Below are 52,287 nucleotides of genomic sequence, written 5' to 3'. Positions count from 1 at the left end.
CAGTGGGTGATGGCACGAAAAAGATCCCTTTCTGCTCAATGGCCCTAAGTGCCGAGTATAGGACAAAATTAATTTGCAGCTCTCCACAGGCAAGTTTTGGCGTCTCCATATGAGTGAAAAATTCTCGAGAGGGACGTTAAACAATACACAATCAATCAATCAATCATCTGTATGAAATATACAGATATAATTCTGCAAATAGTATTCAGTTTAATAACAATTATGCATAAGCCTAAAGAAAAGGAACTCACGAAACTTTGAAACACTATGGAAATTCCAGTTTGGGTAAATTTTATTTGGAATTATCCAAAACTTTAATTAAAAAAAATATTTAAATGTGCAATTATTTTTAATTTCAGTTCGCCCCATTTAAATAACACAGGCAATTGATCAACTGTGCCATTTTGCATAATTATAACACAGTGGATGACAATTTTTGTTACGTTCTGGGAAAGGAAACCTGTAACTTAAAAACCGTATCGAATAGCAAATTACTTATTCTTAAAATAAAAAAGCAATTTCCCAACACATCTATATAAATATACCCAACGATCGGACCTGGTGTGAAATAGATTGTTTGGGATAAACCAAAAGGTATGTAATAAACAAATTATTTGATTTTCAAACCCAAAAAATTCTTAAAATAATTATTTCCCACAAATAATTTTTTAAAAATCTTTGCGATAAGCTTTTGTGTAAATATTTTCCACTTACTGAGTATTTTGGAAAATTTTAAATCTTCACATTTTCGCTCAAAACAAAATTTTATTCTCTTATTTAGAAGACGAAACAAAGTTTTATTATATTTTTTTAAACTGGTTCCTTCTACCTACTTCAAAAACTTGAATTGTAATTTTTTTAAAAAAAGATTTTGCGTTTAACTTATACCCGTTTGTTTCGCCCCTCTCCCCCTCATTTTACCAATTGACCTGGATATGTTATTACCATATTCTACTTTCAATTGTCCTGTTGCTATCGTATGTTTGACTTTTTAGACATTGTAGATGCTGAGCTTCGTTTTGGTAAATACCGGTATATACTAAGTAGCTTTCTATCTGGTTTAGTTTAAAGGCCTATACATGCACGAAACAGATCTAATACAATTTTCATAACCGCCCAGAAATCATTCGAAATGATCTCTAAAAGAATGAGAGCGTATAAGGTGAGGGAAATTCCCCTGATCTATGGTTCTCAATTTTCAAAGTTCATGGAAAACAAGATGGGAGAACTAGGAATGCAGAATGTCTATAGCTTCAGCTATTAACAAATCATATTCATTATGTGAATTGTGTATTTAAGTTAAGTTATCATTATTGAAATTTATGAAATTATGAAAAACAAACCTTTTCTAAGAGAAAAAAATCTCAGAAAAAATTACTCTTTTAATGAAATATAAAATGGAATTCGTGGGATTCGAACTCAAGCAATAAAAATCTGGAGAATCGTACTGCTTTGAGACTTACGCGCTATAACCACTATGCTATATGGATCAAGATTATTAATAACATTTAAATCCTGTTTATAATATATATGACCCTTGACTTAATAGACTAGAAGTATTTCTGGGAAAGATGCGAATGTTTTGTCATAAAAGTGTAATTTTAAGGTAAAGTGGGTATTTGGTCCATGTTTTTGTAAACCAAAAATCATATGCAGGAGTTAAAACCCCTCATTGTCACATTATTTTTAAACAAAAAGTTTTTGCCGAGTAAATGCATTCTGCTTGCCTTGTTCACCCATCTCCATTACGACATGTTCACTTCAATCGAGATTGTCGAGATATACTCTTGTATAACCTATTTATTTGTCAGTAGACAGTTTCGATTTAGAAATTGCATGTTCGTAGGCAGAACATGCCTTTGCGTATAATATGATCCAATCCACGTAAACATGCATCATATGCCGGTGATAATGGTAAATTGCTAGCTATAAAGAAGGAAAGTTGACGAACAAATGCTGAAATCTAACATTTCTGTATAAAGAAGGAAATATTGTGTTTTATTTGTTGATATGATTATAAATCTTAGATTTGCTTTAGTATACAGTATGTACCATTGCTGTGGTGAATTTGGTTTTTAAATCTTACCATTGCTGTAGTGAAATTAGAAAATTATACATCCTACCATTAATTGTTGAGATGAATTTGGTTATAAATCTAATTCTTATAACTGCTGTCGCCGTTTCCAATCCCACTTCGGGACGTAGAGATAGATGAGCCAGGATAAACCAATCAGGCCCCGTGTCGTAATAGGTGCTGACACGTCTCAATGGCACTGAGTGCCAAGTACAGGTCTAAATTTGCAGTCCTCCTACAGCAAGTGGTGGCGTCTCAGTATGAGTAAAAAAAATCCTGATAGGGACGATAAACAACACAAATTCAAAAGATGTGAAATGTGATAGACATACAACCTAAATGCCCTGAAGAATTTTGGGTGTCCTCGATTGAATATTTTTCTCATTTTGAATCGCAATCTCAAAACCTTTTATTTATCAAACAAAATACAGAAAGAAGATGAAGAGAAAGGAATTCTTGTTTGTTGTCACTTGCGCAGCAGTCTTTGAATTGTCGTCTGCACTTCTGAAGCCAATTCCGTTTCCGGTCGAGTTGGAAGAATGCTACAGATTACGCTCCTACAATACGACGCCGTCTGATTCAGTTGCCCTTGAAATACAGGATTTCTGCTACAAAAGTTATCATTATAAGATGATAGCTGCTGGTAAAATGTGGTCCGGCCCAAACATCACACAGAGCGAAATTAACTACATTAACAGTTTATTCCGACAAATCTTTGCTGAAGCAAGGGAAGTTGAGAAATACAATGAGAAAGGTGGACGACACAAACGACAAGCATTCCCAGGAAGATACAGACAGGAAGTGCGAAGTCCAGGCGCCTTCCGGCGGTTTGTAGAGTGTATAGATCGCCTGGAGAGAGAGGTAATTATTCAGTCACATTTTGAAGACATTTTGTGAATTTTATATTGTAGGGTTTTGAGATGTACGAAAAAAGGTTTTGATTTGACGAAAGATCGATGTCAATTACATGTATATGTAGAAAAAATGCTTTACACGCCATATTAAACAAGTTAAGGTGTGTTACCATTCGGAATTTTATATTCAAAAGAAAAAAACAGTAAACTATCAATGTTTGATATTAACGGACGTAAGTTTAAGAACGATATCATCCTCTCGAGATGAATATATCTTTTATGTTGGCATGGCAGTTTTTTGCTCAAGACTTGAGTAAAAAAAAAAACAAACAACGAAGTGTAAATGTGAAAAATGGTAATCCAAAAAGCATTTATAGTTGGCAGATTTTAAAAATAGTGATGATATATAGTATAATGCTAAGTGTGAATGAATACATGGTAAATCTCAATGTTTTACTGGTGAAAAATTTATTTTAACAATATAAATAAACAATTTCCCAGATAGATCCAAGGTCCGGGCGCAACAGATACCAAACACTCTCCCTTTTCCACACCGGACCAGCATTGGCTAGCGCTCACAGAGGGCCCGCTTTTGGCCCATGGCACAGAATATACCTACTCCTGTAAGTTTTTACTTTTCTCATAATATACAGTTATTTAATAGAAATGAGGGCAACATATGATTTGTTGGACCTGAAGGTGAAGGTTTCCCGAGGCCGCAGACAGGCAAACAGTAAAATTATTAGATCGATGTAATATGATTTGTTGGACATGAAGGTGAAAATATTGTCCGAGGCCGCAGGTAGGCCAACCGTTGTAATAAACATTACTTTTGTTCGACTTTTTATGAGTAATTATTATATAGAAAGATATTCATTAGGGTATATTTCACTTTAGGCCCTCACAAAATGCATAAAAGTACCATCAACAAATTAAATCAACATAACAAAGACGTAACGGTATCTATTCTAGGAAACTTCAAGTCGTTATGCATTTCAGAATCTTAAATTAGTAGCAAAAGTCTTGTGTTGTTATATTCTAATCAGGTGAACAAGTTTAAGCCAACCAAAGACCTTTGAAATATAATGGATGTAATTGGTCGCAATATAATTTGCATATAAAAGGCCGGAGTTTATGCGTTAAATTATAATGAGCAAACTGATTGATCATTTAATTTTTCAAACTCAATTTTCCTTATAAAACTGTTACATAACATTTGTTTTCATCATTTAAATACTGTGCCAATGAAAAAAAATCTTGAAAATTAATTGGTATTGAAGAAATAAGAAATAAGGTATCATTTTGAATTTTTAAGATTAAGGGTTTGAACTCGAGTTATAAATACTTATTTATGTTCATGTAAAGTTTGAAATAAAATTTTGTCACAAAATGTTTCAAATATTCGAATAACTTTCGAATACTGCAATCGAAAATTCGACAAAGGAAAAAAATATTTTGACATCCATAATTTGGTTATACATACGAGGGTTGTCCAAAAAGTTCGTGGACAATAACGTTTTTGTTAAAATACATTTGTAAATGGTTCTATATGCATCTATTGTATATCAAAATATTTCTCATAAAAAAAAGTCAGAATGATTTAATTTTTATTGATGAAACTTAATATTTTTGTAAAAATCGGGGTCTTTAAAGATCGCAGAATGTGCGCACGGGCCAGTCTGACGTTACGCTAATTTCATTATAACGTCAAACATTTGGATTTTGACTTAACACATGTTGATGGACACACACTACATTTCTTTTTTAAGGCGCAATGCACTTCGAAGTGCTAGCAATGATCTTTAAGTATAGATTATAATTCATTTAATTTTTAAAATTCAAAACAATGCACATAAATTTACGAGCGTCATCTAAATTAACAGTTTGTATACCCAAACTGAACAGCCCAGTCCGACGCTGCGCTAGATTTGTACACACTGTTGAAAAATCGTATATACGAATCCCAAATCGATGCATTCAATATATTTAAATAATTTTGAGTTGCTTTAACAAATATTTTGTCTCTTACATCGTTTCAACCGTTATAATACTTAATTTTTTGACGGAACGCTGCCCCTTGCCGACGGACGACGTCACTTTTTCTGTTGAGTTTTGACATGTATTTGCTAAGGTTTTCTTTGTGTATTTTGTTGTCTATATAGTAAACGATATTTAAGATATTATAAAATGAAAATAACCTTTTTATTTGTGTTACATAAAATTTTTGTTAACTTTTGACTTGTTTTATTTAGAAAATAATCATTTTAATCCGAACTCTTTATATCAGAGTTTACATCATTTTAACCTTGGTCCGTGCGCAAGTTATCCGCGACCTCTAAAGACCCCGATTTTTACAAAAATATTACGTTCCTTCAATAAAAACTAAATCATTCTGACTTGTTTTTTCATAAGAAATATTTTGATATACAACAGATTTATACAGACCCATTTATTTTCACAAAAACGTCATTGTCCACGAACTCAATAGCAATAGAAGGACACTTTTTCGCGACATACGATGATACCGTTGTCGCAAGTTTTTCTTACATCATGTACATAGGCTTACCTCATTTCTTCACCCTCATAATGAATATATAATTCCTTTAAATATGATTTATGTATTTATAACCTTATTGATAGTAAAATTTAGGTATATAGTATGTAACAATATAGAAATTCTGATTGAAAGATAATCTTAGGATAAATTTAATGTGACTTTTCTTCCTTTTATTACAATCATTTTCTATTCTTGATTAGAAATAGAATGTAGCACATAAAATATAAATTCATGTATACTATCTGGTGTCCCACATTTGATATTACAGTACATGAAGATACAATATATGTAATTATACTGAATTCAAAATTGCTTAAGTTTGTATTTAATTATAGTAAACTATTTAAAATATATAGTTACAATATTTTTTAGTGATAAATAACATTTTATCACATTATTTATTTTGTAGTTATCAAGCTTACAATTTAATGTCAATATCTCTTTTGTTTGTTTTACCTAAAAAAAAATGTTAGTGGCAGATAATTAAGATTTTAAACTTCTGTCATATGACACAAATACAATTACATATATTATGGCTGTAAAATATCTTCCAGAGTGTAAAAAATTACATATGTACATCTTTCTTTGCTATTAAGATATCAAATTCCATCATTTATTTCATAAAAACGTCTACAATTTATATTTAGAATTTTGAAGGTCATTGTTAATGCTACTTTCACTTTCTGATTTAATTTTAGAACACTATAGGACAAGACTCTTGTTTTAGATTAAAACAGATAGCATGGTCTTTCTTCAAGTAAATTTCTGCTTTTAACCCTAATTCAGACTGTCAAATCAGGCGCGGATCCAGAAATTTTTTCTAGGGGGGGTCCACCCCAGTCAAAAAAAAAATCCAATCCCAGAAATTTCTTGACAAGAAAAAAAAAAAAAAAAAAAAAAAAAAAAAAAAAAAAAAAAAAAAAAAAAACCTCGCCCAAACGTCAAAAACCTATTTCGTGGGGGTGGGGGGGGGGGGGGGGGGGGTGGGCAGTGGTGGCATCTATTGCCTCAAATAGATACCACTTTTCATATCCATTTCAGACATATTCGCTTTTACCGGGGGGGGGGGGGTCGGCGTTTTACCGAGGAGGTCCATGGTAACTTTTTTCTTATTTTAGTATATAAATTTTTTAACCAGGTAAATTCCAGGTGGGGTCCTGACCCCCCCCCCCGACCCCCCCTCTAGATCCGCGCCTGCAAATGATTAAAGTAATTACCTAATCACCTGTAATTGAAAGTGTAGGTACCGTAGTGCGAGTTCATTACGTAATCGTCTATGGCAGGAGGTGTAACCTGTTCATTAGCCTTAGGTAGTCTGGCTTGGACACACTAATTATTTTAATGAGTAAAAAGGACAATCAGAATGATATTGGTCACTCACAATGGACACAGGGGCGCCTGTTATGGGCAGAGGGGCGCACTGATTTGAGGGCGGGGCGCAGCGCCCCTCTATTTCCCCCTAGCTGGAACACTGGTTCAACTTTTTGGACAACCCTCGTAGGGAAATAGCTGTAAATATGAGAAATATAATCCTTCAGGCTCAGGGTATATACATAGAATGAAAACCGGGGTCTTGAAAAGAGTCTTGTTAATCCTTTATTAAATCTGAAAATATATATATTTAATAAATAGTCAGTAATATGCATATTTTATATGTACTAAGTATAAATATTATTTATACATATAAAATATGCCTATTACTGACTATAGATATATATTAACTATACCTTATAAGATGAGAGTATATTATTCTCCTCATGTTCTTCTTTACTCAGTGTGGAGACGGCATGTAGAGCCCCTATCCCCTACTGGGATTCCACTCTTGATCACGAGATTGATGACCCTACTGATTCCATTGTTTGGAGTGATGAATACTTCGGAAATGGTAACGGTGTAGTCATACGTGGGCCTTTTCGAAACATGCGAACAGTGTTAGGTGGCCCCATAATCAGGAACTATGGAACAGGTTTGACATTACTTAAATATCTAGGGTTCAAATAAATACAGTACACTTGATAATTTTAACTAATGTACACGGGTTTCTCTGTTTTATGCACTGCTAATTGTTTTGTGTAGTAATAGAAAATGCTTATACTTAAATATTATAATTCCAAGCTTTCTTTTAAAATATTAATATACATCAGTTAAAAGTCAAGGTAATATGTTTTCCTGATCACTAAATGGCTAGAATTTTTAAAAATGCTCATTATTATGTATAGGACAAAGCGCCTTGTTCACCAAGGAGGGTCTCAGGGCCGTTTTGAGTCGAAGAAGATATGGAGATATCACAGAGCCTAAAGTAGGACAGCAAAGGGTCTTTTCTCTGGAAGCCCATCACAACGGTCCACATAATTGGATAGGTGGACACATTTCAGGAGAGAGTAGTGCGGCATTCGATCCGGTTTTCTTCCTTCATCATGCATATGTTGACGCTGTCTGGGAACGCTTTCGAGACCGGCAAGCTGCCAATGAGATTGATCCAGAACGAGATTATCCTAGCCCCCCTTATCCTCCTGGTCATGCTCCTAATGATATAATTGACTTCCGTCCTTTTATTGCTCCAATAACTAATATCTTTGCTATGTCGGATCTTGTCGCAAATCTTGTCAGATATGAACCTTTCCCAACTTGCTCGAATCAGTGTAATGGTAGTCCACATTTGCGTTGCCAACGGACTATTTCTGGTCAAGTGTGTGTGTCTACAGTTCGGACTGGTGGACGAAGAGGTTTTGGAACATCTTTCAGACGGCCTCCGCCAGGAGTGCCGGAGTTTAGAGATAGTTCTTCTGTCGGAATTGGTGCAGGACCCACTGAAGAGTCTCCATCAGACTCAATGTTGATGGCTCGGGCAAGCGGGCCAATTCCTGGAGGTAACAGATTTCCAGAATCGCCATTTAATGATAGGCGGAATACAGGAAATCCAATAGAGTTGGCTCCAGAGGCACCTGCAATCCAGGCAGCTAGGATGGCAGTGAGAGAAGTTGTTCAAGAACGAAAACGAAGGGATGTCTCTACAGTATCTCAAAATGGTACAACGAATGATGTCTCTCATCATCAGTCGGTTTCCTCCCTTGAACGGTCTTTTACAAACACATTCCTTATTGACGGAGAAATAGATCTTAAGCGATGGGTTTATGTCCCAGTTCGTGTTGTGCACACTAGATCTCTGAATGTCGACGGTGTTGACCCCACCTTTTATGGAGATGTAGAATTGTCAAAGGAACTTTGTCCCACAGTTCAATCTGGTGCTTCAAAGGTGTTTGTAGCTTCCAATGGTTTGGACTATTTTGGAACATATAAAGAGTTTGTGATAGTAGATGAAAGGCAATTAGCTTCGGTTACAACAACTGCTGTAGGGATAAAGAACCCGGATTATGGCGAGGGAGAGGTTCTGTTCACTGCGCATGACTCTTGTGGAAGACCTTGTCGACCTCTGTGTTTGACAGAAACCAAAGGACAACAGAAATATAAGGCGTGTTCCGGAGCTTTTAAGATCTCGTCTGCTAATCCTAAGATGTACAAACCTACGTACAGAGATGCCACGGCTGGTGATTGGATACTGCACAATTCAGTAGATTCATTTTCTCTGGATCCACAAACTCCTGTTACCTTTGTTTGTGGAAATGATAAAACATGGCCCTGGGAATTTTAGAATTTATTACGTATACAGTGCAGAGGAGAGATTGTCACAAATTTTACTGATCTTTGCAACTTTGAGATAAATAAAGATTTCGCAAAATAACAGTGATTCCTGCAATATATTATTATCATTAAAAATAATTATGTTCAAATTCATTTAGCGTTGTTTTATTTCCTTTATATTCAATAAAATTGGAACTGACTGTTTTCATTTCGTCTAGTATACATGTACTACATGTACTACTAGTTTTAATCAATTCTAATGAAAGCTTGAAAAAAAATGACAACAATTAAAAGTAACATTCAAATGTACGAGTATGCTCTGCATGTTTCAGCGTAAATGTAAGCTTTAAAACTCGGTATTTAGAAGGCTGTGACTATGTAATTGATACCTAGATCAGAGTGACTTAGCATCGTTACTTAAAAGGGGGTACCAGAGAAAAAATTCAACTTACATGGGAAAATCAGACAAGCCAAAAATATTTTTGTTAGAGGAAAATTATCCAAATTCCAAAAGCCGATTTCGGTGTGGGGGGTGTTAAGGTAGGATTCTTCTCACACAAAACTGTATTTCTTATATTTAAAAATTAATGAAATTTTCACAGAATCATGAGGACAATATAACTAAGTGATGGTATTAGTTTGATTTGTTTTGACCGTTTTATATTAGAGTCAAGGTCAGGTCAAGATCATAACCTTTTCCCTGGTCATTAAAAATAAAAATAACTGCATTCAATCATGAGATAGGGTCTTCCATCTCAAAAGATTAAATGTTTTTCTTTTTGCATAAAAAGATATTACCACATAGGGTCTATAAGATGATATTACCATATTGACTCAAGTAGTTAAACAAAAATGGATTTTGGCTAATCCGAATTTTCTCTATTTTTCTTAAATTTTTAGGATATTTAAGTTAATTTTATATGCGCCCTATATTTAACTTTTTCTAATTTTCACATATAGTAAAGCAGTCATATAGAGATACAAAATGATACAAAAACAAAAAGTTTTGACCGTTTAGTAAGAGAGTAAAATCACTTTCAATGGATTTTTGGCTCATATCTGTACTTAGAGTCGTAACTTTTAAAAGCAAACATAATTGTAATTTGTTTGGAAATTCATATTTATTTGATATATTTTAAAACTTTAGTTCCTTATTATTAATTAAACGAACATTTGAAAAATTATTCTAGTCTTTGATTGTGTAAAAATTATAAGTAAATTTGTAATTCTATAATAATTTTGAGAGGCAGAAAAGAAGATATTTTCATACGCCACTATTCCGCCCAAAACATAGTCCCTGCTAGTTTTCAAACACAATTGACCATTTCTATTTCAAGTTGTGCAATTGTGATGAGGAAACAAAAATATGGTCTTTTAAATCTCTTTCACCTAAATATATAAGACATATAAGCAAATATACATTGAATATTTCCTCTACTCAGAAACCAGAGAAGAATCCTACCTTAAGGTTTGAACTTTTTTAGTACCAATGTTTTTTACTCAAACATACAACATTACCCTTATCTGCAGCAAAAAGTGGGGGCGGTTTTCAATGAACACTTTCTAAAACGAGGTAAGTTATTGACAAACAAGTCACAGTTGATGATGCAAGACCGCTCGGCAGGGGATGCTCATATCCCCATATTGGTACCTGATCCTACCTCTGATGTTTTAGAGGTCCGTGCTTTCTCCGCTCCTGTTTTGTATGTTTAATCAGAGACATTAAGGTTTAATGGACTTTTGAGCTCGAATACTGTACGTTAAAAATTATCCCCACATATTTCATCTTTAGAAAAAAGTTATGCCTGAAAAAATGATTTGAGGGGGGGGGGGGCTTATGCTAGATACGTGCCTGAATCGTGCATATGGTACAGAGAAAGTTATTTGATTTACAAGATACAAGATACAAGGTTTTATTAATCCAATTTGGGCCCCCGGAGGAGCAAAAAGATTTACAAATAGAAGGAGGAGGATCCAAATGATAGAACAAGCATGATGATGATATTACAAATAAAGAGCAATTGTTTAAAAAAACCCAAAAAAAGTATATATAGAGGATATTCAATGTTTTGTAGTTGAATGTGGAATTTATTTCACGAGTGGGACAGGATTTTTGATATTTTCACGAGTGCGAAGCACGAGTGAAAATATCAAAAAATCCTGTATCACGAGTGAAATAAATTTCATATTCAACTACAAAACATTGAATTTTCTGTTTATTACATTAAAAAAAAGAAGAAATCTTTGATTTTTCCTTTGCCTCAGTCTTTTTGTAATACAGTCATAGGCTCGTGACGTCATAGAATGAGCGGTTGAGACGTCATAGCTAAGTGAGGTGAAAACACTGTAAACATGGATTTAGCAACATATTTTTGGTAATTTGACAGTTTTATTCGCTGTCAGAATGGTTTATTTATTTCCATCTATTTATATTAAGTCAAGGAATATTTTTTTTACAGCAATCTTCGTTATGGGAAGGGATATTGAGAGTTTTCCCGCACTTCTGATATTCGTCACACTGTGACAGGATATCATTTTGATATCCTTTCATACTGTGACAGGATATCATTTTTATTCAATGAATAAATTACAGTATTTCATGGGTAAAAATGTAATAAAAGAGATATACTGAATATACATACATGTATCGTATTGTAAGTTACATACAAATATATATAATTTATACATATATATATATATAGTTAAAGGCAAGAAACTGGGAAAGAGGTATATAATTTTTTTATGCTTATCACAAATTATCTTCAATTAAGGTAAATTACTAAGGAATCCAGCAAGTGATCTAAGGATGTCTGGGTCTTCATTAGTCATGAGCCAATAAAATTGATTATCATAAGATAGAGACTGAAAATTTTTACATTTAATTTTACAAATATTTATGAGTTCAAGTCTTTGTACATTAAGATGAGGACATACAAGGAGAAAATGAATTTCATCCTGAATCTCGTTGTGATTTATAACTGGGCAGATGCTAGCAAATAAAAAAAAAATCCTCTCCTTAAAACCACGGTGCCTTATTTAAAAGAACATTATGAAAGTATATTAACACGATTTCAAAGATCTGTTCAATCTAGGGCGAAACAAATAAGGTGAAATATATAACAAAGTAAAAAAGTATTTACGATACATGACTTAACTTTGTCCATAAGACGGCTGAAATGTTAACTCTCTGGACATATTTTGCTCAGTTTGGTATACATACCTGTAATAATTTCGAAAAAAAATGAACAGATTGTAGTTATTAAGATATCAGATTTTTAAATGTGTCAATAAATATATGTTTAACAAGATCAAGGGGGCTGGTGGTCGTGGCCATTTTAAAACTAATTTTGATCTCCTTTAAAAGATCTCCATATAAAGACATACAAAAATAATCATAAACTAAAATGTATGAAATTTATCTTTGTCAAATGATAGTTGACAACTTAAGATATCATATCTAAAAATTCAAAAGTTATATCTGGTGGTTAATTTGTTATAAATTACAATAATTTGTTGACCCCCCCCCCCCCCTTGAGCCTCCTTAATCTGTTAATAGAATCCTTCTCAGGTGCCTGACTCCCGGAGAAAAAAAATGACTATTGCTTACTCAGATTAGAAAAATAAACGCGAATAAAGTTTTTCAATTAATCTTCTGTATGATGAAATATTTTAAAAGATCTAAGGGACTAAGGCAGATCACTCTAACTACTGTTTACTTCTCTTTCATGTATATAGTGCATAATATATGAAAATGTCACTGATTATGCATTGTATAAAAGATCCTTAATCACAAAGTGCAAACACTTATCTTCAGTTCACTATTTCACTATATGTTTGTTTGGTTTGTGCTTCTTGATATAAACAACAAAATCAAAAAGTTTGCACATTTGTCCTCATCGATGGACTTTTCCGGAATAATAGTATTTACCGTAGAAGCTTTGCACTACTATGTAGGCAGTTGCATTTCCGGTGATAAATCCTGAGCCTGAGCCGAGGCTTGGTTTGTTTACCACAGTAATTCAACTTCAAATAAAATGGTGAATCATGAAAATTCTACACACATGATAAAAGAAATCATTATTCGACCAAATGTAGAAGAATTAGAAAATGAAAAGGCTAGATACGATTGCCCTCTGCCGTCTTGTACAGCCACATTGAGAGGAATCGGTTTTGTTCCATCACATTTGAGAAACGTGCACAATGTGGTGCTTAACAACAAGGTATGGAAAACAACTTTTATCTTTGGTCAAGTAAATGCCACTCTCTTGAATCTCATACAGTTTGCTGAACTCGTATTTTTAACTAGAAACATTCACAACGACGACATCACACCACTGACAGTTGAATCACGGCTTGGGGTAAAAAGCTGAGTGGAGTGGAGTGGAGTGGAGTCGTGGAGTCATGGAGTGGAGTCGTGGAGTGGAGTCTGTATTATAAAAATACAGGAAGTTTGAGAACAAAACAATTTCTTTTGCATACAATATCTCCCCTTCATTGTCGTTTGGGATTTGTGTACACTGTACCAAGAATGAAACAAGAAACAAAAGAAGTCCATGCAATCAAAACCTAACGACCTTTAAATGTCAAACAGAGAATCACCTAGAAATGCTTTACTACGTAATATATAAACACTATCTAAACTTAGCAAGACTTTTTGACCTTATTCGCCAATCCCAAACAGGCCAACCTAGCAAGAGGTGTTGACAGCTTTAATATCAAACAGAGAAAGAGCACTGCACTGCAGAACTGATGACAACTACATAATTATAAAGGCACATATTTTTAAAAAATAGGTTTCATTATTAAAGATATCCTCTTTGTTGGAATTTGAAGGTCACAATTTCTTTTTCTGTATCTCTATCTTTGTATATAAACATATATATCTAAATATTTACACGCTTATATCCCTTTTAGGAGACATGCTTCAGAATATAGGTGTTAATAGACTCGACTGACAAATACATATCATACAGCTGTGAAACATAAAATGGATAAATTTTTTTTAAATGTTTGCTGAGAAACTGGTGTTGCTATGTCTGATTTTTGAAACACATTTTAAACGATGATGCATTACTTATTTTTCAAATTTTAAACCTTTGTTTCTTGAAGAGGAACTTGTGATACTTTATTCTTATAATTAGTTTTGTCACCTGCGTGGCACAGTGATTGGAGTGTCTGCTCTGTGTCGCGCAGTAAGGAGCTGATCCTTACATTATGGGTTTGAATTCCACTGTGGGACTAAATAGAGACCGGTCTTTCAGATGAGAACGCAAACATCAATATCCATTGTACTGTGTCGCAGTAGTTACTAGCACGAAAAATACCCTTCACTGCTCAATGATCAAGTATAGTGCGAGTATAGGACAAAAATTACAGCTCAATCTCCATCCGCAGGTGATGGGGTCTAAATATGAGTTTAAATTCTTGAGAGGGATGTAAAACAACATACAATTAGTCACAAAATTAGTTTCACCAATATTTGATCAAGCTTATTTTATAATGTGACCAGAACAAAAATTATACATATCATAAGTAATGGGGAAAAAAGTGCTTTCGTTGTATTTTGCTGGTCAATATATATAACATGCAGTCAATGGAGAATTTAAAAGAAAGTTTATCCCAATAGCGATGTGCTGAAATGTATTTGTTATTCAATTTTATTTTTAAAAAGATGACTAGTTCAAGCAGGATGTTGTCAACTTTATGTTGTTCTTAAAATTTTATGGTTTGCTACATTGTACAAAATATTCAATGATTTGTCAAAAAATCATTACATTCAAATCAATTTAATTTTATTTTACTTGTATTATATAATGCGGTAGCTTTCAATCTCTATCTAAATTATTTTTTAAAAGTAAAACTATCTTATTTAATTGTTTGTTATTTCTCATTTTGTGTAAATTTGCAACTCTGCTTTTGGGCGTAGAGGTTAGCAGGTATTGGTAAATTGTAGGAAACACTACAGAACGTTACTATATAGTAGATGTAGAGCTATGGAATTCAAAAAATTACTCAGGTAATCGAACACAATCCCTCCTTTCCTTTTCAATTCCAAAGGCCCAAGCTATAGCTGTCTGTGATCATTGAGAGAATGTTACAATAATAGTTCATATATATTGTAGATGAATGAGAAAATGGGGGGATATAACCTTCAAATGTCAACACATCAATGGGAATAACTTTTTGTTTTGAGTAACAGAGACCAAGTGACCCATATGCACTCCCATTCCAACAGGCGAGAAGTGTTGACAGATTTAATTACTGCGCTTGAAATGCTTACTCAGTTGTTGATTGTAAATAAAAATTTGCTTGAAAAAGAACTGAATTAAGTGGTATGTTGCTTTTGTCAGCAAAAAAATCTAAATGATGTCACCTGTTAACTTACACAAACTAAAACAAACAAATGTGTTACTATATCTGCCCCTCCAACTACAGTATATATAATAATTGATCAATAAGATATAGATAACTTAGTTTACAACACATCTTTATGATCAGAAGTAACCAAATACATTTCATCACATATCGCTATAGGGATAAACATTCTTTTAAAGTCCCAATGAATTCTGTCAAAATGTTTTCATCAATAATAAATAATTGCCTCATATATACTGGTTGATAGACTACATGTTATACATTGATCAGCAAAATAAAAGGAAAGCACTTGTTTTAGGGTGGGGACATTACTTATCATATGTATTAATTTTGTTATGAGTCACATTTATAAAACAAGCTTGATCAAATATTGGTGAAACTAATTTTAGGTATAAAACAGCTCCCTTTTCACAAAACAAGGGTAAAATAATTTTATTTAAAGTTAATTGTGTGTCATCGTTTAAAATGCACAATGTTTACTTTAAAATGAAAAAAAAAAAAAAAAAAAAACACACAAGTTGTTTAGCTCATTTCAATAAATGTTTTACTTTTTAAGGTTTTCAATTCCGGTAATTATATTTATTTTAAGTCTAGTAATTAATCCTGGTCAATTATTAAACTTCAACAGATCCAATGGCTGATATGTATTTATCAGTACCAACAACAAAACACTCTATTCTGTAGCATGTCCTCTACTTTAACCAGAAAAGGAAGATTGTTAAACTAAAGAGATACAAAAAAAATGTGACCTTTTTTTTCCAACAAAGGGGCTGTCTTGCACTTTAATAGTATTAAAAATGAAAAAAAAATGTGCCTTTCTCATTAAATTGCTGTCATCAGTTCTGCAGTGCAGTGCTCTTTCTCTGTTTGATATTAAAGCTGTCAACACCTCTTGCTAGGTTTGCCTGTTTTGGGATAGGCGAATAAGGTCAAACAGTCTTGCTAAGTTTAGATAGTGTTTAAATATAAAGCATTTCTAAGTGATTCTCTGTTTGAAATTTAAAGGTCGTTAGTTTTTGATTGCATGGACTTCTTTTGTTTCTTAATTGTTTCATTCTTGGTACAGTGTACACAAATCCAAAACGACAATGAAGGGGAGATATTGTATGAAAAAGAAATTGTTTTGTTCTCAAACTTCCTGTATTGTTATAATACAGACTCCACTCCACACTCCACTTAAACGACTCCACTCCACTCCACTCCATTCAAAATTTTTACCCCAAGCCTTTGAATCACAGCTATACAAAAAGTACCCCTAAAATGCTGGAAAATCACATATATAAAAATACACAATACACAAGGGAAGAATCGAAAGTAGCACACGATTTTTAAAAAAAAAGTAAAAAAAACAACTTACTTGAGAAAAGTTACACAAATCCTTTAAGGAACTAGCGCAAATAATGTCCTAGTACTTATCCAGGCTAAAATATTCCAGATATATCCATTGAAAATAGCTTTTATCCAACTAAAACCCCAGCTTTCTGCACAGTGTGAAACTCTTTGCCCAAGAAAAGATAACTCACCCGGATTTGTGTAACTTTTCTCAAGTAAGTTGTTTTTTTGACTTTTTTTTTAAAAATCGTGTTCTACTTTTGATTCTTTCCTTGTGTATTTTTATATATGTGAAGTAGAGAACAGAGTGGATAAGATGCCCCTGTGGTTGAATTCAAAAGATTAAGGAAACACTAATAAAAAGTGCTTTTTGGACTTGGAGAAAAATATATCATGTAAAGAAGTGTATATTGGGACTATTAAGTTAATTTTCAACATAGGCTACCTGCCTTTTATTCCTCAGAAAATATGTTCAAAGACAATAGACTATTTGAGAGCAGAAATCACTTAAATAGGGAAAATAAATTTACTTTTTCTAACATAATTCTAAGAATATTTTTATCTATTGCAAAATGTGTAATTTATGTAAATAACCATTTTTTTCTATCTTACTTTTAAGGGCAGCCACAGATCACTAATGAGATAAAACTACACTATAAATAGAACTCTTTGTGTGCAGTGTTTAGAGCTTCCTTAATGAACATTTCATGAACAGGGGCTTGTCATGACTTATTTGTGTCTTTTTTGAATTTATATTATAAAATACAGTAAAACTGGTTTAGTGTAATCACGAATACTGCGAATTTATAGATATAAGAAGTTATCTTGGATCCCCAACTATATGAATTTAATGAATTCCTTATTAGGATATAGAGAAGTAATTTCAAAGGTTTCTTTGACTTCATTATAGCCAATCTTTACTGCATACATGGTATAGATTTTATAATAAGCCTATAGGCCCCTGTGTTTCATGGGTAAATTTTTAATTTGTAAGTTGATGTTGTTAGATCAATAGATAATCACAGTCGGTTTAAGAGCCCTACAGAGGTTATGTTAAATAATTGTTATGCAGTGTACAAAATGACAACTTTAAATAAAATTTCCTTCTTACTTATCACACACAGATTTGCATGTTTTTAAAATAATTTACCATAGCATCAGAAAAGCATTTATAAATCCTCTTTTAACAGAGAAATTCATACATGATTACATCTTTCATAACTTATCAAGCACTAGAACATAATAATTAAAAGGAGTTATGTTAGATCTTTAAAAGATCTTAATCTTAAATATTAAGAAAATAAAATTTTGCAGGTCACAAATTCTAATTCAGACCATGGAACCTGCACTTCTCTGCAATGTTTTTGTCCAGTATTATCATGTAAATACAGTGGCCAAGGAACAGCAGACAGACATTTCACCAGTCTGAAGCTTCTACGACAAGTAAGCTATATTAAATATATGTAAAATCTGTCCAAAGATCAAGTCTCAAACGGAACTCAAATCCAGGGCCTCTGGCATACTGTGCCAGTGCTCTAACCACTTAACTACTGAGATCTGATATATTGACTGACTTTCACACACACATGTGAATCTGGTGGCATGTTTATCAAATATAACAAATTTAGTAAAGATTAAGTAAAAGTGAATTTTTCAAGTAGTAATTGAAATTTGAATCTTCATATTCATATCTCCCTCTTCGAATTGTTAAAAATAAATTATAAATATAACTTTGCCTAGAGATGCCCCCCCCCTCTAAAAAAGCAACCCTTACCTAAAAGATTTCATTGATCTTTAGCACTTCATGAAAGTTCATGCCGAGAAGAAATACAGGTGTGAGAAGTGTCGCCTGAGCTTTGGTCTGGACCGTGATAGGCGACTTCATCAGGGACGGTGTGGACAGATCTACAAATGTACAGACTGTGAGGCGGAATACTCCACCATAGAGGCTCTCCAGACTCACTGCCTAAGGAAAGGGCACAGGTGTTCCCCTAAACCTCCCAAGATGTAAGTGTTGAAGAGAGAATTCTGTACTGTTTACTCAAAATACTGTGAACCAAACTATTATTGGTGATTTGTCAATTTGCAATCCATCCATCACAAATTGACGAACATTGAACAAAACATGAAATTTATTTAGTGCTTTAACGTGAGATATACCAGGTTTTTGCTAGTGACAGTGTTTGAAACTCAACATTAATATAATTATAATCTAGTGACCTAGACATGCAGAACTAATTCCTAATAAAAATTGTCAACCCTTTCATTGATTTTCTAACTCTGAGAAAATAATAATACTTTTTAGCTCACCTTAGCCAAAGGCTCAAGTGAGCTTTTCTGATCACAATTTGTCCGATGTCTGTTGTCGTCATCGTCATCGTCGCTGGGCCAATTTCAACCAAACTTGCCACAAAACATCCTTGGGTGAAAGGGATTCAAGTTTATTCAAATGAAGGGCCACGCCCTATTTCAAGGGGAGATAATTGGGAATTATTGAAAATTTGGTGGTATCTTTTAAAAATCTTCTTCTTTAGAACCGCTGTGCTAGGAAAAAAGAAACTTATGGGGAAACATCCTCAGGTAGTGTAGATTCAAGTTTGTTCAAATCATGACCCCCAGGGGTAGGGTGGGGCCACAATGGCCGCCCAAAGTTTTACAAAAAAATATATAGGAAAATTCTTTAAAAATCTTCTTCTCAAGAATAAAAAAAGCCATAATTGATCATATTTATACGGAGGCATCCTCAGGTATTGTAAATTCAAGTTTGTTTAAATCATGACCCCCGGGGGTAGGGCAGGGCCACAATGGCCACCCAAATTTTTACATAGAAATCATGGCTTTGCTATTCTTGATAAGATGATTTTAAAAGAATTTTCCTAGATATTTCTATGTACTATAAACCAGCTTTTATTCGCGATGACTTTATTTCGCGATTTACCAGGAGTAAACTAGTTAGAGATGACTAATTTTCGCGATCGAGCCTATTTTGATCTGTTTCAAATAGACAGAGAGACTTTAAGTACTGGTTCGCGGCGAGAAATATTCGCGATAACGAGGCTGTCATGAACTTCGCTATAATTTCTCGCACGCGAATAAAAGTTGGTTTACAGTATTTCTATGTTTCTAGGAAAATTCTTGAAAAATCTTCTTCTCAAGAATAATAAAGCCATAATTGATCATATTTATGTGGAAGCATCCTCAGGTAGTGTAGATTCAAATTTGTTCAAATCATGACCCCCGGGGGTAGGGCAGGGCCACAATGGCCCCCTAAAGTTTTACATAGAAATATATAGGAAAATTCTTTTAAAATCATCTTATCAAGAATAGCAAAGCCATGATTGGTCATGGGACTACTTTTGCATATAAATTATTCAATAATAATCCAATTTCTACTTTTTCCCAGCCACTGTGCTCAGGTGAGAGATGTGGCCCATGGGCCTCTTGTTAGAAAATTATTTCTGCAATTATGTTACTTGCAAATACTTGGGCTCAGTCACCTGTTGCCAATACTTGGACTCAGTCCCCAGAATTTCAGTCAGTAGACAAGTTCTGTTTTTTGACTTCTTACACTTCACATCCAGTAAAATAAGTCAATTTGAAACACATTTTTCAATTAGAATGTACATATGCAGAAATTTTAACATCATTCATTTCAAACTCTCTTGACAAATAATTAAATTTTAAAAATTCTTTTAAAAAATTTAAACATTTGTTTCAGTATGCAATGTTTGATATTTTGATATCAAATATCTATTTTACAGAACTGAGGAAAAAGTGGACGGACAGAAGGATGAAAAGTCTCCTGCCAATCAGGGTACCTCAATTTCCACACAGACGTCAGGTGTAGGCATGATGACCCCCTTATCATCTATACCAGTGATTCTGGTAGAAGTTACCCCCGAAACACCAGTGGATAGAGAAATTCTCACCAAATCTTTGTCCATGAAGCCAATTTTACCCAAACCATCTGTGAAATTAAAAGTTCAACAGCAAACCCCTCCTGTTTCAAAGGTCACCACATCTGGAAAGACTGGCACAGAGGATGCAAACTCAGAGCAACTTGGGGATTTTTCATCCCAGACTACAGAGAAAAGTGAGAATTTTAATGAATCAGTGTCTGAAGGAATACAGGCTTCTATAGGAGACAAGAATTTAGAATCAGGGGAAGATGTTCCATCATTATTGGAAAAATCATGGTCATCTACTGGAATTCAGACAGCAATAACTTTTAAACCTCAAAGAAAGAAGCAGTTGGGCACTGTCGCTCAGACCCAAACTTCCGGAGACATAATCCTGAAAAAAGCCATGGAATCAGCCGACATTCCAATACAGATGGAGTCAGTGGGGACCCAGATGATGCCACAACTAAAGGGACAAAGCTTCAAGGGAAGAACATGTACTATAGAGACTCAGACACAAAACGAAGGTCCATCCAAAACAAAGAAAAGGAGAAAATCTCTGTTAAATGTATTTATGACCGACTCCATTGCTCAGACATCAGTGGAAAGTAATGCTGTCAAAATGGATTCCATGTGTCAAGTGGATAATTTCAAACATTTTACACTGGTTGACATCAGCAAGAGCTCAACAACACAGGCAGCTCAAACTGAAAAATTCATACGAATTGACACAATGTCACAGACTAAAGAACAAGAGGGAACACAAAGCTTGCAAAAGAAAAACAATGTTTCTCAAAATGGACAAAAATTAATGGGGAGAAATGAAAAATCTTCCAGTGCAACAGGCAGTAGCTCAAAAACAAATCATCAGATCTCAAATTCAACAGTTCAGTACAAAACAAGAATTACGACCCCAGGAGAGCATTCATTCTCAGATGCGGAGACTGGGCCAGTACTTAGTGTTATTGAAGAACAAAGGGAATCAAGTGAAGAGAGAATTTTCTCATCAACATGTGTAAATACTGAACCCATCTCCCTTCAGATTCCTGAGTCAGGTGTCACATCAAGTCTGAATATGTCCAATGAGAAAAAGGTCCAAGTCCCATCAGCGAGTGTAAATACTGAATCCATCTCTCAGCAAGTTTCTGAGGCAGATATTTCATCAAATCTGAATAGCAGGGTCAATGATATGGGAATACAGACATTTGAAGCAGATTTTGAGAGTTTTCTTCTTTCACAGTGTGATAATTTGGGGAGACCAGGGCAGGCAGAGACACAAGTTCAGACACAAAGCACAGCCACAGATATTGATATGTTCCCACCTGAAATTTCCATGGATACTCAGACACAAACAGCAGACTTAGATATCATTGATTCCTGGATGAACCACATGGAAACACAGACATCAACAGACCCAGCATTTAACTCTTTTTCATTTAACAATATTGAAACACAGACTTTGCCTGACCTGTCTTTAGATACTTCAGATGATTCCAGCTTCATGAATGAATTTTCTCTCACCAGTATCCAAACCCAAACAATGGAGGATGACTTGTATCAAAGTCTTTCAACTCAGACAGACAATTTCCTGAATATGTTTGATTTTCCCTTGACAAGCATCCACACACAGACAAGTGGTCAAAGTGACCATGCTTCGACACAGACTACTCAGTCAAACGCTCAGGTGAATGAGATTGGAGTAGGAAGTGACATAGCAGACGTGATCTACTCCTCCAATACTGAGACACAGACGACAGATCTTGGTCTGTCTGATACCCACACACAGACTGCCTGGGACAGCCTAGATAATCTATTGAGGGAGTTCCAAAAGTGACACTTTACAAAATTACTATATTGAAATAATACACTGTAACTTCACAGTGATAGTTTGTGCATTTGTGAAAGGAAGGTTCAGAACTGCTACATACTCTTGACCTTATATGCAAAGCCCTGTTTTATGAAAAATGCAGAACATTAAAGTTGAAAAAAAAATATGTACAGTGAGAAGTTTGAAGATCTTTTCTACAGTGCACCTTTGTGAAAAAACATTCATATTGAAATCAAATTATTAAAGTTATTTAAGAAATGAATTTAATTTTTGAAGATTCATGAGGTTATGAACTACGACGCTTCACACCGGCATATTTCATGAAGCGCGTTAGCACTTCATGATAAATATGCCGGCATGAAGCGTTGTAGTTCATATACCTCATGAATCTTCAAAAAATTAAATTCATTTCTTATATTTAAATTATTTTTCTGATAACTTGCCATAAATTTACACCGTTCAACTGACATTTTTAAAACAAAACAGTGTGCACTATATTTTTTGACGTCAAGAGCGGTATTATGACGTAACAATGGAGATATTCATGCTTATTCGTGATACATACCTAATGTAGTTCATGAGAAAATATACTGCATTTTATTTTGTAAAGAATCATAGGGGAAATTTATTGGAAATGTAAATATTATTCAATATTGAAATTACGTCATTAATGTAAAAATTAAATGTATTTTATAAGACATTATTTTCAAAGTTCATATAATGAAATATTAAATTAGTTTCAACTAAGAAGCAATGTTTTTAAAAAAAATTGTAAACTATTCAATCTTTCATGCACAGTCATACATGCACTTTCATTATTGTAGAATTCTATGGAAACATTCAGCACTAACTGATTTACAAGGACATGTTAATATTGATTGCTTCTATGTAAACAATGTTTTAAACATTGACATCATATAAATTATATATGTTAGGATGGAGAGATTCTTTTTAAGTATAACTGATATTTATATAAATGTAATGCATTTACTATGTGCAGTATTGCTAAGCAAACACTTGCCATTTAGAGTTGTATTTCTTGGTTATGTTTGTAATTTTCACACCATTTTTGCAATTGAGCAGAATCATTTAAATGTGCCCAGACACAGTTGTGTTGAAGAGATTAAACTGTCTACTTTGTTTTCACTTTGTTTTAAATTTGCCCATTTGCAAAGAGGGCAATAAGGGTAAAAATTAAACCAGGGGCAAATGTTTCTCTGTGTTAAGTGATTTATTTTTTACAATTGTTGTAAGTCAGCAATGTTAGTACATTTGTATATTGCTTTTGTTGTTTTTGTTTTAATCTACATGTGATACAGTGTAACTCATTGTTGTCAAAGCAGAAAACATCTTCTGAAATGGATATCATGAACCAAGAAGGACATCTGTTTGATTCTACTGGTGCAGTGTCTATATATTTTTAATGTTAAGTTTTGATTTCGTCACAAATGTGTTCTCCATCTTATGGATTCTGGGTTTATTTTTAATTATTTACGTTTAAGTAGTATATAATTACATGTATTGTTATTCTGTCTTTTTGAATAAAAATTGTGAGAAATAAATTATAAGCGTTGTTTCTTCAGACTTTATTAATATCTCTTAATCAGTGTACTTTTCAGTCCTATTGTTATTACAAGAAAGGTCTTGTCTCAATGAATATACATATGAAATATGAAAGCCATGACACGAACTGTTCAAAAATTATGGCGAAAAGAAAGTTAAAGTGTGGTAATTTTTTGTTAAAAGTGGACCAAACTATAAGGCTAAGAGGTCAAATTTCGTCGTATCAAAAGAAAGGTCTTGTCACAAGGAATGCACCTGTGACACATGAAAGCAATATCCCAACCCACTGTAAAGTTATGAGCAAAGTACGTTTTTGAGAACAAACAGGCAGACGGATGGACAGGGCAAAAATATGCGCCCCTGAATCTTCGATTATTGGGGCATAAAAATGTTTTTTAATCTAAGTTTGTTAAAGGGGCATGGACACAGTTTCAACTGATTTTTTAAAACCAATTTTAAATTTTTACAATTCCTACCAAAGGCATCATCTGATGATTAGCAAAAATTTGAACATCATTTGTTGATTAACAAATGAGATACAGAACTTAAAGTTCTTCATAAGGTAAACAAGGCTCGTGCCTTGTTATTCTTTACATATAGAAAATATATTTATGACAGAATGAAATTCAGCAAAGCAATAGAAACTGTCGAATCGTATTTAAAACTAACTTCTTTATTGAAATTATCTACTCTGAACGAACATATATTAGTATATTAACCTATGTAAACAAAAACATGACACAGGCCTTGTTAACATAACAAATGTTTGGAGCTCTAAATCTTTCCTGCATCTCGACAACTGACATTCAAATTTTTGATAATCATTAGAAAGACCCTTGTTAAATATTTGTAAAAATGGAAAAATAAATTTTGAAATTTGAGTTGAAACTGTGTCCATGCCCCTTTAAGAATGTACACTGAATTGCACCACTTCACGAATATAGTTTAACATATTTATACAGACTCTAAGTGTGTATTAAAAAATTTCTTTACATCAGTATACCGAGGTAAATATTTTAATGATGAAAACTGATTGGAAATGGAAAACGTACAAGACACTGCAGTTTATCTTTATAAGGACATAAGACATTTCGGAATCAAGTACATGTATAGGTATGATGTGATCCAATCATTATCAATCCATACACATTTTAAAACAGACAGACCTCTAGTTCGGTTAATAATGATAGGCTTTCTACATTGTATACAGTGTTCATTCATAAGAAGAATGAACATGACGCCGCCGTTCTGTTTCAATAACGGTCTATAGACTCCATCAAGTTGAAGGCTCTTCATATTCCTGATTTCTACAGTCAATATTGAATCACTGTTGATCAAAAGTTGCTAGTTTTGAAATTATTTTAAAAAAATTTTAAATTTTGAATTAAAAGAAACACAATTCTTAATTTTTTTGAAAGTTTTATTATAAAGTGTAAAAGTAAAATGATAAATAATAATAACTCCAGTCCCTCATTATTGTCAAAGATTTAACCATGTAAACAATTTTTCCAAGGCCATTGCACTGTAGGCGCACAATAAAAAATTAAGGGAACGGGACTACTTTGTTGTGAAGGACAGTCATCAGACACAAAATTCCACTGACTCTTCACCGCTTCACCGTAATCGTCCGCATACATTTTTGGAAGATGGTTAGAAATGTTAATGACGCCTGCGCAAGACCGATACGATGGCGGGAATGAGCCTGGTACCAGACATTTTGGTTCACAAACTTTACCAGAAGAGTCATAAGCGGTGATGATAGCTTTTCCTTGCCCTAAGTTTGGATGTTTCACTGCTACATAAGCAGTGGTTTCTGACATCGGTTGCCTCTCGTCCACTACGCCATAATCAATAAATTTTCCGGCGTAATTCAGACCGTCCGACCGGATGTACACCTTCTTTATCCCAGAATTCATAGCCTTGCACGTTGGGAAGGTTGCTACCTTCTGTCTATAGACAGAAAAGAATGGCCGAAGTGCACTGTAGATCAGAGGATGATAAGGATCAGCACCAGGTATGTAGTGTCCTCGAACAACGAGGGGGCTTTTAAAGGCATGTCTGGAGACATCTCTTTTATTGACGATTTTTACAGGAATATATGCCCATCTTCTGATATCTGCCACGCCGTCCATAGAGAATAAATTCTGTCTTCCTCTCTCCATTACTGGTGTTGAAGATTCAATTCGAAGTTTTTGGGAACCAGATTTCGGTACCCTTACTTTTGTGATCTTGTTTTCGTAGCTGAATTCCAGAAGATTTGTACTAGGAATCTCTTTTTTGGATAGATTTGCTGTTTGTGAAAGTAATCGCTGTATGTATTGGTTGTCTCTTTTGTTCCGAGTATGTCTCGTCGAACGCGCGAGACGTGTTCTTGGATCACTAAAAGTGTTAAGGAATTGAAAATCGCCAAAATCAATCGGAGGGTTCTGATTTGTGTTGCCCGTTGCACCCACTTCTGCTGCGGTAAGGGCAACACACCTATTGATAGATTGATCACATCGAAGGAAAGGAGATCCGCCACAGCCATTTGCACATTCCGGGGTATTGGCATAAGTATATATGTCTGTAGTGTAGGAGTTACGATATCCATCCAGATTCGTCAACTCAGGAAAACCTTCCATCGTTACACCTGGTAGATGCAAGGTGTTATTGATTACAGGATAATCCGTTTCTGGATTTGCCGATCCCAATGCAACCTGCTTTTCCCTGAATCTTTCCCATATATAATCCACGTGAGCATGAAACATGAAAAAGACGGGATCATGAGCGGCTGTCTCTAGTCCTGACATAGTTCCACCCACCCAGTTATGAACGTTGTTGTGTTGTCCTTCCAGAGTACTGGCTAAATCAACCCCAGTTCCTAGAACGATTTGACTTGTTCTGTTGATATTCGGATCGTTGAGAAACAAGTCGAGACCTTCTGGTGTGAAGAGGGAGCCAATGGTTGCAATATCACGTTCTAGTCTCTGTCCATCCGGTCTGGCTGGCCAATCGGAAAAAGGTCCGTTAACAACAATTCCGTCCCCGTTTCCGACAAGAGCTGAAGAGAAGAACGATGTCTCGACGGGTTCCCCCATGACGAAATCTAATGTCGAGTCCCAGTAGGGCAGACTAACAGAGGGATTCACACGCCTTAAGGCCGTCTCAAACCTGCGAAATGTTATTGAGCAAATGAGCAATGTCATTATCAACATTTGGGAACTGGTATTAAATTTTTTTTACTCGAAATATATTACTAAAAGCAACATTCTAATGGAAAAAGAAACAAGGTAATCATTCCATGAAACAAAATATAGTATCAGTAAGCTTGAAAACTAAAGAAAATCTTCACAATTTTCTTTTGAATTTTGAAAAAAATAAAAGGGTTTTGTAATTTGTCTATATTTCCTAACCAAATTTGTTAAAAAATTCGGGAATTGGTGGTATGACAAGGAACATACTTGTAGTTTACGTTCTCATTTAATAATCAATGAAAATATTATAATGTATCTCATTTGTAGTCTAAAGTTGTGCTCAGATCAGACGAAATTTCCAGAAGAGGAGCCTTTTAGTTTAAGGTAGGCAAATATTTTATATTTTTGAATAGCAGTCATGTTTAAATTGAACAAACAGACTGAATACAAGTTCTTTTAACCTTTCCTTACCTCATACTGCACATTCAATGATAATAACAATTTGAAATCTAAAGAATGAATTTTTCTGTATCGAAAAGTTTTTATTTTAAATTACAAAAACAAGTTCTCTGCAAATCTAACAACATTTTGATTAGATAAGAAAGTCAACAGATAGATTGATGACGAGCATTTTTTTCAACAAATAAACACATACCAGGAGATTCTGACAAGTACGATAAATACAATCATTATAAAGATCTGAACAGAACTCCACATATATCCTTCGGGAGCACAATAGGTATTCCTTTGCAATTTTGCAATAAATTTCCAAGAACCTTGTAAATTTTAAAAATTAAGAATCATCAATCTCGGAATACTTACGCAACTAAATATTCCCTGTGCCATCCCAAAAATGCTGGTCCCTCGTGACCCGAGTCAATGACGATGCCCATATGCATGTTTGCCAATGCATCGTAGCTCTTCAAATAAAAAAAAATTATGTTAGACATGAAACAGACAACAATAATTTTCAAAGAAAAGAAATTTATTTGAATATTTTAATTTCTAGGTGCTCATACTGTAAATCACTCTAAAAATGTAAAAAAAAAAAAATGTTGCAAAAGTTGTACAATGGACGTAGTAGCCTTATGTCGCACGAATACGTAATATGAAGTATAATTGTGCTCACTTGTTCATATATAAGTGTTCTGTTGGTGAACCAGGTATGCCAAAATGCTGCATTCCTCATAATAATCTACCCATCAATTTTCAAGTTGATGAACTGTGCTAACTTGTTCATATCTAAGTGTTTTGTTGGTGTGCAAGGTATAACAAAAATGCTTTATTCTTTATAATAACTTACCCCATCATTTTTCGAGTTGTTGAATTGTGCTGACTTGTTCATATTTAAGTGTTCCATTGGTGCACAAGGTATAGCAAAATGCTTTATTTCTAATTATAACTTACCCAATCATTTTTCGAGTTGTTGAACTGTGCTCACTTGTTCATATTTAAGTGTTCCGTTGGTGCACAAGGTATACCAAAATGCTAATTAATTCTTTATAATAACTTACCTCATCATTTTTCAAGTTGTTGAATTGTGCTCACTTGTTAATATTTAAGTGTTCCTTTGGTGTACAAGGTATACCAAAATGCTTTACTCCTTATAATAACTTACCCTATCAACTTTCAAGTTGTTTAACTGTGCTCACTTGTTCATATTAAGTGTTCCATTGGTGCACAAGGTATACCAAAGTGCTTGATTCGTTAATATAACTTACCCCATCATTTTTCAAGGTGTTGACGGCATCAAAGAAGGCCTGTCTCTCTGTGTCACTCAAGGTTCGAATCTCTCTGCGAACTGCAGGTGGCGCTGCCGCTTGTCTTTTATACCTCGTGTACCTATTCATACGCCTCTTCATATTCATTTCCCGCTGAAGGGACTTGATGTAATTAATGTTGTCGTGGCTTAATTGTAAATGGTAACGTGACGATGAAGTTTTCCAAAGATACGAGTTGATACACCGACTGTGAATGCCGTAGGCAGGCGTTGTATGGACTTTTGCAACACGAGAATAAAAGTTATAGCACTCTTTGAACAGGTCCGGAAGTTCACATTCCCATACTGCAGCGTATGTTCCCATGACGAAGAAACAAAGAACGCAAAAGACTCTCTGTGCCATTTTCTGAAATGATATGAAAATCTTCCTATTAAAATGAAGCGGATATAAAGGAATTTTTTTTTGGTTTAATGCAGTCACCGAAGGTAAATTTTGCAAAGGATATTAAGCGAAACGTCAAAGATTTAAAAATGAACTCTTAGATTTATTTCTCTGTAGCAAATGCATTTAATGACCTGAATGACCTCCAGTGTAAAAAGGATATGGAACAAAGGAATGTCAATGATCAAAGCAAAATTTTCATGTTCGAACTTTAAAAAAATCTGTTTCTTGACTTTTTTATCTTATAAGTTCATTTCAAATGTTTATAATTGTCAAAATCTGAAACTGAGCGTAAAAAAGCATGTTTCCACTCAAAACGACATGACACATTATCGAATTCCTTCATACTGCTACGTACAGGTACTAAAAGGATAAACTTTTAATTTTGTTTCCTTTCTTAAACAGTCTGTCATGTTGATCAAATATTTTTTATAACTGTATAAAATCGTACTATAATTATTAAAAAAGATTTTTTATTTCTGAAACTAAATATGGGCGGGAATTTTCTTTATACTGTCAGTGGGTTTTAATACTAATTTGTCAAAAGATATTTTTGTAAATTTCAGAATAGCTTGTACGTTTAATTTTGTACAACGACATATTTTTTGTAAATACCAAAAACCAAAATTTATAGTTATTACGATTATAAATAGGACTTTGACATTTACCTCCTTAAATTAATTGCTTGTTACAAGACCCTGGGTTTCATAACGCGGATATTCTTTTTCTTTAAATATATTTTTGTAACAAATAATATATTTGTTTAATTATAAAGAAGGATAAACTATTTCTGTCATATTTTGGAAGATATTGTATATATTGACAGCATACAAGTATTTTGTACAACATTAAAAGAAGAAGGTTCTAACTCAATGTAAAAGGTTCTTTAAAGTCACAAGGACCGTGATCCTAGTATTTTTAAAAGGGCATTGTAACAAATTCTAGTAACCAAGCGTCAATGAAAAATAATTAATTATTTGACGCTTTACGTCAAGTTGACCGTATTTTAGCCCATTTTGGACAGATTTTGAAATAGTTTGGGAAAATTACACGGAGGATGGTCGGTTTTGGTGTTTAATTTGCAGGAATCATTTGTACGAATCATTGTAGTATAACTTTTTAAGTGCGCCCAGATTCCTCTCGAATCCAAAGTAACTTCGCCCGAATTCTTTAACGTTTGGATATCAATATGAAATATTCCACATCTAGTTTCTGAGATAACAAAAAGGACAGACGATTTAAACTATAGACAATATTAAAGCATTGTTTTTAAATGAAATGTTCGAATATTAAATAAACAAGAAATAAGTTTAAGGACAGATGATACAAACAAACAAAGGGAGCCTAGATTGGTTTGAAAGAAATTTTGAACCTTCAAAATTCTATCTTTCTGCAATCATCCTTATTAATCTAAACAAATATTTTCACTTCAAATCCCATTATTGTGAAACTTTGAATGAAAAATTAAAAACTACGTGGTGAAACCTGCTCATTTTATTCATTAAAACATGACTCAAATTGTTATTTTCAATGTTTTTGACAACAGTTTTCTTGTTATATTATTTGTCCTTTAAAAAAACAATTTAAGCAGGTGTTTATAAAATGCACCACAAAGACAAAATAATTTACAAACAGCCTTACCTCACGTTTTGTTGAAAAAGTCAAGGAAATCAGAAAAAATATGATAATTTTGCTACCATCCAGCGTTTGTACGTGTAATTAAAAATGCTGAATTCTGATTGCACCACTAAACGGTTCCCGAAACCCGATGCGCTACTCAAATTTACGATTATTTGAATGATAAAAGGGAAACTCATTAAAAATAAAATTTCATAAAAACAATTTTCGAATAAGAATGACGTGAAATCTTGACAAGCTAGTGCCTATAACTTTATTCACTCGCCATTCTGGAATCAATCTGGTACAATGTTATTCAAAGTCTCCATAACTAATTTGAAAACGAACCCTTTCTTGAAATAAAACGAAGGACCTACATATAGGAATTATTTCATAGACATATATCAAAAACTAATTGTTAATTCAATTACCTATCACTCACACTTGTAAATGTGGTTTCATAGAGGAGTAGAACATTTTTTATGATGACTTTTTTTGAAGTTTCTTTTTTATTGCTTTCATAAATATATGTATTTTGGTTTTGCATTTAGATTCACTTAGAATACATTTTAACGAAAAATAATTATATGATCTTTCCAAGAAGCAAAACAAGCCATTTCTGTTCACCACAATCAATAAATTATTTTTTGTATCAAATTAAGTTACAGGAAGAACTAACTGAAAGCTTAAAAGCAACCGATTACGCAGAATTTAGACAATGATTGAACAATAAAAAGAAATCCTTACTTTTTAAGAGAACAATTTGGAAATAACAAAAATGGCATTGTTTTTTTCGAAGAATAAAACTGTACATATTCAATATTCAATTTTCTGAATGCATGGCTCTAGAATTGAAAGGGTTCTTTGGACCTAGTAATTATATAAAAAAGGAAATTCACGTTTTACAAATGAAAAACTTTTTAAGAATACGCTAATGTAAGTTTAATTTAAGTCCCTTGGAGAATATTTGACTCATATTGAAACCCAACCAATTGCCGGTGAAGGGCTACTAATTTTAACTTGTACTTGGCTCTTAATGACCTTTGAGCACGGCGAGATCTTCTGCCAGAAATATTAAAAAAGAATCGTATTGTAAACTCATGAAATTTATGGAGATAATGAACAGCATTCCAGTTCAAAAGTCAATTAAACAGTACAGATAAGGAGGCAGAGCAAACACGGACCTTTTAAACATCAGAGGTGGGATCAGGTGTCATGGAGAAGTGAGCATCCCCTCCTGTCAATCGGTCACATTCACCCTGTCATGATCGGGAAGTAACGAAAAATTATACGTGGATAAATCAGTATGTAAATAATGGCCTAACAATTAGTATGAAGAACGTTTTACTTTTGACTTATTGATATAAATACTTATACTTACCCTGAGATGAGTCACTTTGTGTATAAAGTGGAGAATCAAAACTTTACTGAAATGTCTAGTGCAAAACCAGTAACTATTGTTCCCTATACACCAGTCAGGAGTGATAGACCTGTTATCAGTGAAAAAAAGATTAATCAATATGACGAAGAACGCTACATAGCATATCAGAAATATGAAATGTCTTTCAGAACATGGTAGATTTTTGTTATATATTTCTTAAAGAAATTGTGTATTTTGTTGTTCATGATAAATTAATTTTAAAAAGTTAGGTCATAGTCGATGAAAATCACAATTAATTAAGACTACCTATTATTAATTATTAACCAAGTAAATTGCTAGCTGTTAGCGAAATTTTTGGGCGGGCTTCACATCGACATGCATTGGACATGCTTTTCTGTCATGTTTTCTTGTATTCAGACATTTAGAATTCAGAAAAAATTAGGAACGTTGTTTTTAAAAAGAGAGGTTATTAGAATGCAATATAAAGCAATAAAAATGAATTTTCATTTGTTGATTTAAAAAAAAAGAAGATGTTTGGTCATTAGAAAAGGGGAAAAATCACATACCTTTCCTCCAATCCTTGAACGCACGTCTATTGTAACACAGATAACCCTTTTCCAGTTGAACATAATTATTTTTACACTAACCCACAAGGTAAAATGACGCTTTTATTAATTATCATACTTTGACAAATGTTTGACAATGGTAGACTGCCTTAATGTAATTATAATTAAAGCGATATTTTTTTTTACTTATCACTCTACCGAACTTGACTTTTTTCTGTATAATTGTAGAAAAATATACTTATATTCAGCTTTTTATTTTTTGCTTACATTTTGGTTAGAATATAAAAACAAAAATCAAAATCAACCAGTAATTGTGCAATTGCTCTTATCATTCGTGTCTTTTTAGTAAAAATGCTTAATTTTTACATATTATTTGTTAAAATTCAATTTGCGGTTGTTTCTTGTGTTTTGGTGTGTCGTACCAAGTTATACCCATCACGATATTCAAACTTTCCATAGTCTTGATTAAAAGAGTCTTTTATGTTTCATTTTTAATAATTCATTTCAATGTTTCGTTTTCTTTCCCTTCCTGAATAAATATATTCATATATAATAAAAAGGAACTAAAAGTAAGTGACGTCATTTCAAAGATTTTTTCCCCATATCCTAATAAGTGTATATATATGCCCTTTGTTCTAAAATTACATGTACTATAATTTAAAGTCAACTGAATACTTAATGATTACTTAAGTTTAAAAAAAATAAAGTATCATTTCATCATTAAGAAGTAGTTAGTTAAAAACTTTATAATGATTGGATGTAATTCATTTCAATAGAAATCGAGGCTTTAATTTAAAGTTTAACTGAATACTGAATACTTATATTAGTTTAAAATAAACCTCCAAAGTATCATTAAAAAGCAGTTTGTTAAATACTGAATAGAAGATTGGATGTAATTCATTTCAATAAAGACTGGGCCTTTATTGAAAGTATAAATGAATACTTTATAGTTACTTTTAAATAACAGTGAAAATCATTTAATTATTAAAAAGTAGTTTGTTAAAACTTAATTAAAGATTAAATGCATTCCATTTCAGTATACAACAGGGCAAAATATTTTTTTTAAGAATTGTCATTATGTTAATGAGGGCAGCAGATGCGTGTTTTACACGTGTGGTTTACAATGTATGTCCTGGTTCCTTTTTCTCATTAAGCGGACAATTAATACCAAACTACAAAATATAATTAAGATTGCATTGGTGAACATTGTTTTTTAAACAATGTTAACGACCTTTGAATTGCTAAACGTGGGTGATTAAAAATGTCACGATGACCCAGAATTTTCTTTTATGATATTTTTTTAAATAAATTCCGTAGACAACCTCTACAGTTCACATATAAAATTCGGTTTTAACCTAACATGCTTTTCTGAACTACTTAATTAAATGTACAATTTGGAAAGTAGATATATTGCTGCTTAGCATAAGTGTAAATTGCAATTATAATCTACATTTTTCATTCATAGATAGTTATTTTTAGTTAATGTAGTTGCTTTTAAATATATAATTAAACAAATCTTGTTCTCGCAGAACATTTTGAGCATTGAAGAATCACTAGTATAGCATTACTTAAGTTTTACTTAGAAAATGCATTGCGGTCAAGAAATTTTTGCTCTCACCACGTTATATTGAAAAATAAATTGTGAAGATCGTACTCAAATCATTAAATGAAAAGTCCATTCAGACAACGAATACTATTAACAAAGCCAATGCGGACTTCTGAAAACAGGGTTGGCATTAGGTGCCACTGTTTTGTGGCAACAACAGCTCTTATGCAACCCCCTAATTAAAACAAATATTAGCGTCAAATTATGAAAATCGGAACTAATTCAAAGATTGCCAAACACAGTAATAAGTTTAAAAATAAGTGGAAAGTTCTTTAATGAGAGCGATGTTCAATATTCCCCAAAAGGTTCTGTAAAACATAATACATAATATCCTATCTGCATTCATGCCAAAAAAGAGGAGCAAGAATTGTACAAAGTAAATAGTGAATTTGCAAAATATTATATATTTCATGCAGTTTATTACTTTGTTCAGTTGCAATATTATTTCTTAAGTATGTATTATATAGTACACATATGCAACATGTTAGGTTTAAAAAAAATTATATGTCGGAAAATATAGAATTGTAAACGATCGAGTAATGATATTTAGTCCATTATCTAGATTCGTGAGAAACTACCCGGCGGGTGTGACTGGTAACTCCTTGATGGCAGCTAATCCCACCTCTGATGTTTTAGACGTCCTTGAATCTCTAGGAATCATCACTGTATATTCAATTATACGGGATAACTCATCCAGTAGAAGTCTTAATATACTGGCTGTTTATTTATATTCACGATCATTGTCTTCCGAAATATGGCTAAAATATTGTCGATTCGGCGTTAAACACCAATCAGTCACGATTAAGTATGGTATTTGTTTGATTGTTCTTTTCTTTAATTTGTCATTTTTTTTAAATATAAAAACGATATTTCTTTATAATTTTTTTCTTCATTAGATATCGCTGAAAGTATTTATAAATAAATTTTATACTGAAATATTTCAATTATTTCAAGTAGTTTCACTCAAATTTAGACACGAAACACGGAATGTTAACCCTGATCACCAGACACAGACTTCCTGTGTAATGCTAAGTGTATATAGATTTTTGACATCTTGGGTATTGGGTGTCTCAAGGTAAATAACACCACTGTTACTTGGACCACTCCCCCTCCTCAGGTAACCGTACGGTAAAAAAATTGGGTCTTTAACGCAACTCGAATGTTGTAAATTTTGAATAACATATTGGAGAATAATTTAATTCTGATTGTAACACTGTATTTGATTGGATAAAAAAATTACTTTATATTGTATAAAATGGGTTGCCTACGTCACAATGACTTTCGTCAAAAACGTATCAATCCGCCTGACGTTACATTCAAATTTTGTACAAATTGAAGTCATTTTGTTAGAACAATCATCTTTTTTTCTTACATCAAATGAATGAAAATTGAATTATAAGCAATGAATTTAATAGCTACCCATTTTATACGGTATAAACTGTATTGGAGCAGTTTACGCTTTTTTATAAACCGCGAAAGCGTAAACTGTTCCAACCCAGTTTATGCCGTATAAAGTGGGTAGCTATTAAATTCATTCCTTAAATATTGCAAAATTTGCAACTTACTTTTCATTAAAAAAAAATCATTGACCTTCACCAAGAAAATTTACGATTAACATCATGATACCACCCTCTTTCCAAAAAAAAAAAATGTTTTTAGATTTGACTTTTTCTGGTGATTAATAAATATACTGTGAAATAATTTTCATGGTTTTCAAGGTATGAAGAGACCCACGAATTTATGTCCACTACAAAATTATATATTAAAAAAAGTATACCATATATTATACTGAACAATTCTCCAACCACAAAATGAAATCCCCATGCATGAAACAACATATTTTCTTCAAACAACGAAAATTTGACCCGTCGAAAATATGTATTTTAACAGTATATCGCCAATGAAAATTATAGTGATTAAGTTTGTTTGTGATTGTGTAACGTCCCTCTCGAGAATTTTTCACTCATATGGAGACTCCTACAATAAGGTAATTAAGGGTAATGTTTAACCAAATTGGAAAGGATTTAAATACATCAGCAGTGTTGTTTAAAGTCATTATTTCGTAAGTTCTATGGTCGACACAATGACCTTGTCAGCAAATACAATTTATCATTGAGTCAAATTCTGACTGACGTTTTTTCATATTTATTTTTAGGCCATTATATACACAGTAAATTGTCGACATGTTTTTCGTTATTTCCCGATCATGACGAGGAGTACTCCAGCATGCTAGAGATTCATGGCGAGATACTTTTGACCTGGCGCCGAGTAACCTCTAGCATCCATTGTAAAAATTCCTGAACATTGGATAATCGCAAACTTGTACGACAATAATAATAATGATAAATGAAAATAATTAAATTGAGCCCTGTTTATATAAGTAAAAACCCCCAGTTTTTATTTATGCAATGTTTTTTTTTCTATTTTTGCATTTTAAGTTTCACAAAAATTCTTATAGATAAACAAGAATGGATGCAGAAAGGCAGTATGTCAAACGCAAAGGTTAACAATTTCTATATATATTTTAGAATTTTATTATTTGCAGCATTTACAAAAATATGTCAAAGAATATATGTCAATCCAGACATCCATTTTATACATTTTTTTTTCTTTTTGCACATATAAAGATACAAAATGTTACCAAAAAATGTGTTGACTGATTACTTAAGGGACAATATCCCTCTGCTCCGCATTTCACGACTTTTTTTTTTAAATTCCAAACATTGATTTTCAGCAACAACTATAACATTCAATTCAAATAAAAAATAGTTTGAAGTATGAAGCGTTGCTTACTTTTTCAGAAATGAATGATATGTCAAATCATGATTTGAAGAAAATTTGATATGGTCATTAGAAAGATCAATTATTTTTAATCTCACAATTAAATTAGAAATATGAGGTATATATAAAAATAATATTTACTCTCATACCTATCTAATTCCCTTTAGAAAACATACTGGAGCGATGCTTTGTAAATCAGAATATCAAATTGTTTTCTGTGCATGTAAAATAAAATGCATCCATAAACAAGAGTTATCGTTCCATTATCGCCTTTGAAATAAATTATTAATTAAATGTTTATAAACAATTCTGCAGCTGTTATTTCTGTACAATTAAAAGACTTACACGTTTAGAGATATATTTTTTATCAATTTACATCGTTTAAAGGAACTGAGTATAAATGTTTTAGGTAAACTATTAAAAATAATTTATAAATATACTAGCAATAGAACTAGAAATCAACCTCTGAACGATGGGTTAGGTTTGCTTGAGTTAACAATAAAATGGTCCTTATGATAGAGATTGGTAAACTCTGGCATGACAAATTACTGAATTTCGTGACAAAATGTCTGCAGAAAGTTATCTCTCTTATCTGTAGAGTTATCTCTCTTATCAGAGTATCAATGAACCTTAAGCGGCATTTTTAAAAAGCAGATTTTTCGTGCAGAAAGCTTTTGAAATCTAATGAGATTGTAGTTTGCTAGAAATCGTATTTATTTTTATACAATCATAAATTTAAGTTCTTAAAAATTATTTTCACTTACTTCAAAAATGTCTATCAAGCCGTTGATTGTTAAAATTATTTACTAAATTTATTATTCTGTTGAAAATATGGAGAGATAAAAAAAAAAAACACGTGGTAGTTTTATGAAAGTTTTGCAAATTAAATCTCGTGAACAAAAATATAATGACTAAGTAGCAATAACAAAGAACAGATATAGTACATTTTCTGTGTTTAGGAAGTGTACTCAGTTAATTGGGGTTAAAGCGTGTACTTTTCTACTCAAACGAGACAAATAAATGCATTATAAGGCGTTCTACTTGCAGAATGGACAAGTGCAATCAATCAGATTTATCAAATGCAGATCGATATACGTGCCTAAAATCAATAATTAAAAAGAACAATGACCCCTATGTGTATGAAAGTAAGTGCCATTTAAGAATGTCGCGGATGAATTTTCATTGTAGGCTCAGTCATACTAAGTGAAATCGACTCACTCTCATGTTATTACAAACTATCCAGACCAAGGCATTATGTATGAATTTCTTTAGTTTATTTTAATTTATTTTGACCTAAAGACTAGCTAGTTTTTCAATTTTTTGTTTGACCAAGAACTCTTTTGATTATATTTCTATGAGCTATTGTTTTTAGAAAGTATATTTCTGTTTATTTTTCTAAGTTTTTCTGTTTGTCGAAGTAGCTTGATGTGAATGTAAGTGAAATACATTTGTCTTAAAGTTCATTTCTTACTGAGTATGTATAATTTTTTTTAATCAAAAAGGACAACAATATTAACTGGAGTAATTTCACATGTATATGCTATCATATGTTTTTTATGTCTTTCAAAAAATCTCTTAAAAATTCAAAACTGAGAGACAGAGGGGTTGATAGATAGTATTTATTAAATAACTAACTCAACGACTTATTTATAAAGTACCGGTACTTTCACTTTAACTAAGCTTTCTGTGTTTGAATCGTTGGAGCTGGACGTAGTTTCACTGAAAAATCTAGTGTTTAAAAAACAGCTAAGTATGTGATATCACATCCACAGTGGACAAGAAACACACTCCATGAGGTCGAATGCAGTCAAATTTGAAGAATGAAATTTCAACCAAGAAGTAAGTTGCTATCAGATCAAAGAATAGTTATGTACTAGTACTCGCATAGCTTGTTGCTTGTTTATGAAACAATAATATTTAATTCGAAAAATTTGATAACCAAAATTATATGTACGAGGGAAAAAGTCAAAGTTATCATTCCTTATATTTCAATAGAAAAATTAAAGAATAGGAAAAGAGAAATTAAAGAATAGAAAAAAAAAGATGGAAACCAAAGGGAACGTCACTTTTCAACTTCCGATATACCGGACAGAAACAAAACAGGTATTTTTAAAATTCTCTATAATTACTACCGCATCGTCACCTAACATTGTTACCTTTTGATATATGGATAGACACATGTTGTCAAGTTGCTGAACATGCAGATTTTAAATTGAAAATAAGAGTTTGTTGGTCTGTGCGTTACAATTTTGCATATTTGTTGTTTAACCCTATTATGGCTGTTTACTTGAATACTTTGTTTAACGCATAGTAAAAGAAAGATAAATCATTTATTTTAATGATTTTAATTGCACACATTAAAACAATTCTAGTGATCAATAGTTATTAATACCCGTCCTTGGTTTTAGATGACAAAAATTACTATTGTTTCACTGTGCAGGCTGCAAATTTTAAAATAAAATGGCTGATTTTTGGCGGTTACGTTTTGCAATATAAATTGATAAATACATATTTATAGAGATGAAATTATAAAACTGATTGAAAGTAGAATTAAAAAAAATATGAATTACAAGAAATCAGATAAAACAGGTTTGATAATCTTTTATTGTAAATAAATGTTGATAATATATATAATCTCAGCCAAACTCCATAACTAGATTATTTGGGGGGGGGGGGGGGCAAAGAAAATCATTTTCAATATTACTGCTGCATGATTACATATGATTACTTGAAATTAATCAATACAATCCCTCCTGCGAAAAAAAAAAGATTGAAAAATCAATGCATATGTGTCATACGTTTATTTCACTTAATCAATACCATTAGTTTTAAGTACTTCATTTGTCATTTTTTTAAAACGATATAAGGCGTACCTACGAAAGCACATTGAAGCCAGTTTTTATTATGAATAGAGAAAAAAATGTTTTCTATTGTGTTTAAACGCTAAACACGGGGTTGAAACGCAAATATTCCGCAATGTTAATTGTGTTTAAAGGCAAAACACTATGTTTTAAAGCAAAAGATTGCGATTAAATGGGGCAATGCTTCTTTGCGATTAAACACAACAATGGTAATTTTCGACTAAACGCAACAATAATTTTGCATTTAATCTCAATGATTTATGTGATTTTTAAAATGCTGTAAAAATGTATTTCTTTCTCTGAACTGGCCTCAACAGGCTTCCTTAGCTAAAAAAAAATATTGATAGACTATTAGATTTGCATGATATTATCTATTATCTATTATTCATTATTCTATTATACATTTTAAAGCTCACTAAGGAGAAAAAAAATAAAATCTTTCTGTTCTATCTAATTTAAAATTAGAAAACTAGAACAAAAAGTATGTGCTTATTGTCATAATTATCTTTTCTCTGTTTTTGCCCTGGCAGCTTCTTATAAAGAGCACATGGAATGTAATAGGAAGCTATGGAAATTTAAACTGATTATAAAATTTAGATACAAGGCCGATTAGTTAATTGTTTGTAATATGCAATCATGCATTTTTAAGTAATAATACATATTCATTTTTTTTGGCACAATAAATTAATGCTTAAGGGGGATGTACAAGCCATATTGGATCTAGTCTGGTGTAAACTAAGAAATACCAAGAATGCGCTTAATACTCTACTAAACTAGCTCAAAGTTACTCAAAGTGCTTATGCACTAATTACCTACTGTTAGAGACCAAAATTAGTAAATAATTAAGTTTATTTTGTCTTAATTAGAAGAAAATTAATCATGTTAGAACTGCGCAGCTACAGCATTCATGAGATGAAAAATGCATTGAAAATGGAGTTAGTTTGATTCATTGATAATATGGCTACAACCATTTGTTTCGTTTTTTTCTTGTCATTATCCATACTTGAAAATTTGATTTTTCATATGGGTGTCTTCCTGAGGCCATGTGTTTATTTCGTCCGCCATTCCTCTGTCACACAGAGTTCGAATAACAATGAGTTTAGAATAAATGCGACCATAATAACATCAAGACAAGAAATAACTAAGTAATAATCATTAGGTTATATTACTTACTACTTTTATTTGTTGCATCGCATCGTCTGATTAATGAAAAAACGCGATTTTAACCTCACTCCAGCAAATCGGGAAAAACTTTCCTGTTTACAACTCGAAATTCCTCGTTAATATTATTCCACTAAGCACATGGTTGGCATGTGCATATATTTGCTGTGGATAGATCCGTTTATTACCATGATTATATTTAATTTTTATGGAACAAGTCTTGATAATTTGTTGGTTTCTTTAAAACTCGAGAAAAAAAAGATAAAAATGTCCTAAACATATGTGTTTACGGTGGGTCTTTTTGAAGTTATTTTCAAATGGGGCACTGCAAGGAGGATGCTTAGCATTTAATTTGAAAATGTTAAACAATATGCAGTGCATGAAAAATAAATTGTAATTACATGTCTTACATTCGAAAAGTTGGTACATATGTCTATTTTGTTTAGAAGTTAGATAGAAAAAATAGGCAGTTATAGGATTTCCTTCAGGCACCTCACATAAATAGCTAGAATGTTTGCAATCAATCGCATCATCTCGGGTCTTTCCGTCAGAGGTCGGAAAAACAACCTCGAATGTATTAAGGTCACCGGATGTTAAAAATTTATACATTTCCTGTTTATTCAAATGTAGGATATACGGAGTTAGAAGTCCCTTCTATAGTATATTTTAGGTAATACCATCACATTGAATAAAGTTAAACTCCATATTCAACAGATAAAAGGTCCCCATGCATTTATTTAAAAGATCGTGAAAAGGGAGGGTTGACATGGCGTCTACCATATACATTCGAGGTCGTTTTTCCGCTATTAGTCGGAAAGGCCCGAGAAGTTGCGATTGTGTTTGCAATGACCCACACATTGTATGGGGTCATGTTTGGACACAAAAACGCATCATGTCTCATTATGTTGACAACGTTGTAAGCTCTCGCTCATTGAACATACGAAGCTTGATAAAATATAATGAGTTGTTTCTATGAAATTTAGAAGCGAGCACAATGTTTGCAAAGAAAGGTCCATTGCATATGCTAGTCTATCATCGCAAAAAAGTGAGTGCTAACCCCCCCCCCCCCCCCCCCCCCCCCCCCCCCCGCCCCTTGAAAATCCTATGTTTGTTTTTCAAAATAGTGTCAAAGATTAAAAAAATTTGCATTACTAAGTATGTGATGGAACATGTACTAGCCTTATAAGACCACTTGTTATAAAAATATTTGGTTGCCCTCTCTCCCGATCTACTGCCTAGAAATGGCCCGACTCATTTTTTTAACTACCCATTACACGATATTTTTTTTCTTTTTCTTCCGTCAACAATTCTTTTTAAATTTTAAGGATTTTTTTTCTCATCTATAAATACGGACCCAATAATTTTTCCCTGAGTTGGGAGGACCACCAAACATCATTTTAAAGATGTTTATATGCTGATTTTTTCTCTTTACTTTGAACATTTGTAATTTTGAAAATATGGGCAAATAGAAAAAAAAATTATTCATTAAATCTCCTAACCCACTCTGAATGATTTCATGCCTTTTCAACTGTTGCTTCTCTGTAATGAAGATTGTAAATGCATGTTTATTTGACACAGTATACGAGGGGTGATAAAAAAGTAAACAATATCTTAGGTATTTGATATTTATATTATTGTTGAAATATTCAAGTATTTTTCAAAGTGTAAAATTTTAATTGAAGGTGTTTGATAGCATATTGCTTTAAAAAAAAACACATCCCTTTTCAAACTTGCTTTCACCGGGCAACATAACAAGTATCATATTTAACCATCTGCCTTCCTTCACTAAAATGATATCCAATCATTGATTGAAATTATAGGAAGCCATTTAATAAACTGTGAACAAATTCATTCTTATACGCTACTTCAAAGGCATTTCTAAGATATACATGTGCCATAAATATTATAGTCGTTTAATTGTTGAACGAGTTCCACTGAGACAACCATTTTTCGTCAAAAGTACCTGAATAATGACGTCATTTTCAGAATGTGACATCACAAACAAGGAGCAAAACTTCAGCATAAGCTATTTATAGAACTTGTGTTTGGCTATCTAATCTGAATTGTGGTTTTGTAGATATAGAGATATTTCGCGAACTTTTTGATAACGCTTCGTGCTAGTAGGTACTAAAACAAGGTCATTCGAATCAATTTTATGTGTCTAATTTCTTTGTGTTTTATTGGTGATAATTAAAATTTTAATAGATAATATAATTTATCTGTGGCAAACTTACAAACTCTTAATTTTTAACTTTGATGGTGCTTATTTTTCCTTACCTGGAATCAAAAAGTTTAAATTTTTTTATATTAATACGTAAACTATTTAACAACTGTTCGATTATAATACTAAATAAATTACTTCAAGCCACACTATAACACCTTTCCTCTTTTAAAAGTGTTCATATTATTTGAAATATTTTGCAACTGTAATTCTCTTCTACATTTAAAGATTGTTATGCCCCTCCATATTAAGAAGAGGTCTGGAAAACAAGATTCTGTGCTAAAAATAGACCACGTGCTGCTATCCATGAACTACTTTCATGGTTCTTTACACTCTTTTTGAAGACAACGGTACCTTGTTTTGAACTTGAAATTATCATATAAAAGTGCAAAATTTAGACATTTTCTCAACAAATGGTTGTAGAGAGAACATTAATACACAGTTTGCATATTTTTTTGGATTTTTTAAGGCTTTGCTGAATTCTGTAGCTGCGCAGTTCTAAGGAGCATATCAAAAGCATTTTTCTGCAAAAGTATAGATTATATATGCACAACATGCATTCGGTTATGCATATTTATTGTATCTTTATCAAAAAGACTTAAAATTTGATCAAAATATAATGTATTTTAGCCATTTGAAGATATGCTGTTTACATTTTGCTCTCACTGCACTTAAAGTGGCCGTACATCCCCCTTAAGTGATAGAACATGAAAGATGCAATCATCAGTGAAGCATTTTTTTCTGCAAGTTAAAAAAATCATCTTGACTTTGACGAATATTATGGTAAGTGGTTCCTTATCATATTTCTTGAGACTTTCAAGATCACACTTTCAACTTCATTATGCATTCCTTTCCTTGAGCTCCAAGCCATGTGTCTCTATTTCCATCCACACAAATAGCATGAGGCCTACCAATACCTTGTGTTAGAGTGAATGACAGGAAAGTGCCGTTCATGTCAATCAAATGGATTTTGTAATTCATCGAATCGCAAAACAAAATACATCCTTGGGCATCGCAACATATTCCATACGGATACCCCAAGGTCCCTCTAGGATGCCCTGTATAAGTGAAGCGATGGTTACCAAGATAATTAACCACAACCACAGCTCTGCTGTCGTAATCAGATACACAGATATCTCCATTCTTGTTGTTTTCTGTGATGTAATGTGGATACTTATACAGGGGCTCACGCTCACTATCATACTGAATACGTTTGATAATTTCCCAATCATAGTTGAATCTGACCACCTGGGTATTATATCCTTGCTTCATTCCAACTTATACTGTTATTCAGTGGGTTTACAAAAACACCTAAAGGTTTCATTTCTATTTCTAAAAACGGTTTGATCAAGGGGACAGGTATTTTATTCAGTCCAACTGTTTTTAAAAGACCTCTTTTACATCAGCAATGATGAGATCCCCAGTATTCAAAACTGCATGATAACCGGTCCCCTTAGACGTTTTAATTTTTTTATATTCTTGACCACTGAAATCAGTCAAAACAAGATCACCTGCATTGTTACTTACCCAGAACTTCTTGTCAACCTGCCAAGATATATGATAGATACTTTTTATTCCTGGTAATTCCAAACAATTCTTTCCTAATCCCTTGTCCGAGACATTTAATGCTTCTTTCAGTGGATCAAAAGATAGTTCAGTTGCCACCCTATCTGGGGAGCGTTCAGTTGTCACCCTCCCTTGTGATCGTTCAGTTGTAACTCTTTCTGATGATCGTTCAGTTGTTTTTGGTCTTGTTTTCACCCTTTTTGATGATCGTTTAGTTGTCAACCTCTCTTGAGATGGTTTTGCTGTAACCCTTTCTGGCGATCCCTTTGTTATCACCCTTTCTGGTGATCGTTCAGTTGTCACCCTCTCAGGTGATGGTCCTGTTGTCACCCTTTCAGGTGATCGTTCAGTTGCCATCCTCCCTGAGGAGTGTTCAGTTGTCGCCCTCTCTGTAGATTGTTCAGATATCACCCTCTCCGGAGATCGTTCAGTTGTCCCTCTTTCTGTCGATAGGTCAGTTGTCACCCTTTCAGCTGATCGTTCAGTTGTCACTCTTTCTGGAGATCGTTCAGTCGTCACCCTGTCAGGTGATCTTTCATTTGTCTTCCTTTCTGGTGATCGTTCAGTTGTTACCCTTTCTGGAGATCGTTCAGTTGTCACCCTTTCTGTTGGTCGTTCAGTTGTCACCTTTTCAGGTGATCGTTCAGTTTCTATCCTCCCTGACGAGTGTTCAGTGGTCGCCCTCTCCGTAGATTGTTCAGAAGGCACCCTCTCTGGAGATCGTTCAGTTGCCGCTCTTTCTGTAGATCGGCCAGTTGTCATCCTTTCAGGTGGTCGTTCAGTTGTCCCTCTTTCTGGTGATCGCTCAATTGTCATTCTTTCTGGTGATCGTTCAGAAGACACTCTTTCTGGTGATCGTTCAGTTGTAACCCTTTCCGTAGATCGTTCAGTTGTCAACCTGTCAGGTGATCTTTCATTTATCTTCCTTTCTGCTGATCGTTCAGTTGTCACCCTCCCTGGAGATCTTTCAGTTGTCGTCCTTTCTGATGATTGTTCAGTTGTCACCATTTCTTGTGATTGTTCAGTTGTCAAGCTGTCTGGTGATCGTTCAGTTGTAACCCTTTCTAATGATCGTTCAGTTGTTGCCCTTTCTGGAGATCGTTCAGTTGTTACCCTTTCTGGAGATCGTTCAGTTGTTACTCTTTCTGGTGATCGTTCAGCTGTTGCCCTTTCTGGAGATCGTTCAGTTGTCACCTTCACTGGTGATTGTTCAGTTGTAAGCCTTTCTGGTGATTGATCTGTTGTTACTTTTCCTTGTGTAAATTGTTCATTTGTCACTCTATTTGGCGATTGTTCAGTTGTAACCCTTTCTGTCGATCCTTTAGTTGTCATCCTTTTTGGTGATCCTTCAGTGGTAACTCTGTCTGGTGATCGTTCAGTTGTCACCTTTACTGGTGATCGTTCTGAATATGTTTCAGTTGACACATTTCTTGGAGATCTTTCTCGACAAGCTATGCCTAAATAGCTTACCCTTGGTAATAATCTTTCAATATCACTTTGTTTGAAGACATTCTGTTCATAACATGGCATCAAGGGTTCCGGTAGTTTTGGAATGTCCATCATTTTTTTCATTGCATCCACTTTTTCTCTTTGAGTTATGATAAACTCGGCTGGCAGCTCTGTTGATTCGACATTTTTATATTTATTGAGAAGATATTTTATTTTTGATATGAAATCCGAAAGTATAGCTTTGTGAGTTTGAAATTCAGACATCAAGGAACTTTTTATGGCGGTCAAATTTTCTTTATTATCATGTAGAATGACATCCATAGCATCTTTGATAGTTTGGGCTCTGGAATTTATTTTGGATTGTATTTCGGAAATTTCGTCTTCGCATTCCCTTTCATCTTGTTCGATTTTCGTAGCTAGTTCTGTACTGTTGGTAAAGGTATTTTTTAAACAATTAAAGACTGTCAACAACTCTTCCATTTTGGATTCGAATATTTGATCAATGTCGGTTTGTTCGTGTCCAAAATGGGACTCTCTCATGCATGTCATACAAACGGGTACTTGACATTGCTTGCAACAGGAAATATATATTTTATTGTTGTGGACTTGACAAAAACTGTTCTTGATTACGTCATGATGGCTTGTCCCTTTTTTCCGTTTATGCCGATCTCTGCAAGTTTGACAGAGACTTACCTGACAGGTGTTACATTGATATTCAGCACTGCCTTCATCACAGTTTGTGCATTCATCTATGTCATCCATTGTGTGCCTAGGATAATGCATAATTCTTTTCAATGACAATAGCTTACAGGAAAATGCATGTATTCACATGTATTTTGTTATTGTACAAGTATATTGTAAGTAAATACTGTGAACATTATAGTAATTCAAATTTGAACGCTATAACCCCATCACTCTCTAGGATCGAGAAAGGTTTTTTTTAAAGGATTAGGTAAAGCATTCCCATTCTGAGGGCCCAAGATGCATAAAATGACAGAGTTTGATCGTATACGTACCCGAAATATTATAAAATTTTGGATTTCTTTGATTAGAAAGAATTTAAACTTTACTATGTTTTCAAAATATCATATTAAAAATAAAGTAATTAAAAAAAAATCAAATAAGGATATGACTTTATACTATAACATCGGTGCTTACAAATAAACAACTGTGATTCGTTGATATTAAAATGTCAGGTTAATGATTTTCTACTATCAAATAAGATACACGAAATCTATTTTATAACCCCTATATTAAGTAGTTAACTGGTTTATCTAATGCAGCACATTTTAACTTAATCAAATGACATACTTATACTGAATATGTCATTTAGATATAATTTTATCTTGTTATTATCTAGCCTCTGATTGGACAATATCCAAAAAGAACATCCCCTGGCATCCGATTACTTTACCTTTAGTACGGTAGTATTATTGAGCTTATTTGAACTAATAAAAAAGCAGAATTTTAAACCTTCAGTTCGCGGATTTTACAGACCAAAACAAGGTTATACTCGAATAATTTGGCCAAGAATTAGAGTTATTCCTTAAATACAAGCAATTTGTTTTTTGAGCTCAGTTTAAACATAATATTTAAATTGAACCTTCTATAATTATATTCTGGACATATATTCTAGATTTTAGTTATCTTACAGTTTTAAAACTAATCCTCGATGAAAGTCAGATTTACAAGAGTACATGTATTATGGTTGATAAGAAAATTTTTCCCATGAAATTCAAAGCTCTTAATTCAAATGAAATACTTATTGTGTAATATATATAATTCAATTTTGTTATAATCTAGCCTCTAATTGGTTTAATTCCAAAAAGGAACGCTTATTTACGTAAAGTATGATCTTTTTTGTTGTGGGACCCCTTCCCTTCCGACAACCAGCTTCAAAATTCAAAAACAGAATTTTTTTTTTAGACGGAATTGAATTTAAGATTTCATATACGAGTAGTTAGATCACCATGAAAAAATAACTACTTAATTGTTGACTCAAACTCTTGGGACGGGCATACAAAAATGTAAGTATATGTATTTTCACCATTTGAATGAAGACATTTGGAATAATGTATTTATTCTCTTGGAGATATTCAGTGCTTACTTAGATTAAAATTTGATATTTATTTTTCTATGTTTAAGAGACGTTAAGGACAAGAAAGAATGACTTTTTTATATTTGTAATTTTTCTGGTTATAATCTTTCTTTATTTCCAATATGACGTAATTACGTCATATGTGCAAAAATAATTAGATAAACAATTTAAGTAATAACTGCATTTAATATTACATGTATGATTAAATAAGAGAACACAAAACATAAATCTATAGTAGGTATACAGTGATACTTTACTTCATTACTACTATGGTTCACCATGGTAGTGAGGTTTTGTTACGGTCTTCTCAATTATGCTTCCCCTTACCAAGTCCATGCTTCATTGTAAATGGACAATCGTTCATCATGTTCATGATTAATAATTTTGTACATATTTTTTAAAACAACTTTTAATACAAAATAATTTAAATCCGCTAATATTTCCTTTTAAATCATTGAACGTAATTTATTTTGAAAATTAAAATGATTACAAAATAGTGTTTTGAAAGGTGCTTATACACAGATTTGAAGTTAATATTTTCTCAAATTTTCTGTATAATGTTATGACATATATATATTGCAATAGAATCTCACACGAAAATATTATAAAAAATCTTATTTCATCTCGATGTTATTGGAACTTCGATTTTCTGGAGGGTTTGATTGCCAGATCCTCGCACTTTCACAAATTTTGATTTTAATCAATAATCTGAATTTTCTGGATTATAGTTGTTATATTTTCCATTAATACACAATAAAATTGCCACTTTTCTTTAGTATGAAAAATAAGATTTTAAATTTGTGAAAGTGCAAGGATGTGTCAATCAAAGCTGTCCTGAAAATCGAAGTTTCAATAACTTCGAGATGAAATAAGATTTTATTGAAAATATTAACTTCAAATCTGTGTCTAAGCAACTTTAATGCAATACATGTAGGAGTTTTATAGATTACCTTATAGACTGTAATTACATCTGCTAGATATTTAGACTGTGCGCATTTACTTGAACTGCAGAAGTTATCTATGCAACATCAACTGTTACATGCCTCGGATAAAGGCGTACCTACGGAAGCACATTAACGCCAGTTAAATTAAGTGGTTTTTTATTGTGTTTAAACGCAATACACGGGGTTGAAACGCAAACAATTCTGAAATGTTTATTGTGTTTAAAGGCAAAACACTGCGTTTTAAAGCAAAACATTGTGATTAAACGCAGTAATGCTAATTTGCGACTTAACACAACAATAATTTTGCATTCAAACTCAATGATTTTTACGATTTAATGCGGTTTCTCTGAACTGGCCTCAACAGGCTTCCGAACGCATCTTAGCTAAAATAAAAGTAACATAGATTGACTAAGATTTGCATGATATCTATTATTTACGTTTAAATTAAAATTGTCGCCGAATTTGGTTTAAAAGTGACTTTAAATTTGTCAGTCATACCGGTATAAATTTGGAGTAGATAAGTAAATCAGCATTCGTTTTTTGATATCTTTGAAAAACGATTGATTGAAATCGTGTAATTTTAAAAGAAGTCCGTTTTTATTTAAAGTAATGAAATGGAATGACTTTTTTTTCAATTTTGGTTACCTGAACTTATCAAAAAATACGCTATACACAAGTGTGGCCTTATATAATATTTCCCATACATGATTAATAAATGATTATATTTATTAATCACAGAAAAAAATTATCAAAGGAAATGCTCTTGCCTCATGAGTGTTTACAGCAGTTTGGTGCTAGTATGCTAGTAATAGATATCTAATGTGAAGAAAAAGCTTTATGAATTTACACGACTAAACATGAAACAGATATAGATACATATACAGTTAAACAAATATCAAAAGCTTACATTTAGAGCTAACTGACCGAGAAAAATAAGATCAATATTTCTATTCTATTTAATCTAAAATTAGAAAACTAGAACAAACCAGAGAAGCATATGCTTATTGTCATAATTATGATATTTCTCTGTTTTTCCCAAATAGCTTCTTATAAAGAGCAAAGAGAATGTAATAGGATGCTATGGAAATTACACAGGCACTTGTTTCTGTAATAAATGTTTGACCCATAGTATAATAATAACACAAGGTATCTAACTCCGATTTACACCGAGTACCCCCCCTCCCTTAGAATCGCGCTCATTTACACTTTCAGAGGAAATGCACGGGTAAACTGTTTATACCTATGTCATCTATGATAATTTATCTACAAAACCATATATGGCTTGCTTTTCCTTGTTTTCTTTAATCTCCGTAAACAGCGTCAAAACTCTACTCGCAGAGTGGAAAAGTCGAACTATACCATAGAATCGTATATTATAGTCTCGGGCAAAGAATTAGACCTCGAATTTGATTGGCTAAAAATCTTTTTCTAAAATTACATCGGAAAAACGTCGTTGTGTTATTATGGAAAATAAGACACTATGAAATTTTATTTATTCGATGCAATATATAAAATCTAGAATTGAATTTTTAAACCCACGCATTCTTAATTTTTTCTCTTTGCCCGAGATTAGCATATACCGTTCTATGGTATAGTTCGACTTTTCCACTCTGCGAGTAGAGTTTTGACGCTGTTTACGGAGATTAAAGAAAACAAGGAAAAGCAAGCCATATATGGTTGTGTAGATAAATTATCGTAGATGACATAGGTACAAACAGTTTACCAGTGCATTTCCTCTGAAAGTGTAAATGAGCGCGATTCTAAGGGAGGGGGTACTCGATGTAAATCGGAGTTAGATACCTTGTGTTATTATTATACCATGGGTCAAAAATTTATTACAGAAACAAGTGCCTGTGGGAAATTAATATGATTATACAACTTTTATAAAAGTCTAGGCTAAGTGATTAATTACTTGCCTGCAATCATGCATTATTTATTTATTATACATATTCTTGTCTTTTTTTGCACAATGCAAATAAAATTTTCCAATGCTTAAGTGATAAATGAATATAAAAAGAACATTAAAGATGCATTTATCAGTGAAACATTTTTTCAGCAGGTAAAAAAACCCATCTTGACCTTGACGAATGTTATGGTAAGTGACTCCTCGTCATATTTCTTGAGACTTTCAAAATCCCACGTTATTGATGATCTTCATTATGCATTCCCTTCCTTGAGCTCCAAACCATATGTCTCCATTTCCATCTTCACAAATGGCAAGAGGCTTACCGATATCTTGTGTTAGGATGACTGACAGGAAAGTGCCGTTTTCGTCAATCAAATGGATTTTGTAATTCATCGAATCGCAAAACAGAATACGTCCATGAGTATCGGAACATATTCCGAAAGGGTATCCCAAGGTCCCTCTAGGATGTCCCATGTAAGTGAAGCGATGGTAACCGAGAGAATTAACCACAACCACAGCTTTGCTGTCGTAATCGGATACACAGATATCTCCATTCTTGTTTTCTGTGATCGATGTAATGTGGATACTTATACAGGGGCTCACGCTTACTTTTATACTGAATTTGATCGATCATTTCCCCATCATCGTTGAATCTGACCACCTGTGCAACA

The 52,287-nt window shown here is 33.0% G+C and overlaps 3 protein-coding genes across 5 annotated transcripts; 2 read left to right on the top strand and 1 right to left on the bottom strand.

Annotated features, from left to right (window-relative positions):
• Positions 1-491: 491 nt before the first annotated feature.
• Positions 492-9,280, top strand: LOC134234464 (tyrosinase-like protein 1). 2 transcript variants are annotated; one of them, XM_062716531.1, is made up of 5 exons: positions 492-594; positions 2,506-2,935; positions 3,430-3,551; positions 7,261-7,451; positions 7,705-9,280. In XM_062716531.1, the coding sequence occupies exons 2-5, from the start codon at positions 2,513-2,515 to the stop codon at positions 9,135-9,137; spliced, it is 2,169 nt and encodes a 722-aa protein (XP_062572515.1). In that variant the 5' UTR covers positions 492-594; positions 2,506-2,512; the 3' UTR covers positions 9,138-9,280. The 2 variants fall into 2 exon arrangements, with proteins under 2 accessions (XP_062572515.1, XP_062572525.1); XM_062716541.1 differs by having other exon boundaries at positions 534-598; positions 2,513-2,935.
• A 3,837-nt stretch (positions 9,281-13,117) lies between these two features.
• LOC134234459 (ATM interactor-like) lies at positions 13,118-23,232 on the top strand. The gene is made up of 4 exons (XM_062716515.1): positions 13,118-13,347; positions 18,149-18,277; positions 18,633-18,841; positions 20,596-23,232. Exons 1-4 carry the CDS (start codon positions 13,162-13,164, stop codon positions 22,565-22,567), a joined length of 2,496 nt encoding a protein of 831 aa, XP_062572499.1. The 5' UTR covers positions 13,118-13,161; the 3' UTR covers positions 22,568-23,232.
• Positions 23,233-25,529: 2,297 nt separating this feature from the next.
• On the bottom strand, positions 25,530-33,203 carry LOC134234442 (uncharacterized). 2 transcript variants are annotated; one of them, XM_062716503.1, is made up of 5 exons: positions 33,024-33,203; positions 32,458-32,566; positions 29,019-29,423; positions 28,120-28,217; positions 25,530-27,274 (listed from the first exon to the last, which is right to left on the bottom strand). In XM_062716503.1, exons 3-5 carry the CDS (start codon positions 29,418-29,420, stop codon positions 25,612-25,614), a joined length of 2,163 nt encoding a protein of 720 aa, XP_062572487.1. In that variant the 5' UTR covers positions 29,421-29,423; positions 32,458-32,566; positions 33,024-33,203; the 3' UTR covers positions 25,530-25,611. The 2 variants fall into 2 exon arrangements, with proteins under 2 accessions (XP_062572487.1, XP_062572494.1); XM_062716510.1 differs by lacking the exons at positions 32,458-32,566; positions 33,024-33,203 and adding an exon at positions 31,101-31,121.
• Between the last annotated feature and the right edge of the window lie 19,084 nt (positions 33,204-52,287).

This window comes from Saccostrea cucullata, unplaced genomic scaffold (genome assembly GCF_032062105.1).
Source record: "Saccostrea cucullata isolate Sc308-1 unplaced genomic scaffold, CSIRO_AGI_Scuc_v1 ctg1159, whole genome shotgun sequence".
In the NCBI taxonomy this organism is placed as follows: domain Eukaryota; kingdom Metazoa; phylum Mollusca; class Bivalvia; order Ostreida; family Ostreidae; genus Saccostrea; species Saccostrea cuccullata.
The sequence above is the reverse complement of the archived record's forward strand: the minus strand, read 5'-3'. Positions and strand labels throughout refer to the sequence as shown.

Bases quoted from the DNA above. Each gene is read 5' to 3' on its own strand.
- LOC134234464 (XM_062716531.1), top strand. From the start codon at position 2,513: ATGAAGAGAAAGGAATTCTTGTTTGTTGTCACTTGCGCAGCAGTCTTT. The intron at 2,936-3,429 runs GTAATTATTCAG...ACAATTTCCCAG, and splicing joins TAGATCGCCTGGAGAGAGAG to ATAGATCCAAGGTCCGGGCG. The intron at 7,452-7,704 runs GTTTGACATTAC...TATTATGTATAG, and splicing joins AATCAGGAACTATGGAACAG to GACAAAGCGCCTTGTTCACC.
- LOC134234459 (XM_062716515.1), top strand. From the start codon at position 13,162: ATGGTGAATCATGAAAATTCTACACACATGATAAAAGAAATCATTATT. The intron at 13,348-18,148 runs GTATGGAAAACA...AAAATTTTGCAG, and splicing joins ATGTGGTGCTTAACAACAAG to GTCACAAATTCTAATTCAGA. The intron at 18,278-18,632 runs GTAAGCTATATT...ATTGATCTTTAG, and splicing joins GTCTGAAGCTTCTACGACAA to CACTTCATGAAAGTTCATGC.
- LOC134234442 (XM_062716503.1), bottom strand. From the start codon at position 29,420: ATGGCACAGAGAGTCTTTTGCGTTCTTTGTTTCTTCGTCATGGGAACA. The intron at 28,218-29,018 runs GTAAGTTATATT...TTTTATTTGAAG, and splicing joins ACACCTTGAAAAATGATGGG to AGCTACGATGCATTGGCAAA. The intron at 27,275-28,119 runs GTAAGTATTCCG...AACATTTCGCAG, and splicing joins CACAGGGAATATTTAGTTGC to GTTTGAGACGGCCTTAAGGC.